Source organism: Larimichthys crocea, chromosome IV (assembly GCF_000972845.2).
Source record: "Larimichthys crocea isolate SSNF chromosome IV, L_crocea_2.0, whole genome shotgun sequence".
In the NCBI taxonomy this organism is placed as follows: Eukaryota; Metazoa; Chordata; class Actinopteri; family Sciaenidae; genus Larimichthys; species Larimichthys crocea.
This window is the reverse complement of record NC_040014.1, coordinates 3,226,127-3,298,215: the sequence shown is the minus strand read 5'-3', so window position 1 is coordinate 3,298,215 and position 72,089 is coordinate 3,226,127. Positions and strand designations below refer to the sequence as shown.

Genomic DNA, 72,089 nt, shown 5'->3' with positions numbered 1-72,089 from the left:
CCAACAGCAATATTTGAGAGTTCTAAAATCCTCTGTAAAGGAGTGCTTCAAACATATCTTTGGTGTTTCTTATTGGCAAGGTATTGGTGTCACCTAATACTTTAGCTGATAATAGACTTGAGAGTTGACTTACCTGTTCATTAACTGACTGAATCATTTATAGTCCTTACTTACTACTTACTTTTAATTGACAGTCTGGTTAATAAGGTGAGGTGAAAAAAGCGGTTGAGTCTTTGCAAACATTTCATAGAAGTCCAAGGCGAGATAGATGGTCAGGAAAGGGGAAAAGGGAGAATCAAATGTCTGGAACATCAACAGGTAATAAGTATAAAGTGTGTTAATGGACACCACCATGGGGTGAAGGAAGCTACATTGTGTTTATAAGTCACAATGTGACAGGAGTGAAGAATGTCACAAGTTCCAATACCATTTAGACCAAGAATAGGGGCCAAGTTTGCCATTGTATACTTATTCCTCCTCCTTAGCCAATAGCAACAGAAGTAATTAACAGTACTGCTTAGTGCTCTAAAAAAAGATTTCCACACAATTCATCCTGGCCTACTTTCAAAGAATAATAAAAAACACGTTATATCATTTATACTCCTCTCCATTTCTAGTTGTTCTGCTATGAATGCAATGTTTAGGTGTATGGTGGTATCCTTTGGGGGACTCGACAGTATCTCCTCTTTCAACAACACAAACAACAATGAAGTCAAAGTTGCCTGTAATAGAAACACAGCCAGAAACAGCACAGCATACAAATGCGTACATACTCACTGCATCTTTACATTTCTTTTTTGTTTATTTATGCTCCATACAGTAGCAGTGGAGCACATGCAGATTAAAGTCTAACGGTTACCTGGGGAAAGTGGAAATAGAGGTGACAAAAAATAAATAGATGAATCAAAGCAACAACAACAACAAAAGCAAAACATTGTGAGATGTTGTGAGATGACCCACAACGGGTTCGAGAGATAAACAGCATCTGGATTCTGTTTCTAGACAAAAGGGAGACTAAGAATTTGTAATCCCTCTCTAAACTGTTAAAGGTCCAGGTCCAAGTTTTACAGGGCTCTATTTATTTATACGATAAAATAACATGTGTCTATTTTGATGCTCTGAACCTCTAATATTTTTATAAAATTCATGAAAGGAAATGCACGCTGCTGGATATTTGGAAGAACTTGCAAATAGTAAATAAGGATGCTGTTATTATTATGATTTAATAATAAACCCCTACCTGTTTACTAGGGGTACAACAATACATGTATCTGTATTGACCCTGTTCGATACAGTGGTCTCGGTTTGGTACGCACTATGAATCGAAAAATGCAAAATTTTATATCTATTTTATCAACTTTTGACGATGCGCTCTGTGCTGAAAGCTCAGTGGATCTGCACTCGACTACTCTGTCTTAGGCTACATTTTTGAGTGCAAATCCACTAAGCTGCGCTTCCCACATTGATTCAGACCAAGCTGCTAAAACAGAAGCTACATGCGAAGCTAGCTCATTGCAACATGGCTAATGCTTTAAATATACCTGAAATCGAAGATCCTCCACCATCCTTCAGATCTGGCTATTGGTTTTCATATTAGGTATGATCCTGATGGCAAGTGTGTCATGGACAAAAATTCAATGGTTCTAACTTCTAAGTTTGCACAGCAGAAAATGAGGCAAAACTGTACTTTTGAGTTTAAACAAATGTTGGTTATTTCAATAAACTACAAGTTAAAAAAGGCATGGAATTTATTTTTTAAGTATTGAAAAAATATCGAACCGTGACACTAAAGTATCGAACTGAACCGAACCGAACCATGAATTTTGTGTAATGTTGTGCACCCCTACTGTTTACAGATATGATCTAGACAAATGAGCATCAAAAAGCCAGCAAGTCAGCAGACCCCAACAAAAGCAAGTGGTTTCCACAAAAACAGAAATTCCTCTGGAGGGTGAGTGTTTTCTCATCAGCGCTTCAGCAGAAAACTAGTTTTAGCGCTCTATTACTTTCCAGACATGCACCACAAACGTCAAAGCGGCAATTACAACTTCTATAGTCTCTGTAAATACCTTGATAAACTGAAAAATTGTAGCATTGATGCAAAAAAACACAAAGCTTAAACGTACAGCTTAAGAAAAACGTTTACGAGCAAAAGTTTTCAGATGGAGATACAATCTGATCTGAACCCATTATATGCACTCTGACCAAAACGTTTTGGAAGGCACACATCACTGTTCACCTCACACATCAATTTACAGTCACTGAAAGACGAAAGTTCACTCAGAACTCAGGCTTATAACACTATATGAAACTAGCCAATACAAAGACAAGAAAGGTTGACTGTGATGAGTGGACTGAGAGACACATGTTGTATTTACTGACTTTACATTTGCATTTGCATTTGCATTTACATTTACAGCAAGTCCAAACAAGGTCGGGAAGAGAAGACTGTGGCCCCTTACAAGAAGTGTACACCCTTTCATATCATTGGCGCAGTTTATAATGCATTATCTTCGGTTATAGAACATCTTTGTCTGGACATAAACTACTGTATACAAGACTTACATTGTCAGTGTCAATGTAATTATAAAAACAATTTAGTAACATTCAAACATAAGTCTCACAGTGTTCAATCACTTAAGGAGTCATCTAAAAAAACATCAATTAATTTACAGCCAGAAAAGCAGCGACATATAATTTTCCTTTGACATGACCAGATTACACATAGTGATTCGCTTGGGGTGGAAAAAAACAACTGCTTTAAATGTATTTAATGTAACTTGTTCTGTAACCAACAATTTGTATGAGTAGAGAAAACCTAATAAAAGCTGAGTTGTTTCATTTAATTTAGAAAATAACCTTCTAATAGCTAATTTCTTGATCTTTTGTGTGTGTTTTCATCTGCCTGCACTCTTTGTGACTGATATTTTTTGTAAATAAATGAATGATCATTGACTTGTCTGAACAAGTCAGATTTTATTTAATGGATACCAAGTGTAACATCTCATGCTGAGGTTGCTCGTTCTACTGGTCTTCAATATTTAAAGTTCTGCAGGAGACCATGATGTTTCCAAGCACAGATATCAGCGGGATTGTAGTGCAGCGTGTTACAATATGGAATAAAAATCTTACAATCTTGAGTCTGACATGTGATCTAGCGTGTTTATTTTAATTGCTAAATACTAGACCTTTTATTCACTGTGTTTTTATGTACCTTAAAGTTACCTTAGAATTATTCAAGGTGAAGCAAACAGTGAATATACAGTAACAATTGGCCTTTATACAGCAGCTACAGTAATGGAGGAGTCATTGTGTGGACTGAACACTGGCTAAATTAATTTTTACTGCTGCTGCCACTTCAACCATGCTTTCTTTCTTTGTGCACTGTACATGTTGATGACTTTGCAACCTAACAACCAAATCTGCAGCTTACCGCTTTACATCAGGGGTGGGACACCCACTTAGAGCAAGACGAAATTGAACAAAATAGCCCCTTTATTTAGTTTTCCTCTACATGTGTAATGTGATGTGGAGCTGTCAGTGTGAATACTGCAACGCTACAGAATCATGTATCCCATTATTAACATTTCACACTTTAAGGTGTGAATCCACAGGAGGATTACAAGGCTTTTGAGGTCACTAAACCTGCATAAATAAGAGAAAAAGAAACCATGTAATTCTCAAAACACCCGCAAAGGTTGAAATTCACCTCTGACTGCCCTGGCAAGAACATAGCGTCTCGGTGCTCTGGTGCTGTTTGCACAAATTTAAATGAGGTAATATGCATACATTTGGTGCTAGATTGACGCCCCTCTACAGAAAAAAAAGTCCAATTTACAAACGCCAATGTGAAAAAGCACACAGACTTGGAGTGAAAATGATTGCATCTTCAGGGAGTGGTAGTCGTCAGTAGTCATGGCAGGTGTGATTGTAGCCAGGTGGAGCAATAACTTTAGCTAAAGCAACAGAAACAAAAGAGCACACAGTTATAGCACCCTAAGTAACAATCAGTTGACAAAAGACTTATACAGAGTGAATCATATAAAAACAAAAGACAGATGAGCCTGGTGAAATATTGCTATAATTTGATATTAATGTTCACTTTCCAAGCAAACGTTTCAAGATATGAGTGAACAATTATTCTTGAGCTGCTTTTCTTTTTTGTTTAAATGTAGCTTAGCCATATCATATGATTTGCTATTATTTATTTTTTGTTCTTTTTTCTCTTCTCTTTTTTTCTATCGAGTACAGAAACCACTGCTGGATTCTTATTTCAATAGAGCAGAGACGGCTCACCCACTCAGTCTACTAGCTATTAATAAGAGCTGAGCACCACCATCCATCCATCCGTGACCCTGATTCCTCCCCTTATCCCTTGCCTCCACCTACCCTTCATCCCTCAACCCTCATCTCTTCTACACTACATCATCTTGGTTAATCTTCATCCATGTATGCAATAAACCATTCTAACTCTACATCTATATCGATGTGGTCTATGTTCATGAAAATATCATGAATCAGACATTGAAACGGGAGATAAAGGCTGCAAGTAATGTACAGTTTATAGTGTTATCAGCAGCTGCAAATGTATATTCTCATTTCTCAATACATGGGTCATGGTTTTATTATATATATTTTTTGATACACAGCAAAATAAACTGTTTACCTGACCTGCATACAAGCAGCAAAAGCAGACATTTTGTTCAACTGTGTTTGCTTTATAGCTAAACTACACTTAAAGAGTTTGCCACAGGAGAGCCATACAAATGAACATTGATGACTGTCTGCTAGATTGATGAGAAGTAGCTTCTTTTCTCTTTGTCTTACCCTGTGTTTCTCTCTGTGCCAGCTCTCTCAAACACACACAGACCATACACACCAACACACACACACACACACGCAGACAGAGAAGATTCTATTAAGATTAACCTGTATGAAATGCTACAAATTGAAAAACTGAAACTTCATCTTCAGCTCCAAATAAAGTACACTAAGCGAGAGGTTCTCCTTTTATCAGTTTGCTGAAAAGGAAGTCCTTGATTCTTTATCCTCAACAGATTAAAAACAACAGAAAAATCACCTCAGCAATCTCTGAATCCTTGCCAGCCAGCTATGAATGTAGATCTCACTTCAAATTTATTCTAAAGAAATAAAAAGCTATTTAAAATGCTTAAAATTAACAATTCTAATGTTGCATGCACGTTATATTTTTCAAATCAAATGCTATACCAGGCCTCCCACTTGCTGAGTTTTTTGTCAGGTAGTGTCCAAATCAGGACATCAGTTAGTTTCCTGAGACCAGGCCAAAAAACCCAAGGTGTCAAAAGTACTGGAGAGTAAAAAGCTTGGTGTCAGTAGGTGAAGGTGTTACTTGCTATTTACCAAAGGAGACCAAGGCTGAATTGAGTAAATGCAGCTTCTCCACAAAGATCCACATCTTTCACAGCTGCCACCTAGTCTTGGGGAAGTTCCAAGACTTCTTTTAGGTAATCTTGAAAGCCAGAGGTTTGACTGAGCAAGTCTGTGTTTTGCATAGCAAGTCGACATTGTTCAGCACAGAATGAAGACCATCATCAGTGCAGGAAGTGAAAGTTGACTATATTGTTATCGTTTTCATGTTCTTGTACAATTTTTCTGGCAGCTCTTCTAAGACAGTAAATCGCTATGGCAGAATATAGTTGTTGTCCAAAACATGAATCTTTCTCGTTCACATCATTATCCTTGGACCACATGAATCACACACAGTTTCTGTGGTCTTCCTGCACCAGAACGCAATGAAACACCTACTGTAATGTATATCTACCAGGACAGCAACCTTTTCATTCTGGAACCACATCAGAACTCCAAAAAGTGAGTTGTTGAGCTTTGTAGCCTAGAAGAAGCACAACGCTGAAAGCAACACCTACAGTAAGTATTGCGTACCTGAGTTAAACACTAGCCAGATTTAACCTGTTTTTTACGGATGCCACACCCATAAGCTAGCAAATACAAGCATTCTTCATTTTCCACTAGTGGGCCACACATTTCAAGTTTTTTGCAGCAAAGCATGTGACTGGTTTTCTGAATGGGAGTGGGAGTAGCCAACTATGTGACACACTACTTGTACCATGGCATAACCCCAAAACCTGCAAATTAAAGGCATAAAGGCAAAAGCAAATATCGTTCCACCAAACCAGAAGAATCCCATCAGCAAGACAGTCTTACAGTCAACACATAGGGAAGCCATCTTTACTAATATAACACAGCCCTTTAAAGTAGACAAAATTAAACATCTTCTTTAAAAAAAAAAAAAACACTCTTGATCCAGAGGTTTTAACCAACTATAAACTTATATCTAATCTTCCCTTTCTCTCTAAGATCATTGAGGAAAGCACTCAGCAACATGTGTTGTGACTCTCTCCTTAACAACAGGGTTTTAAGTCAGGATTTGGAGTTTTAAATTACCTTCTAATTGCATCAGACGAAGGACTTGTCTCTGTACTTGTCTTGTTCGATCTTAGGACTGCATTTGACACCACTGACTATCACACCCTATTACAGAGACGAACATCTAATTGGCATTAAAGGAACAGCACTAAGCTGGTTTAAGCTCCATTTATTACATCTATCTCAGTTTGAACATGTTAATGATGAATCCTCCATACACACCAAAGTTAGTCTTATTCACCTTATACTGTATGCGCCTATATACTGTATGCTTGAGGCAATATTATTAGGAATTACTCCAATAATTTTTATTGTTATGCTGATAATACCAAATTATATTTACTGATCATGCAAAAAGACACTAATCAGTCAGAAGTCAAAAAGTATACGTTAAGGATATAAAAATGGATGACCTGCAATTCATGCAATGTTAAACTCAGATAAAACTATGATTTTTGTAATAGGCCCAACATATAGTCTAAAACTAAAGATATAGGTTACTTTAGATGGCATCACCCTGTCCTCAAGCACTACCATAAGAATGAAAACTGCCCAGCAATATATTTTTCATGCTTATTATCAAAATGATATAAGCTTCAACTCAACAGGTTGCTACTGTAAGTATACCGTGCCAGGTGTTAGGTCGTGGGTGTGCTGTGATTAGCTGTCAGCATACACCTGAAATGGAAGGGATGTGCAGAATTGTTAAGGTCAGTGTGACACAGTTGTGGTTATTCTCTGATGGTCAATTCATCCATGTGTAACCTGATTTTCCACTTTGATTGCTGGTGGTACATTCAAACAGTCAAAGATGTTATTGGCTAATGCAGGGTAGCTACTGTTATTTGCATGCAATACCTTATTTGGAAAAAAAAGAGGGCCACCATTTCGAAATGAAAGGGTTGTTAATTAATGTTAGTGTTTTAATTGAAAAGGTGTCATTCACAGAGTCTAGCATTAATGGCCACTTGCCACTTGATAGGTGGGTGGCTTATATGTGAGTGTAGGTCAAAATGAGACAGGACATATTCACTTTCCAGTCCAGTTTTTCTTCTCTCTGATCGACCTGCTTGATCCATAGAAACCCAATTTTCCTTTGCATCTACTACTTTCCACACAGCCACTTCAGCAGCTGCTGCCTCCAGGGGGTAGCAGGTACATCTTGCTCAGGATCCATTCTTTTCCTTTCCAGCTGCAATGGAAACCTTGGGTTGCTTCTTTCTCTTTGTATTCATCTTCTTTGTTGTTGTTTTTTTCTTTCCATAGCTTAGCCTCCTTAGCAGCCATCTCTATTTTTGATCTTCAAATGCAGCGTATTCTTGCCCTGCCTCCACTTAAGCATGTGTTAACAAGTTGACGCAGATGACTTTGTGCTTTTGTTACTCACCTGCAGCTGCTGCAGCTATCCAACTAGCTAAAAACGTATGTGTCAATATGTCACCAAGGTCTATATGCACCTAAATAAAACATTTACTTACAACATAAGTACATGTAACAGTTTGGCAAGTGCAATTTAGCAATCCTTGAACTCTTTAAGCTTTAAGCGACAACATACCTAAAAGGCAACACAATATGTCCACAAGATTATAAAAGATAATAGTTTAGTAACACAAGTGTATTTATTACCAAGCATATCAGTGTAATTAAAGTGAGTCTAACATCAGTTCTTATGGAATTTAAGTCTATTATTAATGGACACAATTTCTTAAACAGTAAAAGTTACACTTAAAAGCATTACTATGGCTACTCCAATCTCGTTTCTTAATGTAGATTAATGACAACCTTTTATTTAAGGCAAGCTGCTTTCATAAATCTCTTTGCCTAACCCTCAAAGACAGAATACTTAAGGTCTGTGGCAGGGCAAGTGGTGTCTATAGCCTTACACTTTGAGCTGCATCAATGTGTCACTTACTGTAAATATGTCAAACAGAAAGACAGAATAGTGTTAACATTTAAAACCCTTAAATGTGCTTAATAGAAAGAGCAAGGTGAGCCGTCCAGAAGTTAAATAAAATAAAATAAAATAAAATAAAATAACATTTTATTTGTATAGCCTAAAGTCACAAAGTACATTTACCTCAGAGGGCTTTACAATCTGCACAGGGAGTGACAGCCTTTGTCCTTAGACCCTCAGTTCGAGTGAGGAAAAACTTGCCCACAAAAAACCTTTAACAGGGAAAAAATGTGGAAGAAACCTCAGGAAGGACCACAGAGGAGGGATCCCTCTCCCAGGACGGACAGACGTGCAATGGATGTCACGTGTACAGAACAAATCAACACAAACATATTGTACAAGTACAATGAATGATAAAATGACAATGAATCACAATGAATGATAAAATGATTACAATAGCAGTGGAACCTGTGATAGAGATAGAGAGACACAGATGCACAGCAGCAGCAAATCATAAAGTAACTATAAACTGTAATGGAGATATGGTAGCAATAATGACAGTAATAACATATGTGGTGGACGTCGTGCAGGACCACAGCAGCAGCCACGATCCATGAGAACCTGCTGGACGAGAGAGCACAGAAACTCCGGGGAAGACGTTTAGTTAGTGACATGCATTAACATGCATTAATGAGACATGTATGTTTACAGATGGTGGTGGTGATGGAGGGAGAGAGAAAGAGAGTTTTCAGTAAAGGGGAATGTGACTGTGTGCTTTAATGTATGCAAAGGTGAACACTACTCTTTGCCTCATTGAAACTCACAAGAGCAGAAGAGTCACATTAAACACTGCATAGAGTCTTTGATCTGATAAGGTTTTCCATCTCTCAGTCCAGGAACTTAATTATTAATTTTCTCAACAGTCCCATCCAGTTTCTTGTCTAACTCGTTTCGTTCTACTTTCTCTCAGTCTATGATATGTGATTTACATTTTCAACAGTCAGTTCTTTTCCATACTTTCTGACTGCCAGAGGTGGTCATTTACACCAGATGCAGTGCCCAGAATTCAACTATCAACGTCAGCAAGCTAGAGATATTTTTCACAGTGGTACACATGACGCTCCCTCCTGCAGTGGAACAAAAATTTACCACTGATTGTAAACTGGCCCACACTACTGAGTAATCACTAAAATCTGTTTGTTCCATACCCTTTTGACTGCCAGAGGCAGTGCTTTGGACAAGAGCTGTTGCCAGGCCAAATTTGTAACCAGTGGCCAATGGCGGACATGGGGGTGGTAGAGAGTATGAGAAAGAAAATTATTAAGTTCTGAGCAATAGCTAATATCCATGCTAAGATGCACATTTAATCCGTGGATCCTCGTCACCTCATCTTGCTTCTTTTACTCTAAGATGACAGCTCGGAATTTTATTCCTGCACAACTCCAGACTTATGACTAGTTTCTTGTTTTATTATTTTTGGAATAACTAACAAGCAACTAACTAACCAAATGCTAATTTGAACTGACTGACTGACTGACTGACAAGGCAGTTCTTAGCCAGAAGAAACCTTCAAAAAACTTGAACCAACAGAGGAAAGCCAGTGTGATCTATCTGCCCTCATTGCTCAATCGCAGTCTGATTGCTGGAAAATATTTTCAAACTGTGGCACTCCCACTCCAGAGAATCTGTTCACATGGGCTATCAGGTCAAAACTGACAAGATGGTTGCTATGGAAACTAAGTACTTATTGAGTCACTTAATATCTAATCTAAAAACAGTGGACATAGTTTGTATCTGTCAAATAACATTAGCTAACTGTCTACACTGCACCAGACACTAGTTATGTTTTGCATGAATACAAATGAATGCGAGTCAAAACAACCCCTGGGGCAGTGATGTTGCTAGGTAAGCATCCTGCATCACTGACACAATACAATTTGAAAGGACGCCTTACAGTCCATTGGACTGTAATACGCAGGACAGAGAGACATTGAGCGGAGCAGAGGGGACAGGCTTGGTTGTAAAGGACTTTTGCTTTTTTTAGGCGAGCTAGACGAGAGAGTATTTAGTTAATGCTGCATTCACATCAGGCAGATAGTAGACAGCAAACCGGTAAGGTAAGTGGATGAGAGCAGAGGTAAAATTTGATGATGTCAGCAGAGAATATCGTCAACCGTAACAGTAGACTGCATTGCCATCTAACATTAAAATATTTTAACTTTCTGCTGTCTGCTTGTTATGTTATGTAGCTCCCCACACACAAGGAGAAAACTTGGGAGAAACTAATAATTTATGTTGAAGACCTGGGTTTTAATTATCTGAGCTTCAAATCTTCCTAAGATGTTATAAGAAAAGTGGACATATGGCAAGCAGTCAGCAAAGAGCCAGCAGTTAATGTTAATACTAACACACTAAAGCCGGGGTTCCCAACCCGCGGACCGGGGTCCGGATCCGGACCGGATCGCCATATCATCCGGACCCGAGATTAATTGTAGAATTTTTTTTTTTTTTTTTGACAGGCGAGTCTATTTCATGCCGTAACATTACTTTTCCCTATCCAAGCACTGCACTGAGCAAGCATTGGAAGGTACCAACCAATCGTGTGAGAGTCATACTACCCATGTGATTCTATCTAGCCAATGAAATCGCCACCTTGAATTCAGAGCGAGGTGCTACGAGTGAGTCTCTGTACGACGACAAAACTGGCCCGCCATCAATTATATCTGGCCCGCTAGATGACGTTGATTTATTTTAATATATATATATATATATAAATATATCTTTTAAGTTTAACAATTATGTTTTAAGGCCGTAAAACCCCTAACCACACACTTTTATACACCTTATTACACGCATTTTGTACAGTACTCCCTTAATTAATCAGGACGCAGAACACACGTGCGGTTCTCACTCAGCCAATCAGGACGCAGAACCCCCCCCCCCCCGCGCATGGTCATGGACCGCGATGGAATTGGCGGGAAAAAAATTGGCCCGCGTCCAAACTTAGTTGCCGAACCCTGCACTAAAGTGTGTTGTGCTGTATCATGTGTTAGTGAGCTTTCTTAACATGCAAAACAAGATGGACCAATTTGAGGGACTGCTACAAGAAAGAAATCAAAGTTAATGAGAAACCAAGTGGGTCAGGTGCTGGCACTATGAAGACGTGGAGGCTTGCCCCTTGCCTAAAAGCGCTGCCCTTGAGGATACTGCACAAAGTCAGAAATCTGAAGAGTTTGTTGTCCTGCACTTGGTCCCTGTGGAAGATGTCACGATGGATAAAGACTAGGAACCGCCAGCATCATCTCAAAGTATCTTCTACTCATCTCAACTGCTACTTTGATCACTACTGTCAAAAAGAAAAAAAAAACTGTGGCCCAGCCAGTGAACAGTGACCAGACCAGTAAATATGAACACAAGCTTCTGGATAATAAAAATTACGAGGATGAGCTTTGGTGTCTCTGCCTGGGTCAAACTCAGACATCGGTCTGATGAACAGACAAAAGCCCTTTTTTCAGATTTGTGTTGCAGTTACTTCATGAGATTCATTGGTCAGAGTTTTATGCAGTTCATACATTTGGCAGGAGTTGTTTTCAGGTTCCAGGTGGTATGTCATTTGTGACAAGGAATATTTTCGTATTCTTGCTTGGTTGTTTATGTGTGTGCGTGCATGTATGCATCCCGGAGATATTGTTACCAGAGAAAAAAAAACATTTTCTAATGCACTTTTACTGTATATAAGGAACTAAGTACTGTGGTTATAGTAGTTTTCAATAGTTAAGACTGAGAGCTGTGTCAAAAATGCAATGCACTTTTAAACGTTGTGTTTAAAATGGTTACGCATTTATACACTGTTTGCTACCTCAATATCTCTAAAGTATTATATATTTTCTAAGTATTAGCAAACAAAGAAACAGTTCAAAAATATTTAAAGGTAGTATGACAAGGTATTAACAATAGTTAGATATCATGTTTGTTTTTTTCAAAAACACATTAACTTTTATTAACCCTCTTGTACAGTGTTAAGTCAAAGTGCTCTGACCTGCTCTAGGTCTTGGCAACCCCCCCAGAAAGGCTAAGTGATGTTGAAAGTGAGTGTGACATAATGGAGGCAAGCTAAAGACTGATTAAATATCCACTTGACACGAAGGAACTCGGAAGACTTGTTGAGATGCATTGGATTGATGGAAGTTATCTAACTCTGATTTATGGTTCTTTGGAAATGTTCCACATATCTGTGATCTTTTGTTTGCTTCTTGGTGTGATGTGCAAGAATAAATGCTGCAGGTCTGCCTTCTCTTCAAAGCATCTCTTGTCTCCTCATTTTCAGTAACACAGGTTATTATCCCATGACGAATCTGTACATTCTCCAATGGCATGCCAAATGGCCAAATACTTTCTCAACTACCATTCTTGCATGGGACAGCCTGTAGTTGAAGACCCTTCTTTCTCCTGGGACAAGTTTGCACAGGTAAGGCAGCATCATGTAATTGTACCCCTTGAATGAAACTGCTGCATATTGACAGTGGCATCTTCAGGCAGGTCAGCTGCGGCCTTCTGCAGAGCATTTCCAAATATTGAATTGGCCATGATTCCACCCTCACTTGTCCTGCCAAATGCACCTATCACCACCTTCACAATCTAAAAATAGGTATCTGGCATCAGCTACAGCCAAAAGGAAAATGATGGGAGCCTTTATAATTGTAGCAGGTTAATCTGGAGGAATAAGGAGCCTGAATCATTTCCATCAGTTGCTCCCAAAAAATTGGGGAAGTTTGATTTCTGGCAAAATTCCTCAATCTTCACCTAGGCTTCCTGTTCTTTCACATGTCCTTGGTCACATCTTGGACAAGTTAACCCAATATGGAGCCTCCAACTTCAAAACTACTGACTACAGATTAGTTAGATACACATTTTTTTGTTTGTTTTTATTGTTGTGTGCAGTTCTCCTTTTATGAGCCATGTTGAAGGGCATTTGCTTTTTGGAAGGAATTTAACAATGTTAAAGTTTACAGTAGAATTTTAAGATAAAGCTGCATTGTATAGCTACACGCATTAATAGAATAATTATATAAAACATACACACCATAATTGTATTTAAAATTGTGCTCTATTCTTTGTAAACAGTACAATATCTATATTGCTACATTGTCATGTACGTTTAGTTTTGCTGCCCTGGTGTTATGTCTGGCTGTTTAAGTTTCATGTGCCGCTTGGTAGGTGTTTGGTGTCTGTCTGCTGTTTACCATCTGCCTAAATCCAAATGAATGCAGCGTAAACAGGACCGGTGATGCCATTTTGCCCTCATTATTTTTAAAGTCTGCTTAATAGTAGACTCGGTGTGTTATGTGGAGTAAGCACAGCAGACTTTTTTAAACATACCCTTTTAATGCTACGTTGTTTGCCAGCAACCAGTTGCGTGGTAACTTGGGAGCATCACTGCTGGGGAAAATGCAAAAACTGTATATATCATTTTTAACAAATGACATTAGTGAAGACTTGATATCTACAGGGGCAATTAAAATCATTCACCAAAATCAAGTAATTCACAAAAACAAGGTTTATACATCAAGAACCATGAGCAGCGAATGGCAGTGCTTTTACCAGATGCTTGCTAATGTAGTTGAAGTATCTATTATAACAAAGTCACAATCTGAGAATCTTTGAGAAATTATGCCCCCTCTTTATAAAGCTCCTATAGCCAGTAATGTTAACTTTCCTTTTTTCCCAATCACTTCAGCAGGTAGTATCTCCAGTTAAATCTATTTTGCAGTTAGTTCTGCATTTTTTAATCCCACCAGAGACTGCACAATTGTGTTCTATTAAAACTAAATTAACATGGTATTGTAACAGAGGATAAAGGAGAGGGGCCTTTTGCACTGGCTGTAATGATTAATTTGCAGTACTGCTACTCACAGTACTTTAATCATTGGCTTGTAAATTTTTGTACTAAAAAGCTAAGGCAGTCCTCAGACTGTGTGTTTTCAGTGAATGTTTTTTTTCTGATTTGTGTCACTACACAAGTATTTTGGGTGTTTCACTGTCTTTTTGTAGGATATTCTGAAGCTTACGTACAGTATTTTATTACCTCTGGGAGAAATACAATACAGCTGTTGCTATCTCAGTTTCAAGACTGATTTCAGGTCAGTCTGGCTGGATTACTTTTCATTTTCCTCCCAGAATGATGCTTGTGTTGTGCTTTCTTGCCTCTCTTCAACCATGGCTTTGATAGATGCCGCTCTTGTCTTGATATTGATTACGTCAGACAGGGGGTGAGGATGCATATGTGAATTACAATTGCATTCTGCCTGGTTGGTAGATCTTGAAGGCAGCATCTCTGTGTGCCAACATGCTCCATGCTGCTTCCTTCTAGAGTTGCCAGTGACAAACAAGTCAGGACTCACTAAACACAAGTGAGTGGAGACTTTTTAACATGCAACACCTCCGATCCTTAATGCTTTGGTTGCCCTAACTTTAGCTTTATTGTGAAGTAGAGTCATGTGGGCTTGCATTCAGCTCAGGAGGATGTTTTATCAACTGGAGTATCAGACCACAGATTGCAAGATGTGGAGGAAGATACCAATGTTATAGAAAACATTTCTCAAACATCTTCTGTTAACTCTCAGGGAACCAGTTATAATTCTTTAGAAGGTTGTCAGGCCAGTATAATGTCAATTAAATCAATCAGCCCTGCCATTTTTAGACCTGGGCTTGACACCTTAAATAGCTGTCCTAGATCAGTGAATTGTTCTTCAGCTATTTAGTTTTAATGTTTATCATGTCCTTCTGTTGATGCCAGCCTCCAGGTTGATCGCTGCAACTCTGCTCTAAAGTATCACTATTTTTATGTACTATAGCCCCCCCTGCACAGGCAGATCACTTTGTCATGCAGCAAAGGGCATTCCACTTTAATATCCTCTCACCTGGGATTTTGCTTGCCACCTTTGTATGCCCACAAGATGCATGGCAGCCGCACTGGCCCTGCTGCAGGCAAGAGGATTGCGAGTTATTCTATATGTAGATAACTGGTTGTTATATTCCCGGTCAAAGGCAATCAGGGACACAAAGCTTCAGTGTCCCATGGTGCCCAGCTTGGTGTCAGTGGTCAACTGCATTTCTTAGCTGATGACAGCAACCTCCTGCCCACATGGACAAAACTTACAGTTTAGTGTTTTTTTTTTTTTTCTTTTCCTGCAGCCATGGCAACATCACAATATACTGGTAATCTGTTTGATCTGTGTGCTGTGCTGCCTCCCTTCTGATTCCACCACAGAAATGATACCTGGGTGTTCAGGTCATTTATATAAGAGCTTGTGGCAAAGTTGGCTGTGATCACCGTCATCACACTTTTACTTTGATTTTGATACTTAACTTTCAGATCCATTTGATGAGATATCATGCTATGAAGTACAGCCCCATGTAGTGATCCAGAATCCACAGAACCACTGTAACATTTGTATGTTCGCTTTGAGAAATTACATTACACGCTAATTTGAGACCATGCACCGGAATTATTTTTGGCTCTCAGTGTTGTGTATTGATAAAACATCACTGGACAGGATGAGTGGTGGCTTATTATGATAATGTGACCTTATCTGCTTGACTGACCTCTATTTATAATATTGAATAAGTGATATGCATGTTCACAATTCATGTCAAATTTAACATGCACCATTTAGTCTGGTTAAGAAAAAGATCAGGCCTGAAGCCTCTGCCTGTATTTATAAGCTGATTTACAGAAAATGACATTAGCTTAGACATTACATGTTTCCAGTATTATGTAGCCATAATTTCTCTAATCTAATATATAATCTATGGGAAGAAATACATCCTATATTTGTAAAATTTTATAAAATAGCGACTCAAAACAGGAGGAAAACCTTTTTTTTTTGGAACAATATGAGTTAATGGAAGTCCCTAAATCCTGTCAGTAAATCCATAAAACTGCTAGACAACACCCAGCTATCACTTATAGGCTGTGTATGCTCTCTTTGCAGGACTCCAATAAGCTTTGGTATGAGCTATTATTGATTTTTGCTGCAGTTTGACTCATCTTAGCATCTGATATCAAGATTCATGACATTTTCAGCAGTCAGACGTGCTTTCAAAAAAAGTTTCGGGTCAAGCTTTGAAATGAGCCATTTATTGCGTCCTTCTATAAACACGATATGATCATGTGCAGAAATTTGTTGAAATATCAAGACTACTTTTTATGCATTTTCTTACACGCAGTAGTTTTTGAGGTTATACTGTATGTGTCATTTGATTTGTGCTGGTAAAGAAAGTCAGGAAGTCTGACCTTGGCCTTGCACCCTGGGAAACTGAGATTAATGTGATAAAATAATGACACAGACAGCGGTGTTCTTACTTTTATATATCAGAATCTCAACTGCTGACTTTAATTTCAATTCAATGATTTGCAGACTCGAGACAAACCTAATTATTGACTTAGCAGGATGGAAAACCAGCAGGATTCTGGGAGGAATTCGATTCCACATATTTCATGTAGCAATATGGCACTCAGAACTACAGGCAGAAATGTGACAAACATTCAAGGTACTTCGAGTATCTTGAAAGAGATGGTATTCACATACAGTTAATTAAGTTTTGCATAAATGAACTATGCCAACCAAAAAAACGTTGAGCTTTCATTCAAGGCCTTGGATATTTTAAACATTCTGAACAAATTAACGAGAATTAATGAGACTCAATGAGACTTTTTTTCTTTCTTGCCTTGAGTCGATTAATCTGGCTAAACAAAACAAAAAGCAAAAAACTCCATATGAACACAAACCAAAATAAAAAAAAAAAAAAAAACAAGTTGTGGTTTTATAGGTATTACTATGTGCTGTAACTAACAGACATAGTGGTCAAACTGTGTAATGACAGCAGTGGTATCCGTCACGTGATGCACACTGATCCAAAGACTTTTTACCGTTAAAGAACAGAAAGAAACAGCTGTAAAAGCGTTTAGCATCGCAACCTGTAAAATGACTCATGTCGCTTGATTTAAATTTGATCCGTTTGGTCCTGTAACATTGAGAGGCACCTGGCTGCAGACCTCCACTGTCACGCACCTCCACTGTCAGGCCCGGAAGTGATGACGTTTTTTGGGGGGTGGGGAGGTGGAGAGGACATTTTGAGAGGGTCATTTTCATTTTCAGATGCCTCACTGAGCAGGTTGGTCCGTTGCTGCGTTACGTTAACGCGTCCACCATATTGGATGTGGCAGACTAATACAAGGAAATGGACTGAACTTCATAAAGCACCTTTCTACAAAGTTCTTTAAGTTAATGTCTCTTATACACCCATTCACACACACACTAATATATCTGGGAAACAAACAGGCACCAAAAACAACGTATGTAACTTTTAAAGTGATGATTATAAATGTTTACTCCTTATGTAAGCACCAAACCAACGTATGTATTTTTCTAATGCTGAGTGTTTACAGCTACTAATGTGTGTAACACTGTTACTGTGATGATAAATATTGAAATATTTATATTTAACATTTAATCTGTGTCTATAATAACCAGATCCTGAAATGTAGATGTGACATGAGGGTTTTCTGAATAAAGAGCATTAGCGTTTACATTTAACTGATTTTGATTAATGATTAATCATTGATGAACATATATATATATATATATATATATATATGAGTAATAGCTTAAGAGAAAATGTGCACTGACCAAACAAAAGTTTACTATAAAAACAATATACACAATAGACCGGGAATTAAAAGATTTTATGTCATTGTTTACTAATTAATTAATTTGTGAGGAAAACGATTCAACCGGATGTGCATTCACAAATTCACAATTTTATCTTGAAATGTATCCCTTGCATTTCCTGGCCTGACAGTGGAGGTGCGTGACAGTGGAGGTAGGTGCCTGACAGTGGAGGTCTGCAGCCAGCATCTCTTGGTAACATTGGGAATGTCTAGAAGAACCACATTCAAGTTAGCAGAGGGTTAAACTGGAAGATAGCGACTTGTCCAGTGATGTCTCTAGTGCACCTGCTTTATGGGCCACACAATGCAGAAGCATATGCAGAATATCAGGGTCATTTCATGCCCAGTCAAACTTCTTTGGCTTCATGTGCCAGTGAGCACATGCACCCATAAGCATGAAAAGGACGTTATGTCCAGTTCTCGTTATACAGCATAAACTACAGCATGAGTCTGGATAATCCACATGCCTTTCTCTATACTATAACTATAACCGGGACATCGTTTCAGTGCAGAGATGTTGTTTAATTTCAAATGCCACTAAAACGCTGAAAGGTCAAATGACAGAAAGTTAAGTGACAACAATTAGTCAATCAGTTATTTAATCAAGTTAATATCTGTAGGTTCCAACTTACTGAATGTAAAGATTAGTTGCTTTAGTCAATTCCATATCAATATATGTTGTATAACTTTGGGTTTTTGCACTGTTGATAGGTAAAAAATAAGAAATTTGAAGACATTTTATAGACTAAGGTAGGTACTGTACAACACATGCAAAGTAACAACAGTGCCAGTTCAATTTGAACTCCCAAGACCTCCGAGGAAAAAATAGTCTTTTGCAGATTTGGTTAGATGACCCTTTTACCCTGAACAACGGATACAGTTAAATTGCAATGCCTTAGAGCATATGAGCTACTCTGAAGTGTACTTAAAGAGTTGAACTGTGTCATGTTCATTTCAATCCAGTGAAGAAGTCTTTTTAAGGAGTCTTTCATTGCAGCTTTTTCCACTCTGTCCTCCCCTTTCCATTTCTTCAGTTATTGACTTCCCACGTTTCTGCCGGAAACTCATATGAACTAGCTGTGTTCAATCAAAAGAAGGGAGAGGAGGGGAACATGCAATAAGTGAACGAGTAAACAAGTTGAGGAACACAGGGGTCACAAATGTCTGGTGACTTGCACAGCATTGCAACCTCCTGGTAGAGACTCTGTTCTTGCTTCCTCTTGGACAAAGACTTTTCCCATGTTGAATGTTCATGGAAAAATTGAGTCAAGAAGCAAGCCTTTGTGAAGGGCTGACACCAAAAAGTGAACGTTTGATGTTTCAGAGAGATGAAATACATTATTCTATCAAACTGTTGTAGGTCAGATAAAGATATACTGTCTTCTTCTTTGAACTACAGCCTTGAGGTGCACACCAATCACCAATCAAATTTAACACAAATTTAACAATAGACAATATGTTTAATTAATGATCTTCATGATCTAGATGCATTAAAAAGTGTCTTCTTTTCTACAACAGCAGGGTTGATGTGATGAAGAAAGATGGCTGCCTAGTTGGGACACTTAGCTTTTGTTATTCACACTGCAACTGATTTTGTTGTCCTAGATATGACAAAAAGTTTTCACCGCTGACTTCAACTCACAACTGATTCAACCACAGAAAGAATCACATAAAGATCTTTATCCAAATCCCAACCAAAACTACAGAGCATTGAAACATTTAGAGGAATTTTGTGCCAACTTTAATCCTAAAAGAAGCAATACAGAAATGTCATGAGAGAGAGAGAGAGAGAGAGAGAGAGAGAGAGAGACTCCTTGCACTTCTTCTTACACTACCTCAGAGAAAATGTACAAGTGCAGCCAATATCATGCGGAGCACAGAGTCCAACCTGTAGCCATATGCAGTAATAGGATTTCATCACACACACCTACAGGTGGTGGACTTTGAAGGTATTTTTGAGCTTTAACGGTCAATACTCAATATGTGTAATGTCACAGTAAAAATGTTCCTCTTTGCTCCCAATGGACAAGAGTACTGCAAGGCCACCAGAGGGTCTTGTCATTTCAATCTAAAAATACTAAAGTCTATGCTGTTTTTGAGAATTTGCTGAAAGGATTGACACATGGCAACACCAATGATAAGAGAGAAAATACATTGGGTTTTTTTTTCCAGACTCCACATCACGTTATAGAAGCTTTTCGCACAAGTTCACATGAAAACTCGTCTCTGCCGCAGCACACCTGAGCAATATCCCTTCTGTTTATGTTGGCCTTCCTCCTCTTTCTCCTGTATTTACTTAAAATACCTTGCTGATACTGCACTTACTGTAGTTGCAGTTTTACCATCCTCCACCTACCCACCACCGGCATCAAGGCCTCTTCTGTGGTCAAGGCAGTGGAGGGGGAAAGGGGGAGCAGAGGGATCTCCATTGCCTTGCTGATTTACGGCACCACATCCTTGTGACTCCAGGAGGCAGAGCCAATGTCAAACCTTCATCGTGCAGCTCCTTGTGCTTGTTAAATTCATTTTATGGTGCTTGTCACACCTTGTCTCAAGTGTCTTTCCTGACTGAGCATCATTTCACAAAATTCAACTAGATTCAACTTTTAAAAATTCAGCAGGAGATAGATGCTGTACAGTAACACTGTATGGTATGTAAACAGCTAACACGGTGAATCCAGCACACACCTTGCAGAGTTTCCTCAGAAAACTGGTTGACTTGTTAAGTGAAATCCATCCAAAAATAAAGAGGTGTTGTTGGTAGTATGTGGCTTGCTCAAAGAAGATGACTATACCTGACATTCAAAGGAGCCCTGACTCATAAAAGATGACTGTGGTACTGTCAGTCTGACCACACAAAGCAGGATACTGCAGCTGTTTTGACCACTGGAGGAAGAAACAACTAGTTGGGTTGGACAGAGGCATCACTGCTTTTTCTACATACAGCCTGTTCCTCTTGGGAAGATCAATTTATTATTTTACAACAAGAAATATTTTTTTCAGAACAATTGTTTCATAGAATGTTTCAAATTAATATATTAAAAAAAACACTGCTACTAAAAAAAAACAACAGAATTAACCAGACTAGATGCAGACAGACATATTTAGTTTAGTTCAATTAAGAACTAATTTGAATCAAAGTTACAAAGACAGTATCTTTTGGAAAAATAATTGCTACAAAGAGTTATAAAGTTGCACAACATAAGATGAAAAGGGGAAAAAATGCTCTAGTGACTATATAAAGTTGCTGTTGTTTGTCGTTATGGTCGCATGTCATACATGCATTACCAGCCTTTATTCAATAAATAAATTTATCATCATTTGAAAAAGTTAGGTTGGAAAGCACATAGTTTTGTATCTGTTACTCAGTTTGCTTTGAGACCTTTCCAGTTCTTGTTGTTATGTATGCACACTGATTTTGAAAATGAACCAAGGCGATAAAGGAAGGAGAAACTTCTTTAGGATTTGATGGGATAGCGGTGCAGTTACTAATTGCAAGCCACTCACCTCATCCCTGGCTTCTAGTGTGAAGATTAAACTGAAACAGACAACTAGTCCGCATGCTGTGTAAAATATAAATTTAGCCCTGAGGAGACATGACTTCCAAGATTAGGGTGTTACGAATGTGATACGAATCTTGAATCTTAAACAATCTCCCTGTAAGCTGTCTGACACTGTAATGAAATGTCTTCTAATGATAGACACGCTATGCACAACTGAACATTATGCCAATATATTTTTTTTTAAATAATTTTTTTGGCCTTTTCAAGCTTTATTTGATAGAGACAGCTGAAGAGTAACAGGAAATGTGGGGCAAGAGAGATGGGGAATGACATGCGAGAAAGAGCCACAGGTCAGATTCAAACCCTGGGCTTCTGCAGCAAGGACTGAGCGTTCACACATGGGGCGGCTGCTCTACCAACTAAGTTAAACACCACCCCAAGACATTACACCAACATTTGATAGTTGAACATGTCATTTCACTATCAAAAATCTACTGTCTCAGCCTCCACAGTTTAAATTTTGTTCTCAATGCAAAACCCAAAGCTGGTCTGTAGGCAGGAGTTTATCATCTGCACTTGCTCACTTTGAAGCTCACACTTTCAATGTTACCCAGCCATAAAACTTTCTAGTGAATCACTACATAGTGTGACAGGGCTAAACTACAAGTCAAATCAGGCTGCAGCTATTTCTTATAATGGGCATAATTTATCGACTTTCTTCATCGCTCGTGTCTGAATCATCTGAAGTACCAAGAGGAGGACTAAACAGCACCCTGGGAATGAATCATGGTATGAAGTGATTAAAGAAGAAATCAAATATTTGAAAGTGTTATGGACTTCAATTTAGAGTACCTCAGTTACAGCTTTTTTTTTTTAATCATTCAAAAATCAAAAACACATGAGAGCTTTCAAAAAAGAAAAAAAAACAGAAAACAATTTCCCTCCGGTTTTCAAAAAGGCACACTCCTTAATGACAGAGAGTTTGGAATAAAATAAATAAAAACAAATTTCTTGGAAAACCTGTGCATCCCTGCTAGAACAAAACTCATGCATGTAGCCTTGCCATCGTAATAATTATGCAACAGGAGGTGGGATCGGGCATGCTACCCACTCATGCTATAATGATGACCACATATAGCCCTCAGCATATCCTCCACAACACCTGCATAATGGACGCAGAAGCGGAAAAAAAACAAGCATGAAGGGAGAAGACAGCTCCTGCTTTGTTTGTGTTGGTGTTGATGAAGCTGGAAAAAGCAGACCAACAAAAAACACAAAAAGCAAATCTCACATTTGACCAAAATCTGCACGCAGCTGTTCATCACTGCATTGAATGCGCTCTCTCTCTATCTCTCTCTCTCCTTTTCTTTCTCCCACGTGCACACGCGCGCACACGTTCCCCACGCAACCGGGCGCGCACACGCGAACCTGCTCGCCAATGCAACTGCACAGGCACAGGAGCCCCTGACAGTAGCCGTGCCTGCTTGTGTGATCGCTGCCTGCCGCTCCGTTGGATGTTTGCGCAGAGGACACCTGCCTCCGCCGGTGACTGCGCCGAACCACGCCGGAACAATCCAAATCATTTCCACCTTCCACCTTCAACTTTTTCTTTTCTTTTTTTTTCTTACGACGTGTGTCGGATTTTTTTTTGTTGCATGCACCTGTTCCAAGATTCCATCGTGTGACAAAAACCCTGTAGAGAGAGGCGTTTGACTTCCAACTTGGAGCTGATGGCACGGTTATTTCTGACAGGTTTGGAAAGTTGCGCTGCGCAAGGGAGCATGGGCGCAAACTTTAAAAGCTTTTTATAATCAAGAGACAGTTTTTAGAATGAAGGCAGGTGAGTCACCCGTCGCGTGAAAGGCGCGCACAGCTCCGGGGACTCTCCAGGTACTGAAAAAGGGAAAGACAACGGTGGAAGTCGTGATCTGTGCGGTGGATTGCGCCACGGAGGGACGGTGGGAACGGACCGATGAGACATCATGGGTAAGTAAGCGGAGGACTGTCTGATTTTGAAACAATTGAAGAGCCCAGGGAGTCTGCAAATCATCGCTATTATTAGTTGAGCGCACTTAGGGTCCTTACAAGGAACAGTATGGCTTGATTTTTCTTTAGGTTTGGTGGCGCATCTGGGAGTGTGTGGATGTTCAGAAAAATGGTCCTTTCGCGGCTTATTCCTGCGCAGTGTTTCAGAGCAGCACTTTTGCAAATATTTCCTGAGATTCAAGACCAGCATCACTACTCAGAGGTTTTCCTTCTTTATTCGTGAATTCAAAAAGATTACACCGCAGAGAGAGAGAGAGAGAGAGAGAGAGAGAGAGAGAGAGAGAGAGAATAATGCTCTCACCTTTAAGATATGGAAGTGGTCTAAGTCCAAAATCAGAATCAGTCGACGTGGACAATGAGCACAATGCATTAGAGCTCAATTAAACCCTCATTATCTGTCAGATGGCGTCCTTGTTACTGAAGCTGCAATGACAAGTTTATTCACCAAATCCCAATCTGACTTTAAATGGTCGAGATTTGGAGAGATCAGTCCGTTTTCTGTTGCCTCCCCCTCACCTCCCCCACGGTCTTTCCCTTAAAAGCCCTGATATGTTTTTGACTCCGTCCTTTTTTATTCTACCTCCTCTTCTACTGACAGCTCTGGGGCACCTACAATCTCATCCCACACTGCCTATCACCTCCTCCATTTTACTGACAGCGGGTGCTCCAAAGCTTAAATTCACCGCTCACCCTCATATAGACCTCACAAACCCACACTTCACTTCAGGAGCTTTTTTGTCTTTCCACTCGTTTTCTTTTTGAGGGGGTAAAAGGAACTGTGGGTGTTCAGTATTGTCACTGAATGTGCGATGAAATGATGTTGACTTTGATGCGTCTGTCTAAGTTCATTTTATTTCAATGCAACTGTTCTTGAATATCTCCGTGAAGGACTGTTATTCACAGGAGTGCACACAGAACAGGGCACCTTTAATGGGAGCAGAGAGAGAGAGCAGTTTGAGTTGCTTTTACAGAGCTGCATTGTGTTTCACTGTGTTCATCTTGACTTCTCACTTGTTCGATTTGTGCTGCTGTTTTGTTTCAGTTTTATTTTTAATTTTTTTATTCTCAAATCAACCCCAAAAAAAGCTGACACAGGCTGGTAGAACGCATGCAGCCCACACATCTGTGCAGAAAGCATTTCCCCGCCATGTAATGAGCAGCTTAGTGCAACTAATGAGCACATAGGAGTGCAGTTTTAATTATGTCATCACAATTGGGCCAAAATAAGCAGTTGCATTTGTTAGGATATTGACACTTCTGACTGAAATCCTCTCAAAGTATCCATCCAGTCTTCATCCACTGGATCGTTTTGCTTATGCAAGGACAGTTTCAACGGGCTAGAAAAGTTTATAATGCCTTCTGGACTGAAGTTTTCTCTAACTAGTGACGAAGTTACAACTGTTGTCCAACCAATAATCAACTATGTATTCGATTTAAAATCATTTAAAAGAGAGAAAAGCAGCAAATCCTGACATTTGAGAAGCAGGGAGAGGAGAATGTTTGGTTTTTGTGCTTGATAAAGGACGTATTTGTGGCAAAGGTTGTAAAATGTATTTTTAGACCTCCCTCCCACAACAACAAAACTATTCATACGGCATAAAGAAGCTACATTTTCAGCTGACATAAAGGCAGGCAGAACAGTGGAGCGTAATTCAACGGTCTCCGATCTGACTGAATACACTACTGCTAAAGTAGAAATGCATAAGCGAGAGCAATTAGGCTCAAATAACGTTCAATTTATTCAGTCATCAATCAGCTTCCTGGAACAGTTAAACTTCTTTGAAAAGAAAAAAAAAAGTAACCCATGGACACAATTTTCTCATTCCACTTCTTTGTATAATAATGCAGAGAATTAGTAAGGATTAGTGTTATTCACAGGTTCGTAATTGCCACAAACCCATTAACAGTCCCTGCTGCTTTAAGTCTATTATTCAGTCTTGGACAATAGATGAGGATCTACTCTCTCAGCTCCATAAATTCATTATCATAGTCAAACTACAAAGTTTTAATTAGATTAACAGCTGGAAGACAAGCCCTCTCTATCCTGAAGCAGCAACACAAAATGGTGCTGGAGACTGGTCGTTTTCAAGAGCCACATGCGATAAAGAACAATCCTGCATGTATTTGAAAAAAATAAAAAAGAAGAAACATCAGCTAACCTTGAACAGATTAAATGGCTGCAGCTTTAGCTCCTTTTAAAATATCTGCAGCCATCAATAAGGATTATTCTGTCAATGTGAGGCATGATTCCTCATCCTCAGTCTGATTGAAAGTCCCCATCAGGCACTTTTTGTGGCAGTTTAGTAATATTAACTTCACCATGACCCACACACACCATCAACCAGTCATAACTCACCACAGCACCTAGAAGTCTTTTACTGTACCTCGCGGTCATTCACTTTAGTTTGAGAATGCTGGTCTCTTTTGCATGGCAAATCCAAGATTGTACTGTTCTTCTTCTACTTTGCCAATTCTGAATTCTGAAATAAGTGTGAAAGACGTCCCCAAACAATGTGTCCAGCACACTGAACTTGTGCAGTGAAATATGGGCAGAGGTGCCAAACTTAGAAGAAAATCTGGCAGTAAGCACTGGGAGCTGAGCTTGCACAAAAGAAAAAAAGACTGTAGACAACAGGAGGCACATGATAATGTATTATGTATTTTGTACGTGATTAAAGCTACAACTTTATTTTGTTTACCTTTCCTGTGATGTATTTATGTACTCCAGCCTAGAATATGGCAGAAATAGAATATAATCTTCATAATTATGTTTTAATTAGTGTGTAATCACCTCAAGATAAGAATCATTATGTTTATGTTACTTTAGAATGAGCCTTTTATATCTACAAACTCTGAAAGTCCTCTTCCATGGAATCCGTCATGTTGCACTACAGTAACAGGATGTTTGGCATTTTTCACTTATTTAATAGCAACAGCCATTTGTCCTTCACGCTTTGAAAGGGAGGGTGAGTGGAGGGGTTTTCAATCCAGAACATCGCTAGATGCCTCTAAATCCTGCACACTGATACTTAAAGTTTCCTTCGTGGCATAGATTCAGCAAGGTACTGGAAACATTCCTCAGAGAGTTTGGTCCATATTGACATGATAGCATCATGCAGTTGCTGCAGATTTATTGGCTGCACATCTATGATGCAAATCTCCCGTTCCACCACATCCCAAAGGTGCTCTATTGGATTGAGATCTGGTGACTGTGGAGGCCATGTGAGTACAGTGAACTCATTGTCATGTTCAAGAAACCAGTCTGAGATGATTCGAGCTTTATGACATTGCGCATTATCCTGCTGGAAGTAGCCATCAGAAGATGGGTACACTGTGGTCATAAAGGGATGGACATGGTCAACAACAATACTCAGGTAGGCTGTGGCGTTGCAACGATGCTCAATTGGTCTAAGGGACCCAAAGTGTGCCAAGAAAATATACCCCACACCATTACACTACTACTACCAGCCTGAACTGTTGATACAAGGCAGAATGGATCCATGCTTTCATGTTGTTGACACCAAATTCTGACCCTACTATCCGAATGTTGCAGCAGAAATCAAGACTCATCAGACCAGGCAACGTTTTTCTAATCTTCTATTGTCCAATATTGGTGAGCCTGTGCAGATTGTAGCCTCAGTTTCCTGTTCTTAGCTGACAGGAGTGGCACCCGGTGTGGTCTTCTGCTGCTGTAGCCCATCTGCCTCAAGGTTTCGACGTGTTGTGCGTTCAGAGATGCTCTTCTGCATACCTCGGTTGTAACGAGTGGTTATTTGAGTAACTGTTGCCTTTCTATCAGCTTAAACCAGTCTGGCCATTCTCCTCTGACCTCTGGCATCAACAAGGCATTTTTTCCCACAGAACTGCTGCTCACTAGATATTTTCTCTTTTTCGGACCAGTCTCTGTAAACCCTAGAGGTGGTTGTGCATGAAAATCCCAGTAGATCAGCAGTTTCTGAAATACTCAGACCAACCCGTCTGGCACTAACAACCATGCCACGTTCAAAGTCACTTAAATCACCTTTCTTCCCAATTCTGATGCTCGGTTTGAACTGCAGCAGATCGTCTTGACCATGTCTACATGCCTAAATGCAATGAGTTGCTGGCTGATTAGAAATTTGCGTTAACGAGCAGTTGGACAGGTGTGCCTAATATGGCCGGTGAGTGTATATATATATATTTGGTGGGTCATTCAAACATTTAAATTGACATAAAATGTGTTTATTTTGTTTCTATTTGATTAAATAGCCAACAATCAAAGTTTGTGTGGGTATCATTTGACAGTAGCTTAGGAACAGTCCTACAACTGTCATCAAATATTGTTAAATCCCAACTGGTGCAAACTATTACCTTTTTCCAGCAGAGCCTTGCCCAATTTAAACCAGCAAGTGAGCTTGGACATAACCACAAATACAGGAGTCTGATATGTGAAATAACCTACGCTGTTCTAACTTTGGCAGAACAAATGTGAGTTACTGTAGCAGCTCATAGCTCATAATAAAAAGCTGATTTAGAAATTAGGTCTGCAGGGCCTTTAAACAAATGACCATTGCTTTCATTTTTTCTGATGAGGACAGCCTCTTTGTCTGCAGCCCCAGAAGGGACACGGAGAAAAATCCAGATAGGAAAGAAAAGAGAAAAAAAAATCTAATTATGCATTCTCTCATACTGAGTCTAAACACACAGGTTCATAACTTCCAGGTCACTTTGACGGAATAAGCGACAGCGACATTTTTGTATCAATAATATGAGGAAGAATATTTAGATATGGATGATAGATGATGCTTTTATTCTGAAGGATTCCTGTCAGCTCCACAGAAATAATGTAAAGGCTAGTTAAAATGATGAAGACAAGCACACTACAGTTGATTTCTTGAGGTAAAATGAGACGGTTACAGAATATACAGCATAAATAATTAAATCGTCTTGGGATGGACTAATTACTGCCATAAAGAGCTGAATTCTGATTACATATAAATATTGCTTTTCCTACCCCTCAACGAGTTTGCTTCTGACCTTTACTGTTTGCCAGGGTACCACACACACGCTCTCATCATCCGTGATGTCAATCCCTCAGCCTTTACACCAGGCTCGCCTCACAGTGACCAGCTTAAACATGTTGGTGTGTGCTGATATTTTGACATCAGCACTCATATCGATCAACGCAGCTCGCTGCCTCTCTGTGCAGATTTCTAAACCAATAACCCGTCTGTGTGCATGCATGCGTATGTTTGTATGTGTGTGTGTGTGTGTGTAGGTCCACAGTAAAGTCAGTGTCAGTCAAGTTCCTGATATGTGTGATACTATAGGCCTGTGAAAAGTTTCAGCTGTCAATTTCAGACAGGCTGAGCCTGGATATTAAGCACTGTGGGTGTCAAGGTTGAAGACTTTTAGTGATATGGCTGATTACCGGGTGCAATTACTAGAGTAGCAAACTATCATGCAGTTCACTGCTGCATGAGATGCTGCATGTGATGTAAGATTATTATTATTAAGAATAATATAAGAACTAAAAGTCAGTCCTTGACTTCTGTATATGTTTGTACTTAATATAGTGTCTGTTGTGTTTCACAAATCATTTTTAGGGGACAAAATCATAAAGTTTTTTTTATATCTTTAAGACCAGGAACAATGTCTAAAAAAGATAGTGCACTAGGTGGATAAAGAAAATAAAAAAAAGGTAAAAATAAAATCTGTACACCTTTAATAACTCTAGTCAGATCAAAACATCGCAGCAATAAATAAAATATTTTTTTGTTGTTGTTTTTAAAAGATGATTTGGCACTTTTATTGACTTTACATAGCAGTATCTGGAGAGTGACAGGAAAGCAAGGAGAGGGGATACAGCACAGGTTTGAATCAGTGACTCAGTCTTTGTGCATGGTAGGATGGGGAACATCCATCTAATGTGAATATAAAACAGTGCACTGATTCTACATTTGATATTGCTCTTATGTTTGTCTACTAAAAGAGGTGTTCTTAAAATAGTAGGCTACACAAACACGCTCAAACAGATGTACGATTACTGAGCATTCATAAGGCTCAAAGTCACTGGAATATCAAGGAGAAGTATGGCTTAGAGAAAGCTGCAGGCACTAGCCCAAAATGGTTTGGCTGACGCTCCTCTAAAAAGTCACTTTTCCAACCTTGTCTCATTAAGGCCTTTTTCTGCAGTGGGCAGCTTTCATTTCCCCAGAAAACCCGCTGGTCTGAAAATGTTGATAACTGATTAGTTTTTTTAAAAAGGTCCCTCCTTCACAATTATTTTAAACCTTGAGCAAGCAGACAGCAGTTTCTACAAATAATATGGATTAGACAGTGATTCTTATCAGGCAGCTGTTGACCTCTAACATTTCATTTGTTGCAGCTTCACACAAAACACAGCATTTATATTAATAGGTCAAAACTATGTCAATTAGTGTCAACAGAAAAATAATAGATCATTTTTATTACCTGTCATATATCATTGTATAATATGTGTAACTGAATATCTTGAGTCATGTCACCAAGTTCTAAGAAATAACAATTTTCTGACATGTTAGAACTAATTAAAATAAAGTGAATTGAAAATAATTAACTGGTTGAAGCCACTTAGTTCACTTGGTTTTCTTGAAGCATGCATACATACAGTAACAATACATTTATGACATGTACAATTAGGAAGGCATTATCCTCTCTATGCTAACATAATTTGTACATGCATTTAAAAATACCTGTAATTACACCTGCCACTTTCTTCCAATATTTCCATATTCTCTGTGGGTTTTGGAAACTTTTCCTGTCATCTTTCCCCTAGAGCTGCCAGCTATACTGTAGTTAATATAGCTAATTATAATAGTATAATAGTCATAATAGTAGTTATGGACAACGTAGAGTCACCAATTAAACTATTACCTTAACTAATAGGTTAATTGGTGATAGTTACCTTATTTTATCAGTTACACTGTTGCTGTCTTTACCTCAGGAATAGTTTAATACTGCAACCTTCATTTAGAAATCTAAACAAGCACAACCATCTTAGGTGTCCAGTTATACTGTTCGGTTACTTAAAGTTAATCCACACCTGACAACCAATCAAAACTGAGAATTTACAGTGGCCATTCTATAAATGACAATGACAAACACATCAGTCAACAGACCAGCAAAGCTTTGCTGCACTTGCAGCGAGAAGTTGATGAACGTTACAGGCAGTTTCTTTTGTCAATAATTAAGAATTCTATAGCATATTGTATGTTGCTAATTTTTATTGATCTAGAATGTTAATGCTAAGACTTGGCAAATCAATACACCTAATCATGGCATTAGGTCTTTAAGTGGTAATAATTCAGGCTTTTCTCATTCTCCTATAAAGTGGCCAGCAGGCAAAGCTAAGGCAATCTGTCTGTCTTCATCCCCGTTTCACTGTTATGCTTGAGTAGGTCATGGACTCACTAGACCTCACTTACTACTTTGCTCACAAATCCAGACAGAATAACTGAGCTAACAAAACTGACTACTCATTTAATTTCAAATTTAAATGGATGCTGTTCCATTTAAGCTGTATTTTGTCATTACAGGGTGTGATATTACCAAGCCACGCTTAATTTTTTACATATATCTTATTCTTCTTGTACTGTTCAGTGTGCAGTTTGGACTGACTGCTCCTCCTATCTCTGCATGTGTGCACAGCTCCAGTAGTAGTAAAATAAGCTTTTATCATAAATCAGCCAGTTTATACTGCTTCATGCTTTTGCTGTAAGTTGAAATTACAGCTCACTCCAATTTCCAAATTAATGGGCATAAAATAATGGGTTTTAAGTGTGTAAAAGGTACTTCATTTCAATATTGTAATGCCACTGTGTCCAATTAATCACAGTTGCATGATGGGCCCCATGACTGGTAATATGTCACATAGTTCTGTGCCCTAGGAGTATTTTTAATTTTACGTGCCTTAAATCTGAGTGAACACACTCAATAATGTAATATATCACACATGCTGTAGTGGCCTAGAATTTTGCTTGCCTAAGCTCGATCACACATCACACACTTTTAAAACCCTTGGCTCCTGTGTCAAAGAGGAGAGGCAGGAGGTGGTGTTGGAGGAAATTACAAGTCCATATCTTGATGTCAGATTTTCTAAAAAGATATAACATTGTAGATAATACAGCCTCTATCTTTCTCTTAGAAGACATCATGTAAACATTTTATACATTCTGTAAGAAGACGTGGGCTGGGGGTGGTGGTAGGGGGCATCTACATAATCAAGTATAGTACAGCATAGTACATAATATCTTAAGTAAAAGTAAAAATAAAAATATGGTAGCATGTACACAATAAATCCATATCTAAAATGTTCATTATACATTTGCTTGTCAGCCAATAACCTTGAAAAGCTGACATATAGAAACCTTTCCCTTTAATGTGTATAACCTGTGGTACAGTAAACCATTTAATAAGAAATATTAGATATATTTTGTTTTCTTGCGCACTTCTCATTTCTTTGAAGTGCCCCACTGTACAGCCTTAGCACCGTTGGCCAACCCACTTGGGCACTCTGGGTAATAGCCTTTGCATCAGTGCTCAGAGCAACGTGCATTCAAATGAAATATCAACTTGTCGCACCGCCAAGGAGGACGACAGGCGGGCCAGCCAGAATCCACTCCATCCTTGAGGGGGAGCAATCTCACTTTTATGGGATTTCAGAAAGGTTGCCATTGGAACGTGACTGTAGGTGAGGTAATTGGGGGAAAGATATATTTTAGGAAATGTATTTAACTTTTGCTCTTTTGTGCATTTGCAAGCTCATTTTAGCCATTCAGGATTTTGGCCTTCTCAAGCTTTTTATTTTTGATAGAGACAGCTGAAGAGTGACAGGAATGTGGGGGAGAGAGAGCTGGGGAATGACATGCAGCAAAGGGCTGCTGAGCCTTCATACATAGAGCGAATGCTCTACCAACTCAGCTAATCGACACCCCCACTTCAGCAAACTGCTCCCAGTTGATCCCAGACGAACACTGGAGCACAGAGCCTCTCCTTTAATTGATATTTATTGGCTGCTGTCACATCTTTATCGGATGTAAATTGCATTGAAACATTAGTGTGTGCAAGGACACAATAAAAGAAAAGGCAATGTGCTCCAGTTTGCTTTGAGGCACAACTACCCATCCTCTTCTCTAATGCACCGTTAAACTGGCTGGGGTGAAATACACTGGGTTTTACTGTACCAGCACAGTTTGTAATTTAAAGCAACTTAAAAATCAAGGTTTTACTGATGCAGAATGGTATTAATAAAGCCTTAAAAAATAAAAGTTGAAGGGGAGCTCTGCCAATTTTAGGCTTCAAAGTATGTTTATAGATCTTGGGAAATAATATGGCATGTGACAAAAGTTGCATAAATCCATTTGTGGCTCCAGAGGGAAATGCAGAGAATCTGATAAACTGCCTCAAGTGATGGGAGAAGAATGTTTGAAATAAAGAAACCTGATACCTGGTTCTGTTGCATTGATTGTTATATTTTATATACTAACTACCCATTATAAGACAATCTTTCAAGAGTGCAATGCAAAACTGTGCAGCATACTGCAGTTTTTTGAAGATGACAGCACACCTTTGTTGTGTGTTATAGGTGAATTGGTTCCTCTGCAGAAAGAAATACAGATAATGTTGGCTCAATCTACTATGATAAAATATATATGCAAGAGTAAGACTCGCAGCCTAACACAGACCCAATTCACTGCCATTCATGCTGAAATGGACAAAAAACTTAAAAGACATGTTAGTTGTTATGATAAATGCACAAATGGATACTTGTTTGTATTGTTACTAATACAAGTTGTTTAAACCTCTAAGATATAACTTCTAAGAGATATGAAACCCCACAAACCCTCTGGCACTGATTGGTCATGCTCTACTAAGAACAGAGAGCCAGGTAAACAGATGTGTGCAGCTTACCACATGAGATCAAATCTCTTCTGAACAGATAGCAATAGCTCTCTGAACCATAGCTGGCATTTTATTATGGCTCTGTGCCAGCAACAGCCGTGGCTGGAGGCATTATGTTTTCCGCCTTGTCCATACGTCCACGATTTCTCCGGAACAGCTTCAGATTTTGCACAAATGTTCATTTTGACCCATGGAGGAACTGATTAGTCACACCACATTTAGTCTATATCTCAATAATTCAAAGGCTAATTATGATAAAATATCAAACAAATGTCTGAAAGGATAAAATAATGTCATCCAAAAACACTATTCTGGCCATTATTCCTTTGCAGACTGCTGACCTCTAAAGCCTTGATGACACCAGCCTAGCACAAATAAGCGACTCACCACAAAGAATAGACCACTGGCAATTACTGACAAAAAAAAAGATCTGCAGGAGCATGTCTCTTATAATGTGTTTATTCATGTTCTTTGCTGTCACATAGAAATAACTGATTACAGGAGGATACAAACACAGCAGTTTTAACAGTGTTTGATCTATGAATAAGGTAAAATACATGCTGTTGTGTACACATGTTGCCATTCTTACCAAATGATTTGTAAAAATATATACAAGGCTTAAACTGATTGATTATAAAATTGCTTCCTGGACAGATTTCATAATCAGCAGATGGATTTATTGCTAGCTTAGGTTTTTTCAAGCTAAAATCACATATCTGCCATCATAAAATCCTGTAGTTGGTTAGTTTGCTTTCAAAGGACTACACTGGAGTCCATTTTGAAGTGGACAGAGACCACTTTTTCCATGTGTAATGGGAAGTTAATATATGCACGTGCCTGCTGTCGGGGATCTTTGTGCTTATGTTTTCAGTTCATATTTCCTTTTTGCATCTTAACAGAGTCTGGGTCTATCATGAAGCTTTGATTTACTTCATTTTGTCTTTGAAATATTGTTGGTATCTCACTGCCAAGAATCTCAGGTCACCTTGCAAGTGAGGTCTGAAATGAAATTTCAAGCAGGTGGCTCTATGGGTCGCGCTAACTTGCTCTCACAGCCTCTGTCCTCGCTGGCACTCCACATCTGAATGAGGTGGAAAAGAAAGAATAGGATCTGTTGTCGTCAGCCTTGGAAAATGGATGTGTCCACAGATGAGAATGAATTTGCACCCTTTCATCCAGCAGACTTTCCACAAAATCAACTTTGAAAAGACCATGGCCTGCTGGACCAAGCAATCAGCAGTTTATTAAAAGAAAACATGGCATCTTGGGGTGGTGTTCCAGTCAACTAGCAAAGGAATGAGCCACAAATTTTGCAAATCATAAACTTTCAGGCACTTTTTTTTTGCTATTCCTTCTCTAAAAAATGGTGTGCAAGTCATTCTCAGTAGCCATTTCAGGCAGCTGCTTCCAGTCAGACTCAGATTCAAGTGTATAAAATGATTTGTGAAAAATGTTTATTTGGAAAGCTTGCCCTGATATAATGTATGTTGTTTAGGGCAAGTCCTCCTTTCCCAGAATCCCTTGAACAGAGGTGGTACATGCAAAGTTAGCATGACCAGCAGAACCATAACAGCTACATGATTCTTACAGCATTTGATGCATGAAGAAAAAAATAGGAAAACATGAGTGATGCAATGCAAGCAATGCAGAATACCACATTAAATTGCTGGATAATCACTAATTATAAGTTCATTCTGCTCTGAAAAGCCTCCCATGAGAATGTGGTGTACACATGTCCAGTGGGTTTTTATTCCTCTCCTGTCTTCACAGAAATGCATGCTGAACCAGTGTGTGCTAATTAAAGATTCTGTCATAGACTTCAATGAGCCAGTGGCTGAGTACAGCCTGGAGTTTTCTACCATCTAAAATATGTATGAATCCCCCTCTTAGATTTTTTGGGGGCACAAGCAAGATCCCAAATGTAGTTTTAGTGATACGACAGTGAGGTTTCCCTTAGGGGTTCACAACAGACCCTTCTAAATGCTCCAATGGGATTATCGTTTAGGGAAAGCTCATGAGTGCGTAGAGTGCCGTGGATGGTTGGCCACTTCACGGAGTACCTAATGGAGGTGATGGAAGTGGCGAGGCATCTATTGCTTAAAGGACTCTTATTTATAGCACACATTTTCGCATACTGTGTAGTTTTACTCATGCTCATGTACTTACAGTCATTAAACCTCCCTTCTACTTTTTTACCTTTTGATTGTATGCTGGCATATTCCTGAAAATCCAGATAAATTTGCATTCTTTCTGTACTGTGTATGCTCTCCTCATAAAGGCATTAAGTTTAATACAACACAATGTTTGCTTGTGCTGTCTGGTTGTTCTGGCACTTACTACTAAAACTGCTACTCTTATTAAAGGAAATCTCTATGGCGTCTATCACTATGTATTGATGCGGACATGCATAAATCATTTCTTGACATTGTGTGCCATTAAAATCACAAATTTAGAGGATTGTGCAGCTTTGGCTGAGTTATGTGCTCTTTGAGTGTTTTCAGTAGTCACATAATGACTGTAATTATCAGATCAATTAAGATTTTGCAATTGTACAGACATAATTCACGTTGTGCAGTAGAAAGGAACTTACCATTTGGATACCACATAGAATTTCCAATTAAAATAAATGTGAGCTGTCACAAACCAAGTTATATATCAACCTGTGAATTTTACTTCATGTTCCACCCCCAACTCTTTGCACCATGGAAGAAATATCAGTGGCAAGGACTAACACGCTGTGTACAAATTTAAAAATGAAACGTGGAATTCAATTACTAGTAAAATACAATTTTCAAAATGTAAAAGTCAATTTTTCTTGTTCTTGTTTGGCAATTTTATGGCTCTAAACAAACCTGACGGTACTGGGGTGCAGCTGACGGGTAGCTTGTGATTGTGTGCATGCTGGCTACCAATTTTAGCATGAAATTGTCACAGGGCTGTATGACACTCCCCAGGTTGTGGTATAATGATGCAAAACAATGTGCTCTGCACACTGTAGACTGCCAGACATGAAGTGAGGAATCTTCCACTATTTCTTCCTGTTTATTGTTTTGTTTGTTTGTTTGTTTACAGTATACAACAGCTTGAGAAATGACAACTAAATAAAAGTTATTTTCAGTACATAAAATACTTATGTCCTAGAGCTTTGCTGTGTATTAAAGATAAGATTAATATGACAGATGTTACACAACACTAAATGTTTCTAAATCTGAATAAAAACTGCACATGATGTGCAAATTTAGGAACTTGCATCATCAATTCATGCAATTGAGCAATATTATAATCTCCCTTAATTTGTTTCTCTTTGGTAGTCTCTGGCTATCTGTCCCCACACTACTAGAAATCTCTACATACTTGTGTATGTATACCGAGTTGCACATTCGACCATTAATATGATGCATTTCTGTTTTTGTATTCATGTCATTCTCTTGCTGTCCTTATGTAAACTTTGTCCAAAGTCAAAGCAGTAACTTCTTATGCATATACAAAACAAATCACAACATTTGATGTGTGTGTGTGTGCTCTTGTACTTTCATTTTTGTGAGGGCCAATTTGAGTGTTAGACCTTGAGAGTGAGCACATTTTCAGGAAGTGAGTACACATTGCCCAGTCCACTTCTGTGAAGGGCTGTGTGGGGGTTAAAGCAACATTGCATTGAAATTAGTGTTTTTTGCAATTTTGTGCCCCCATTTTCAGATTGTAATATCATTCAGTCATAAATATGGACAGTTGTCCACACGTATTTGTTGTGATTATATTACTTCAAAAACTAGTGAGTTTACAGCTTTGCTAGCAGCTTAATATCAAGGAAGTGCAACAACACAAGACATAGCGGCCAGTTTATATTAGCTACTTGTCCAACAGCAAGAAGCCCAGCTCAATGTCTGTCTTTCATCCTTTTATTTCACAAAGCTCTTGTCATGCAAGTGTTGGAGAGAGTCCTCATAAGTGTAGTCGTACAAGTAGTGAACTCCTTCCAAGTACAGCTCCGTGGGCAGCTTTTCATTAGTAACACTTATAGTATGCATGAAATAATGTCAACGTTTAATCATAAGGAATATGATTTCCTTGTTCTGTCAATGTGTTTTCTCAAATTGTCAACCCATGTGTAATAGAGGACATAGGTGAAGGTATTTTTTTCATTTCAGTATTATAAACTGTACAGAGTACAAATAAGAAAAAAAAAAACTAATATTATACAAACATATCACACAATTTATCTCACAATGTAATTACCTACAGCATGATCCATATTGTTGTTCACAAGTCCTGTTTTATTCTATGTATTTTCAAACCCCCACTTAAGAAAATTATTTCTCTCTCTCCCTCTGAACTATAAACATGCACTCATAATCTTAGCAAGGCAACAAATAATAGTTCTCCCAGCACTCAAATTATAAAGGCCATATGCGGGGCACCCTCTGAAATGTATATAGATATGAATCTAGTAATTTCATCTATTGCTTTATACTTCTCCAGAATGCTGCTTGTCATCCCTACCTTCACCCATTTTCTACTAAGAAACACTGCCATCCCAGCCTGTCCAAACAAAATTGACACCCTTCTTCCCAGGATGCGTTTGTAGACTAGCTCCTCGTGGTTAATTGTCAAATCGGAAGTTCTTAACAGCAAAGCACCTTCTGAAAAACTAAACATAAGAGCATGTCCATGAGGGGAAGTAAAAGTCGCTTGGAAGCAGCGTTGTCCTGTGATTTGAACATCCTTTGCCTGAGCATTACTTAGAGTGAAACCAAATGAGAGCCCTGGGTCAAGGATGTGTCCCTTGACATATAGTGCAGTCACAATGTATTAGAACAGTGACACATCTTTTAACATGTTGGCTCTGTACTGCAGGATGTAGAATTTTAAATCAAGCAAGGCTATAAGGTTAAAGGGCAAACTGTCAGATTTAATTTAAAAGCGCTTACATCAGGTGACCACCTTGGACAGTGAAGAACATTACACGCTTTGGCCATAAAAAAAACTTGATTGCCTCACCTTGAGGATCATTGTCCAGCTAAGTTGTTCCTCAGTTGTAGGTGGCAAAAAAGGTGATATGAGAGTGGAAATTCTTATTTTGAATTATATTACAGTGATCATAATTTATTTGTAGTGTTTTTTACCTTACCCTTTTACCTAAAACTAGTACATTTGTACATAACAAGGATACCTTGATAGTACAAGATGTGTCATACAAGGTGAGACCAGGTAGTTTTTAAGGGCATGGCATCCTTCAAGCCTTACATCAGGAGGAATTTTATATTTCTGCAATTTTAGTTGAAGAATCTGTAAAAATCTGTTTAAAAGTCCTAGAATTTTTACCCTTGAAGGATTTTGGGACTATGGCACTGCCATTACCCCAGTTATTTTTCACTGTATATTAAACACATATGGATGGCGGATTGTTAAACTTCTTAAAGCGGGGAAAGGTGGGGTCTAGTTTGTCTTAGGAAAATGATATGGAAAAGACTGACAACTATGCAAGGAAAGTAAGAAATATTTGACTATGACTCACTCTGAAAGATTTCTTTTTCTCTGAAAGGACACTTGCAAATCTTTTTTTTTACAATTAAGCAGTAACTGCTATCTTAACCCTTAACAGATGGGTAGAATGTTTGCCCAAATGTTCATCTGTAATGATCAATATTAATCTTTAGGGCGATTATTGTTGGATTGTAGTGATTTTTGTTGTAGTTGTTGTTTGCTTAAAAAATTATCTGTATTGAAGGAACAGGAAACAATTTTTATTTTGCAGCCATCATTCCATTTGCATTAAACGTGACCCAATCTTCAGTAAAGTCTTTAAACTCCTCTCTTCTGTGTCTCTGTCTTCTTATATCCCTTTGCAGGTTCATTGCTGTGTGATGGACGACTGGCACACCTCCTCTTTCCTCTCCTGCTCCTCTTGCGGGCTCCCCTGATGTTCAGCTTTGGTGAGCGCACCTGCCCCAATAGCTGCCGATGTGAGGGGAAAACTGTCCATTGTGATTCAGCTGGCTTCTTAGAGGTTCCTGAAAATGTCTCAGTAGGCTGCCAAGGCCTCTCTTTGCGCTACAATGAACTGCACACCTTGCTACCATATCAGTTTGCTCACCTCAGTCAGCTTCTCTGGATATACTTGGACCACAATCAGATTTCAGCTGTTGACAGTCGAGCATTCCAGGGGGTCCGCAGGCTTAAAGAGTTAATACTGAGCTCCAACAGGATCACATCCCTGCACAATTCAACATTCCACGGAATTCCCAATCTTCGCAGCTTGGACTTGTCCTACAACAAATTGGAAATCCTGCAGCCAGGTCAGTTCCATGGCTTACGAAAACTACAAAACCTACACCTACGCTCAAACGGTCTCTCCAACATCCCAATTCGAGCATTTCTGGAGTGCCGAAGTTTGGAGTTTCTGGATTTGGGCTACAATCGGATCAAGGCTCTTACCCGCACCACCTTTTTAGGGCTACAGAAGCTAATGGAGTTACATCTGGAACACAACCAGTTCTCACGGATCAACTTTTTTCTGTTTCCACGCTTAGCAAACCTGAGATCCCTCTATCTGCAGTGGAATCGCATTAGGGTGGTCAACCAGGGCCTTCCATGGACTTGGTATACACTGCAGAAACTTGATCTGTCTGGAAATGAAATTCAGACCCTGGACCCAGCTGTGTTTCACTGCTTGCCGAACCTTCAAGTCCTCAACCTGGAATCCAACAAACTGTCCAATGTGTCTCAGGAGGCAGTGTCAGCCTGGATTTCACTGACCTCCATCAGCCTTGCTGGGAACATGTGGGATTGTGGAACTGGCATATGCCCACTTGTGGCTTGGTTGAGGAATTTTCGGGGTAGTAAAGACACCACTATGATATGCAGCAGCCCAAAGTATCTCCAGGGAGAAAAAATTATGGAAGCCACGAGGAACCATGGTATTTGTGAGGAAACTGATTATGTTCTGACGGAAACACCCTCACCAATGTCTGAGCTCATCTCTGAGGCCACAGCTGAACCAACCTATGCCCCTACAAGTGGCTCTCCACCTATGCCACCAACCAGCACCTTTGGTCCTCCCCCACCATTCAGACCTCGACCTATTCCTCATCCTACCTTGCCAGGGCATATGAGCAAAGACCCAAGAGACTCAGTTGCTCGTGCTCGACCCACTGCTGTACCACCCCCAGATATGGAGCACATGACTCTGCACAAAGTGGTGGTGGGCAGCGTGGCACTCTTCTTCAGCATGTCCCTACTCTTGACAATTATCTATGTGCTGTGGCGGCGCTATCCCGGCGCAACCAGGTTGCTGCAGCAGCGATCCATGGTGGGGCGGAAGCGTCGCAAAAAGAGTCCAGAACCAGAGCAGAACCTGAGCTCCCAGCTGCAAGAGTATTACATGAGCTACAACCCTGCTGCCACACCAGAGGCATTGGAGGTGCTAGGCAATGGCACTGGTTCCTGCACTTGCACAATTTCTAGCTCCAGGGAGTGTGAGGTATGACCCATTGCATCAGCCTAAAAATAAAAACTCAAAATCAAAATACAAAGGCTCAACCGAGAGGTAAATCCTTTATCAAGTATGCCCTGTAAAAAAGAGTGTTGAATCACAGTTAAGCACCCTTGATTCTTCGTTCACAACATGCTTGACTTCAAATGTCAGCTGTCTCCAATTATTCAGGTTTTCCTTTTAAAACACAAAAATAGAAAATAACTAATCTGATCCATGGGAAATGTACTAATAATAATGCAATACCAAATTTTGTGTTCTTTCACGTTAATTGTGTGTGGCTAGATATCTAAATTTTCTTTTGCAAATGTTTTTCATGGTATATCTACTTTAAGAGACCAAGAATAATTGGACACTAACAATTTTGCAGACATCACTCTGCATCTGCATGGCTCATACTGTTTTTAAGCAATTTGTTTGGAGTATATTTTTGTAGGGATGGGAAGCACTGGTACGTAAATGTGCAATTTATATTTGTAGGAGTTTCTGTTTTGTATTAATAATTCAAACTTCCAGATTGCCATAACTCTATTCAGTTGGTGAGATACAGCACTATTAACTTGTGCAGAATTATCAGCAACGGTGGCTTACTGTAAGTGCCCTGGTATTACAGCGGTTTTTCACATGGCAAAGTGAAAGGAGTTGCTTGATAGGTTTTTATTAGCACTTAAACATGAACACTCATGAGAAAAGTTGAACATCCTTTAACTGTGACTAAAGCCCTTCAATGTTTCTCAAGAACAGCGCATTGAGTGGGGAGATCTTTGGTACCCTACACACAGGCAAGGTATTACGGTAATCCCAAAGCTTACAATATGGCTTAATATGGATCCCTCCACTGTGATCAGGAGTATATTAAACCATGGTAATTAAAATTGTAGGTCGTCTTTGATCTCAAGAAGCATGCTATCTATATAATTATTGCTAACCCTGTTTTAACACCGAACACTCAAGTTTGTGCAGATGAAAGTTATTATTTTGAGTGCTTTGATTTTTTGCTGGGTTATGTAGACAAGTTTAAAAAAATTCTAATTTTGACCTTTACATTCTGGTATTGACACAAGTTTTGTCACTATATAGAGGAAAGTTGAAAAAGTTAATATTGTCCCTCTCTGAATTCCAGGTATTCATTTTAAATGGAAATTTTAAACAAAATGTATTTTTTTGTGTATTTTTAAATATAAATTAATTAATTAATTAATTTAATTAATATATTAGATATGTCCCAAACCTGTCAATTATGTTTAGTCAGTTTCTGCTATCATGGTTTATGCTAAATATAATAGCATGTCATTCAAATCATGGCATATCAGTTTATTTTGGGACCTAAAAAAAGAGACAGAAAAAGTTGAGAGACTCAGGCTTAGGCAGTGGAATGTACAATCCTGTGCCTCCTTTGTTAGTCATACATGTGGCACCAACATGTAATTTGACTGCAATTTGCTACAAAACAAAAGTTCTGATGTTTGCCATTCCAGGTGTTTCTGGAGCATTTAGCATTAGTGTATTGTCTCTCTCAACATAACCATAATCCAATTCTCATCATCTCCAAAAACAATCTGTCCTGTTCAACATCACTGATGGGTGTCTACAGTAGTTTGTTGCGTTTCTGTTGCTTATTTCAGGCATTTAATAATTGAGAAGTTGCTGTGAGCCTCGTTTAGTTTGATGAAAGTGCCATCTTGCTGGCCAGAACAGCTGGCTGTGCCTTTCAATATGGCCCTGTGCAGAGCCAGCAGTCCCGGTGGATGGCAATGTAGAAAAACAAAAGATAACGCAACACATTTACCCTGCTGTGGCTTGGATTCAGTGAGGTATTGTCAAGCCTGACAGAGAATGGTGTCAGAGCCTAGCAGGATGCAGTCGACTGTCTCTTTCACTTTAGTCCTAAAGGTTTTGGGGGCTGGAAACTTCAAACTTAAAATCCCCCACAATCCCAGACAGGTGTTATCATTTACTCTGGCTGATCTGCCAGGCTGAAGTTGGATACAGCTATGCTGGGAGTTTGCTGAGATCACCAAAATCCATTCACTAATGCCACATTTACATCATATTGTACAGAATGTAAATGTGAGCAGTTGAATGGGAAAATTTATACAGTTCAGGTTGTCTTGAGTAGGAGTTATTAGGATTTTCTGACAGCTACATTCCTACTTGGAGAAAAGTACCAAAATGTCTGCAAACCCAGGAGTTCTTACAAATCCAATACTGCCACTAATCCAATCATCTAATTTTCAACAGTTCAGTATTCAAATAGCAAGAGCTGTAATTGTACTCATACCTTAACAGTTCTTTAATGAAGTAATGCATAATTCCTGGCCACATGCTGCTGAAAAATAGGGCACAGCATTTCACATCCTCCTACTTTTGATGTGATGACACTCTTCAAGATTGTTCAGTCAGACACATAGTAAAAATTGCAAGTTTTGCAAATAGCTGAATACATATAATGTATAGCAAACTTTCCAAATAATGCAATACCAAGTAGTCAAATATGACCAATGGATTATTTGTGCTATTTTTCGTAACTACGAACCACTGAACCAAATTTAAGTTACAGGGGTTTTTTACCTGATTTTGACACTGAATTTCATAAACGTGTTGTTATTTTTGATCATTCAATTGTGGCTGGGTGGTTAATAACACTTAATTCTTTAGTCTGACAAACTCAAAACACACATTTATTTTGACTTTACACGGACTTTAAATACAATGCAGTCTATTCCTTGCCATTTTCTTTGTTTTTTGATATAGGTCAGACAGTGACATCAAGACTAGGTATTTAAACTGCCAGTTATATTTCATATTGCATTTCAGTATCGTTGTTTTACACTTATCACCAGCTTGGACCTCAAGGGTTGAGAGCCCATCCTGTCAGTCTGTGAAGCTGCAGTGCAAAGCTGTCAACTGTATCACAAGGTAGTCAATCAATCAAAACACTATCTGATGTAACTTACTAGCAGTTTGACATGTCAACAAAAAGCCATCTTTGATGATGTATTACTGAGAAATGTCAAGTTTACACGAAAGGTAAAATCACAATTCCAGATTTTCTTGAAAAAGTCCACCCCCGATTCCCAGTTTAACCTGTTAACAAAACATGTAACACAATAAAAAAAGGTCAGACTACACACTGCTACTCTAGCAGTAGGAGTATACTGTCATATTGTCTGCTCATTTTTTCCCCACACTGCTGTTATGGTGTGGTTGCTTGTGTAAGTTGTCCAACTTTTTCAAAAAAATGTCAATCAAGCATGTTCTGTACACGCCCACATAGTCATTCAAAGAGATCTAAGCAGACAAAACAAGTGAAAATAAGGATGAATATGGACTACATTCTCACTTTCAGACAATATAAAAATATTCACTGGTATCTCTAAGGAGACCAAAATCAGCAGTTTTTAGTAGAGTTAATGATAACGGTAATTAGGATTACACCTCAGATGAATTAAAAGAAAGACAACTGGTGGAAATACAAGGTTTTAGAGATGGGTACCAGCAGGGACGTGCTAGACACTGCTACATAATTACATAATTATTATTTTTGTGTCACCCATCAGCATCAGCAATAATGTAAAACCAATTTAAAATTTGTAAATCCTTTCAATATCTTAAAAATAAATGAAATCAATAGATGTAGCTGCCTACATGTTAGCCAACTAGCTTGGATTGGTCCTTATGATAGCGTGATATAAGGCAAATGGGCATTTTCTTGGGCAGCTTTAGTCCCATAATGCGCACTTCCTTGGGTACGGATGACCCATTGTGATATTGTTTTCTGATTGGTCAAAACTGTAATCACTGAAAAGCTACTGCAACAGTTGGTACTGCTATCAGTATTTCATCCATTTCTCCATTTTCAGTTTGTTCAGTTAACTTTTTCCCCACATGTAGCAGATCACTAATGATGATGCATTCTTTGCTTTCTGTGGACTGTGACTGTGGCAGCCGAAAAGTTGAAATCCTTTGAAGAGCAGGGTAACTGTAAGGAAGTAAAAGAAAAACTTTCCCCATAATTAAACAGCAAAATACGCCATCTGTAACTGCCCTCTAAAACAATATAAACTATCGGCAGGATGACTTTGTTGCAAACCACTGCTGGAAAAATAAATGTGTTTTATGATCTGGCTATGCTGGTGTAGGCACAAACATGACTTGGTTAGGGTTAATGATGAAATAACTGCAACATTACCACAGAAAATTAGCTGGCCTTCATCCTCATGGTTACAATGATAACAATTTGGTCATGGTCAGCAGTCTTTTGTGGTCAAATGTTAAGTTGATCCATTTATTCACTAAATAGACTTTGTGGTTCTATAATAACCTCAACTAACTTCCATCTCGACTGACAAGAGCCATAATTATACAGCTGCTGGGCCAAACCAACATTATTCTGTTATTTTTCATGTTTCAGTCAGTTTCCAATTAACACTGTTAGGACTTTTCCTATTCTAACTTGTCCCTTATGGAGCTTACACAGGGCCAGGCATATGTCTTGAGGTCACTGCAGTCAAGTATTAAATCTTAGATTGTTATAGGGACACTGACATCTCTCCTTGAGATCCATGTCAGCCGTATGTTCGTGTTCAGGAAAGCAGGGATCATTCTTACCATTACTGTGGTAACCAAGGTCAGAGGATTGCGCTGTCTAGGACTTCCTCGACACAACAGACAGGTACATAATTTAAAAGGCTGTACAGAGTCACAACAAGCTCCATTCTCTAATCTTCCTTTCTCGTTGGCCAAGCTTCAATAAACCTTTTAGCATAAGACATCTTAGATTCCTGTGCACTTTCTCTTTACTGACTGAGATGACTGTTGATGAACAGAATTTTCCATGTTTATTAGTTGTTAAAAGGCAATATTGGCGACTCAATGGGATAAAATGCCACATATTTGCATCGTGGCTAGGAATAAATATAGATACTGAACTGCAGTAAAGTTATCAATAGCATTAAAATCCTCTGATGGATGTATGGTAGATGGTAACCAGTAAGTGCTGTCATAAACAGTCACACAAATAGTCTCAGAAATCAGCACTAAATACCTGAGGTTGTGATTGTCTCTTGTGAGAGACTGAAAAAGCAGATTTGTCAGTTCACTCTCTCTCTCTCTGGTCTTTTCCTCAAGCACTCCCTGCCTCTTGGAGATACTGTGCATGTAGCCCTCCTCTCCTCAAACAGCTTTGAAGAGAGAACCATGTCACACCGCCAGCCACAGCACTTACTTTGCATGTCCCCTGGCTAATTTCCCCCTCCAGTTTCGTTCCACTTGACAGGCGTTCCTCCAAAAAACATTTAGAAGAACACTTTCATTTTCCGCTCCCTCTCCTCTTTACCTCATCAGTTTTAAGGAACCATTAAGAGCTTAAGTGCAAGCAGGCGTGCACCGTGGAGAGATATCTCAATGAATATACAGCAGGTTTCATCTACCAGATTCCCTTTTTCCCCCAATTTCTCCCTTCCAGGCACTAAAACAGCACATTTGAATGTGCGCATCTTGGAATCCGCTCTGGCTTTAAATTATTAAATTCATCCAATTCTGTGATAAAGCAAGATGTTTTGAATGATTGAATTATTAAGAGGTCTTTCTAGTTAATGGAAAGCTTTTTGTTTCAGCAGAATGTAGTTTCTAAAATCCCAGTGTGTTGCAGTGGAGTGGGAGCAAGATCATGCTGTTCTTGTCAGCCAATAAATGAACCACTATTAATGGCACCAGGGGTCTAATGAGATCTGATATATATGTTTTTCACTGCTTGGCTCAAGTGTTTTTCTGCTTGACAAAACAGGCAAACTGAAAACAGCTTCATTTATGATGATTTAAATATGCGGACAGTGTTAGCAGCTGCCGGACAATGCTGACAAACCGCTTGGTGAGAAGTATTTCCACTTATTCACTGCAACAACCTCTTAACCACCTCAGAGGGGCAATTTCATGCCCTCTTCCCACGATTGCTGGGTCATCCTCAAAATATGTCCTCCCTGCAGAGTCTGTGCAGCTGGATGATGATGCATGTACTGAAATGCTGTAAACGTGGATCTTTACCCCAGGCTCTCCTCCCTATCACACACACCGAAACACAGTCATACATACTCAACACAAACCCCAATGAGCAGTGTATTATTAGCAGCATCTGGAGCTCGGATTAGCCCTGCAGCTGAGACAAATAGGGATGTTTTACTGGATATCATAACAAAAAACACAGTGTGAAGATTCTACAGCAGATATTTGAAAACATGTGCAAGTATGTCTGTTTGTGTCTTAGAGTGAAACGGGGAAAGAAGCTCAGTGGCATATTATATAAAAAGATCCACCCCCTCTATTGCCCTAAATTGAATTTTATAATCTCCTACCTGCCCCCCTTTTCCTCTTGCCATAGGCTTTGGCAGCTGCTGTATACTTCATCCTCAGATAACAGTAGCATCAACCCACCCACCTTCACTTGTTCTGTCAAAATCACACAAACATCTCATTCTGCCACACTTTTTATAACTGCAAAGCCGTCAAGAATACATCCACGTACTGAAAAGGTGGACATATTAAATGAGAATGACTGCGTAACTAGCAGCGTCCTGACACTGAGATAGTTAGTGTAATTAGACTAATTACAACACACCTGCCTACACACACTCACAGAGTCTCTTCACAATGCCTGCAACTTCACACGTGAAGCAGTAAAGCTATAATAAGGCTAAAACTATTAACGGAAAAAAAATGATGATCATTGATCGACAGGAACATTTTGTTTTGACAACTGATCATTTTTTAAGTCATTCATCATAAGAAGACAAACATTTGCTGTTTCCAGCTTTTAAAAATGCAACAATTCAGAGTAGGGGAGAAAAAAAAACAAGAAAACTGCACCACTTTCCAGCCCAGACAGGAAACAGGCGTGTTAGAGAAATGTTGAATGAAATACAACAAAGGTCTCTGGCCATACTCTGAGGACATTGCAATTATATCATCAGCATGGCATAGCCTCAGGGATATATATGTAACAACCACTTATGTGACAATCAAGTGTGAGCTTGCTAGATATTCAGATTGCTGGACTTAAATAATTCAGCCTGCAGAGGTATTTAATGGATTAGGACAATCAAAAATTAATCAGCAGCTATTTAAAAACAAACAAACAAACACCAAAAACAACTATTTATGTTTTATTTTCAAGCAAATTATCAAGACCCAGTTTGAGTTTATTCTGTCTGGCTGTGTAACAAACCATCAATGTAAACACTTTTGGGATTGACTTTTTTTTAGAACAATATATTGAAAAAAAAATCCATTAGTTGCAGATTCACTCCTATATTGACCATTAAGCAATTCCTTTTTGTCAAATTTTCACTGTATATGGGGAACAAAATCCTTGGTTCAGACATTGCTAATGTGAGGCTTTAGCACTCTGAGTTTGTCAAATCGTGTTCTTGCGTGTTCTTGTTACACTCTCTTCAGTGCTACTTGTATTTTTCCGGACGGTGTTTGCTCGTGGCGGAGGAATCAGCTCCATCGCCAGGAGAAAAAATCTGGCAATAAACCTTTGGCTGTCCTTTGCTGACATTTGCAAATTAGCACTAAACCCAATCTATAGCTGAGGCTGATGAGAATGCCATTAGTTTTGTCCAAAATATTGGAAACGGTGAAACCTGAGAACGGTTCTATAGGACAAACGACGGGATCCACAGAGTGATTACAGTTCATTGTCAGGGGAACACGGATGTCTGTGTACTAATGTTCACGGCAATCCATTCAATAGGTGTCGAGATGTTTCAGTCTCAGAAAATGGTGGACAGACAGGCCACTAGCAAGGCTAAAAATAGCTTTGCAGCAGAACTTTATTATCCTGTTAATCGTCTTGCAACCACTCAAGTCAAACCCTTGGAGGATTTCTGAAATCCCGTTTGGAAAACACTGGACTAAATGATTAATCATTAGAAATGATCAGAACACCTAATGAAAATAATCGTTAGTTAGAGCCCCGGTGCAATTCCTACAGTGAATGCTCATACTGTAAACACCCATGGACTCATTTGTCTTATTTAAGCTTTCCTTGAAGAGCACCTTTGATTCCTTGCTTGCAGTTTTATCATCGACTGAGAGCCAACTGAGTTAAGAGAGTGTAGGAAAATAAAGCCTGCAGGATCAGCTGGAATCAGAGGAGGAGAGAAGAAGGCACCATGCCATTCCAAGTGCTATTTCTATCGTTATGAGGTTGGTGGGTAATGTGCAATCAGGCAAGAAGGGCCATGAAATCATCCCTATGCAGAGAGAGGAGGGCTGCAGCTGCTTAAGGAGGTTTACGGCAATGACCAGCAATGATTTACCCTGACTATGACAGATTGAGACAAAGCTGTCTCTACCTGACGTATTGCAATTCATGAGCCTTGAAACTGTGAGGAGTTATCCTTAAATGCTTAACTCTTCTCTAGAGCTTTCCGAAATTTGTCCTTTTGTCATTTATACTGTTCTATATGTACTGTACTATTGGGTGAAAACATGTCTATCCAATACGAATACAAACACATTTTAATGGCATTGCATTTTCTGGTATCAAAGATGGAGGACATTATTTATGTTTGCTTAGAGATTTTAGAACATTCTTAATATGGATCCTATTTTTACTTCATTGTAAGTTGCAGTATTAAGACCAGTATTGCAAGTTTTGTACAACACTGTCTATATTTCAGGGCCATGTCATTCCTTGAACTTATAGTTGTAAGTAACTTTTTTTTAGCTAAATATGCACTGCATTTGCGCTGTGCGTTTCCCTCTTGTCACATTAACTTGAATTGCACAAGGCTCTGTTTCGTTCTCTGCAAATGTTTGAATTATTAAAGCGTGGCTTTCAGAAGGGAGGAGAGACATTTGTGAAGATCACACATTTCTTGAATGGTGCCCTATAGGCATGATGTTCGTTCGCTGGAATTAGGCAGCAGCCACCCACGGAGGCTACTCCTTTTGTTGAAAAGACAGTTCTTGCCTTTCTACTTAGTTAGTCTGAAAAAGTTTGTGTTATGTCATTGTAACAGAAGGGAAAAATGTTGAGAGAAAGTTTTCCTCGCCAACAGTTAGACCATTTTGTGTTTGCTGCACATGAAAACAACCTGATTACCACCTGTAGACCGATGAACAGCAGTCGACACAGCAGTGAATTAACAACTCATAAATGAGAGTATATCTTCAGAGGTAGCAGCTTCTAGCACCCATGAACACAAACAAACAGCTACCAAAATCAGATTGAAATATTAGGTCGTGACAGATTTTAAGCTTAATAACCCACTGTGTACATGCTGCTGATAAATGCTAAATAGACAGGGATAAAATTGTAACCATACCAATATCAGATAACATTAAATTCAAATTGTTATTGTATATACTAAGTACCAGTACAATGAAAAACACCACCAGAAAGTGACTACATAAAGAGATATATAACAATGAACTCATATATAGAATGAATAATAGACCAGCCGGGTAGTGATGCAAAAAGGGGGTGCAGCTGTGATAAACAACATAAACAAAACAATACACAAAATGCAAAGCAGCTATGAAATGAAGAATATAAAAGAACCTAATAAATAGTACATGCAGCTGAATTGTCTGATGTGTCTCTGTGATGGGGAATCGTTTTTTTTTTTTTCTTCAAATTCAGAATGATCTTGTGCTGGTTATTTCACCACAGTTTATTAACCTTTTTGCACGAGTTCCTGTTTAAAAGTTTTTTTTTCCTTCTTTCACATAATCCACCAAATTGATTCCTCACTCCTTTAATCAGTTCTTGTAAAAACTAATGATGTGAGAAACCTTTTAAGAGGTTACCCGTCATGAACTTTACAGGCCGTTAATCCGCACAAGGCGTGCAGATGCTAAAGCAACACCACAGAGGAGCTCTCCACTTAAATGGCAAACACATGTAGATCAGCGTTTGGGGGCCAGTCGGAGGTTGTAAATTGCCAATTTTGTTTTTGTCAATTTAAGTTGTTGCAGCTCATTGGGGAGTTGGTGCTTTTACTTTTATGTTTGAAAAGAAAACCTGAACATGAAGTCAATGTGGCCATTGATGGTGCATGTTTTAGTTCACATGGCTCCTCGTCAGATTCTAGGCTTTCCTGTTTTAGACTAAATTGGGTTTGGTTGACACCCTGATAGTGTTTTTATAACACAACACTGGAAAAGTTCAAGGTATCATGTTCATGATCATGATATCATGATATAATTCACATCCCATTTTCTGTTAAATGTCACATTACTCCTACTGTTTAATAACAGTCGAGTATGACATTGTCACTAGTTGTTGCAGTAGAGTGCTAATTGCACAATTGCACCCTCTGGCAAGTGTCAACAGCCACACCAGCGAGAAAGGGTAGGGAAATGAAAAAGATGTCTCCTGCAGCTGTTTGGCAATTCTTCAGGATCAAGTCCTATTATATCAGAAAGCCACAGCCAATTTCCATTTGCATGAGGAACTTTCAACAAAGGCTTGTATTTTCCACTGGTGTCCAAAGACATTAAATACAGTAAAAAATAATTTTTGTTAGTGGTGCTTCTGCATGGAAAGGTCTGAAATTAAAGTTCATTATTTAAGATGAACAAACTTGACGGAATAAAACTTGATTAAACATGTTGTCTTTTTGGCCGAACATCTACAGTAGAATCTTGAAGCCCAGTATAGCCACTGTATAAAACTTTTCTTGCATTATGTTGGATTAATAAGAGCACACAGCCAGTCCTGTTATATTTGGATATAGATTCGAAATTTTATTGGTCCACCAACCCTTAGAGATATCTAATTTTGTATATTGCAAGTCTTATGATATCATGATCTATTCACTACCCAAGCTAGAAACCTAATGAGGGATCATGAACATTTGGTTCTCTACAAAACATTAAAACTGACATTCTATCTATTTCTGCTATACTGAGATAAAAATGATATATCATCAAACAGGGAGACAGTTTCATGACAAAATGACATAATTGATACAATCTGACCCTCATCCTTCCCAGAAATCGGTGACAAGCAGCCTTTTGATTAAAAGGTCAGGGCTGTTTCAGATTCAGTGATGGTATGAGTAACGCTTCCTCACTTCTTTCAACAAGTCCCAAAAACACAACTCTATGAAGCGCCATTCACTCTGAGCGCGGTCTCCGCTGATTTCAGATCATTTGCACCATTGTCTTCCGATGCAAATGCACTGTTCACCAGAGTGGAAGCAGTGCGCGAACGGGATGAGTAGACGCAGGTTGTTGTTGGAACTGTGTGAATAGGCACAAATTTGACATATTGGCTCCATTACGCTCGTCGTTTCTATTGTCTTGTACTGGAAATAAAACACAGATGAGATTTAACACACTGAGTCACATATATGTGTCTCTGTGGGACAGATCACTGATATGATCAGAGCAAACCGCATTGGTTTTCCCAGGATACATGCAAATCAGCGTCTTCTCTACTCCAGTCAGAGGTGGTGGTAATGCAGCCAAACCTGTTTGATAACTACCAAACTGTCTGCACTGATGGGATTTAGTTAGAATAGGGCTGGGTAGTTAACAGCTATCCAAACACAAACACACAGAAGAAACATACTTATGACTGATCAGGGATCAGATAGAGACTACAACAGCTCAGTGCATCTGTTGTATGATTGAATATGTCACTTATCTTGCTTTATTGAAACTAATTTTAGTTAGGCATTGCTGTGTTGCAAAGTGGTGGAGATGAAAACACATTTTTAAGGAATGAAATACAGGAGGTCAGTGTGAGTTCAGGGTAGTGTAACCTTGGCTCAACAATATAAAAATACTCAAACACAACAACATGGACTGCACACAGTCATACACATTCACAGCTGCGGCACCATGTCAGTCAGACAATGCTAATATCACATCTACTGCAGAAATGTGATCACAATATGGCAAAAAGAAACAACTGAAGGAATATTTGTTTCTTTTATTCTCTTATAAAAGAAAATCCACACAATAGTTTCTTACATTTCACACAGTTAAACTCAAATAAACATGTGAGTTCAATTGTGACAATCTGCTCAGCTCAGGGCAACTGCAGGATAATCAATAGAGTAAGTACAGTAGTTACCTTTAAAAAAAGAAAAGAAAAAAGTGTACTAACCTTATTTACAGGAACATAAACTGCACAATGCCCAAGAGGAAAAAGGGAGGAGACATTACATTACATGTACTGTGAACAATACTATGAGTTAGTATCCTATTATGTACCATAAAATAAGACACAACAATCTGTTTGCAAACCATAGATATTTCATGGTGCAACATTTTTATGCTTTAAGAAGTGACAAAGGGGACAAAATCAGTCATGACACCCATGTTTCACCCTGTGGGTGATGCAGTCCCACTTGGGAGAAGCAAAGCTTTTATACAGTAAGTCACTTCCACAGCTTTTATACATCTGGCTAGACTCCAACCACCTTTCAGTCAGTCTCAAGTGCCTCCTGGGTGCATTTAAATGTAGCATTTTTCACAGACAGCTGTCCAATTCACTCACAATGCATGAAGATACCAACTGTAAATTAACTGATGAAATGGGTTAATTTCAAACTCAGTAAAAGTTAACTGTAATGTCAAATTAATGTAAAGCCAACTTAGTTTAAACAAAGATGTTTGGTTCCCTAACATTTATTATAACATTTGCCTGTTTTGAAGCTTTAAGTTTAAAGTTTTAAACCATAACTTCAACACCAGCGTGTGAGCAAAATTGTGTTACCTTTTTGAAATGAGTCTAGTTTTTCACATAGCAAACAGGGAGGTGGTGCTGATTACTAAATTTTACACTGTGACATTTTATGAGTCCGCAGTGAGTTTAATAAAGTCGACACGACCACTGCTAAATAATGAATCCAATGCAGAAGTTTTCTGTAATGGCTGCTAGATGCCAGCTACCAAAAAAAATCCATGTTGAACTGGAATAAAAAAAACCATTATCTTCTCCCTTACAATACAACATCAGATGTTTTTCACAAAGCTGCTGAATCTACAGCTGACACTGAAGAACTAAAACAAGTAAATTAATTAGCTTTGGTTGAATATTATATTACATAGTGAAACGTACTAGCACACAATTTAGTGACATTTATTGTATAATATAATTTCATATGTGGCCTTTTCTGCAGTATCTGGTTCACTGCATCTGCAGCCAGCTGTAACACTGCCATCACAAAGCTATCAATAAACAGTATTTCCCCTCAGCAGCAGCTCTGCATGGTCAAAATCAGTTACTGAAAATGCAGCATGTACCGTATATAACCAAAAGCATAAAGAAGGGCCTGTTTGAAAGGCTTAATTTGAGTTGACTGATTTATATTTTACCTCTAATAAAATTAGACTATACCAATATCTGTCCAAAGAGAAAATAATTCATCACCGCAAAAGGTTTTTTATCATGATCATTACATTGAGTCTGTTTCAATTTACATCTTTCTCTGTTATTTACTGTTATTGACAAAAATTCCCAACCAGTGGCCAAAATCCTGTCCAGTAGAAATAATGGAATAATAAAAGTGTTTACGAGTCCATCATACTTAATTTTAAATTGCATTGTATTGTATTGTATATATATACCCAGGACTGAATTTCAGCTTCCATATAAAGATGTTTACTGAGTCAGTGTAAGAAGGAAAGGTACAAGCACAAGAATATGTGACGTTTTCTCACATCGCTGGCAATAATCATATTTTGAAAAACTGAGCACAAACTGAGAGGCCTTGGTGCTGCACTCTAACCTGACTCTCGCTTTGCTTGTGTGGCTTTGGTAATGAGTTATTTATTATGACATGATGATTAATTGAACTGTCTCTGACCACAGAAATAATACACGTGAACTCTAATTTCGGGTGACTTTCCTTTCTTTCTTTCTTTCTTTCTTTCTTTCTTTCTTTCTTTCTTTCTTTCTTTCTTTCTTTCTTTCTTTCTTTCTTTCTTTCTTTCTTTCTTTCTTCTGAAATCAAAGCAAGTATAGAAACCCAGTTGTGCAGTCGAAGTTGGCTGTTCGATGCAGAGGAATGCAGAAGGTATGTCCTGAGCTGAGATGAGAGGATCCGCAGGAAGTAGATGTGACAGAAAGCAGAACCCCTCTGCCGCTCAGTTTCCAACTGAACTACTGAAGACATGGGAAACGAGAGTGATTTGGATTTGAACAGGCACAATCTTATTGCAATGCACTGCACAGTAGGCAAGGGGATAGTATGATATTTGTTTTCCTATAGCACTTTCAGAAACTTAAAAAAAAGTTTTTTGTGTGTGGTTGAACTTACTTGTCATGTATATTATACTGGAAATAGTTTCTGAATTGAATTTCCAGGAAAAAAAAAACAAAAATCAACGTTTGAATTCAAGGATTCCAGGTTTATGTCACATATGCAAACAATGTGTGCAGTGCCTTGCACTGTGGCATCCTATCAAGGCTGTGCAAATAGAAAACAAAGGCTTTAGATATATACGTACAAAGGTAAAATGATAATACAGTGGAATCACATGTGAAAAAGAGTATAGTGCAGTGCAATCCTGATGGCCTGGGGAAAGAAGCTCTTTCTGAGACTATCTGTGTTGGACGTGTGGCTACAGAGCTGTTAGCACAGAAGCGGGAATAGTCTATTGCAAGTGTGGTGAGGAACCTTTATCATCCTAATAGTGTTGGCGCTGCACTTTCTGGTCCTGCAGGGTGGCGAGTGTAGATCAGTTGGCCCACTGCTCTGTGTAGGGCATACGGGTGAGGTGGTGATGCCCCCTGTTAGGAAGCTTTCCACAGCATCAGAGAAAGTCTTTAGTACTTACTAAATTCCTCAGCTGTTTGAGGTGCTAATGTGTTAAGGTGAGGTGGAGGTAGTATGTGATGTAATTTCCTAGGTACTGAAGGTGAAATCGTGATGATTTTTCCTAAAATCCACCACTAGCCTCTTGATTTTGGAATCTTCTACAGGTTCTCCACCTCTTCCAGGTCGGCCTTCTCATCATAGTTGGTGAGTCAACCTGTCACCACAGCATCATCAGCAAACTTGACGATGTTGGATCTGTTCCCAGAACACATTTTTTTTAATTAAATGAAAATGACAACTCTTAATATAAGCTGAAAAACCAATAGGCTATATATGTGTCTTTTCTGACCTCAGGTTTGAAGGACAGTTGTAGGGGAAAAGCAAAAGAAAATGTGGCTAAAACTGCTGAGGCTAACATGTCTTTCTTTACCTGCACAGATAATGAAAAGTCGGAGAGAGTTCACAAGTTCGAGTATGAGAGAGAGCAATAAAGAGCTAAAGTATGTGTTCTTGTGTGATAATGGAAGAGAGGTGGAGAACGAGGGAGTGAGGTGAGCCTGGTGTGTGTGCTGGAGAGGGAAAGTCAGGTGATGCATATCTCAGTTGGAAAGATCCTCTTAATATCCTGTTGTCGTGTGACGCGACTCTATTGTGTATTCCCGTGGTATGAGTGTACTCGAGTGATTTCAGAACAGATAATCACTGAAGCTTTGTGTGATGAAATCCACTCTTAAAAACTGGTCAACACTTTTAAAAATCACAGACTACAGTACATGTCGCCTAGCAACACATTCAAGAACTATTATTTTTACGCTATTTATAACAAAAGAGAAAAATCAAAGCCAAGTTATAGAACCATTCCAAAAACAACATTCATGAAAAATATTTTAATGTGATGACACGGCAGCAAGTGCGTATGGTATAAGACGAGTAATGGATGATCCCTTAGATGATACATGCATGCTAACAAGGGTATAACATAATTTCTTGCTTTATTTATTGATGGATATTTTTTATTCCAGACATGTGAAACTGAATTTAGTTTGCAGCGCGTGATATATACAGGCAAAGACTGCTCCTAATGTGGTCATCCATCACCCGCATGAATCACAATCATCATAAATCATAACGCTCAAGCACAGATGAACATGCATGTGCATGCACTTACATAAATATGCGCACACGCTATGGCATTTCATCAGAGACGTGCTCGGTTTGCTCCCAGCCACAACTCATTGAATCAAGATTTCCTCTGGGAAAACAGTGAGCTCTACCTTTAGACCACGCTTTGCATCTCTTGCTTAATGCGTACGCACACAAAAAAGCTCTCTGTTTAACTTCAAATAATGCTCTTTTAGAGCAGCTTACTCTCACTGGCCCACTTACATGTGGCTCGGTATATCCTCTCTTTTAATGAAACACATCTTGTGTTGTTGGAGACAGGGATAGTGCAGAGGGGTGAAAGCACTGAAGCTCAGTTAAGCTCATTTCTTTCCTCTCAGATGCTGTAGTTAACCAACGCACAGACATCTTTATAATCATTTGACTCACACAAACTCAGCTTTAGAGCAGCATTTGCTGCCTTGTACTGCTGTGCTTGTTCTTACAGTTCAAATTGGGTGATGAGGCTTTCCCAATGAAGCGTTCACAATTAAACGAGGCGACCGGGAATAAATAAGCCACCGTTTCTTGTAAAAGGTGTTCACTGCACATCCAGTCATTGCGGATTGTAATCATGCATTTGTGGTATTGTATCTTCACACATTGCATTATGCTTGGCATCTGCTTCTCTTTACTGGTATCCTGCTCATTCCTGAATGCTGCCCATTGCAAAGTTTGCATTTTCAATCTAAGTCATAAAGTATGGCTGCAGGCAAAATATTGCCCTTGCTGTAAAGATGTATTTATTCATACATTCATGCTCTCAGCACTAATAATAATCTAGGTACGTATTATTTAAGTATTTAAAAAAGAGATCCATGAGATGCATTTCAACAAGAGCAAATATTTTGCACATGAATATCAATCACTACCTGTTTATTGATATCATGACATATTGGCCGTGATGTTCAGGAAAATAATGAATGAGAGCTACATGTTGGATAAAAATACAATTTAGATAATTGAATTTTCCTGTGGTCTATGTATTGCATCATTAATTTGTTGTGTTAATAGTCAGGCGGGACCCTGTGACCTTGCTGTAAACAAAATTAGAAACCTTTAATGAATGGCTCTTTGCCAGATCATTAGCAGAAAGTCCATTCATTTACCTTTTATTTCCACAGAGAACTGTCTTGTTATCAAAGAAACAATCGCCATTACTCCAAACCAACTTCTGCAGACGTTTGCTCATGTTGGCTTACGCACCCTTTTAACCGCTACACAAACAGAAATGTATCAAGACTGGAATTTATTAAGGGAGAAATATCACTTGGTCGTGATTGATCAGAGGATTTAATATGTGTTTGTGTGGCAGAGAGAGAGGGAGCGCTTAAAAGTATCTGTGTTTGAGGAGATCAAGAGCTTATACAGGCATCAGCTCCCCAGCATGAGATTCCTTGTATAATTGTTGTTTTTCCTTTAAGCAGAAATAAGCTTGGTGCTTTAATTTGTCGTACTTTGTCTCCATTGTATGCAGAGATTAGACCTGGTCCATGTCCTACATTATCTCATTTGACAGTGTGTGTGAATCTAACACAGACACTCAAATGTACACTCACACACAGTGTATAGACAGTATATAGATGTACATGCATGAAGACATAAGAGCAGTTGTAGCTTGCCTGTTTTTTTAGACCAAGCTCGCAGTGCACATTGGATTTAAATAGTCTCAGCGACTTTACTATTCACAAAGAATCGACACATTCCATCTATTTCCTATCTGCTTCTTTTTCTTTCTTGGTCTTTGGGGGGGAAAAAAAAGAGGGAGCATGCAACTTCACACAAGCATACAGGCGGGGTGGGGGACATGGAACAGGGTAATTGGAGCTGTGAGTGGAGTAAGAGTCTTGTGATCCCTTTGAGAGTCTCTGGCATATGTCTGTGTTACTTCCAGCTGTCCTGACTGGGAGCAAACTAATTGCATCATGTTTGTATCCTGCTAATTAGTAGCCTAATTATAAAAACATAAAGGCGTCAGAGGGGTTGGATGAAAGAAGGGCCAGCACCGGACATGTAACCCGTGTTCTTGAAAAGAGAAGATCTTAGCCTTAGCTAGTTTTCCTTTGGGATGCATAGCAAGGGAAGAGGATTTATTGTTATTATTTATCATAAGAGACAGCTAGATTTTGAGGGAATGAACTGAAGAACTCCCACAACCCTTCAGGCCCCCCTACCAAGTCACTCTCCCAAAACACATTTTCATGTGCACAGGCATAGGGTGCTAAGGTAGGTTGTGCCTATCGCTTATTTCAGAACATATTACTTATTGCTGTCAGGAAACAGAATTTGAACAAATATAATAAAAACATGCTTCTAAAGTGTGGACAGACCAACTCAGACATGTGTAAGGTTTATTGTCTCCATGCTTCACTTCTTCTTTTTCTTCAGATTGATTTAAAATACTGTATTTTCCTGTCTGAAGAGGGTATTGACACTTTCTTGTGATGCTTACTCAAAGTCCTGTATCTCTTTATCTCAGGACACATCTGACGATTTTGGTATTTTGTTCTGAAAAATATGGTATCACTTGGGCTAATTTGGTGGGTGTAAATTGCTAAGTAAGAGATTATACAGTTTTACTGTCATCTTACTGTCAACACCAACTGTGGTTACAAACCGTAACCCCAATTCTTAGAACTCTTTTCAATCATTCATTGAAACAGCGTCTTACGGATGACAGTGCCTACATCAATTCTTAAACCACCAGGATCACTGCCAGCTTCTTGTGTATTCTTTTCTCCAAAAACTAGACGCTCATGCAGAGGGATAGGAGGGTTTGGAAGATACTTTTATAAATATAGTGCAGACTCCCAAGGGTAGATTATTGTGGGGTGGCATGTGGGTGCTTGTCCTCAAAAAATATATCGTCTTTCTCTGTCTAGGGTTTCTAAATCAGACTTTCAGGATGTATTTTGTCAACAGTTGGCTTGTCTTTGGACATCACATTAGCCCTGGGCTTTCTTCTGCCTAAAATGTAAAGTGCTCTTAGGCAGAGGAGATTCCTTGTGGCCCAGTGACATAGGTCCTCTAGCATCTTGAACAGTATTAATAGCTAACAGCTACACTACCAAATGCTGCCATCCTGCATTGGTGGGAGGAAAGGACCCCTGACCCTAACCTCTAAGGGTAAACTTGGCAAACATTATGATGTTTAACAAGTTTATCCTGGGCCAAAACCATGGCCTTGACCAAGAGGTCAAGAAATTATGTTTTTGTGGAAACAACAACAGCAGCTTTTTCAGAGGATGCCACAGAAAGGTGGAGCTGCAGATGTATTAAGAATATTGTTTTGTGAAAGGCCACTGGTGCTGTCTAAATGTCTGGGGAAACAATGCTGGAGAACTGGCAGCATAGATTTTTTTAGCTCCCTTTCTAATTCTACAAAGTTACACTTCTGACAGTATGCAGAAGTGAAGCAGATGACAAAACATCTTTTTTGTCATCAAGGAAGTGAGCAGTCATCCTGGAAGGCCAGCAACAGAAGAGATGAGGATTGATGAAGTCTGGCAACAAAAAACATCCGGTCTTTTCCTGCAAATTGATGTAAAAAGCACTGCTGTCTCCAATGGCTGGTAGCCATCAAGCGACTAATGGCTGTTTGCAATGCAAGCGTTTGAAGAGGTGTGAGCAGCAGAGTGAATTACAGTCATAATTTAACCAAACACTTAAAGAAAATTATGTTTAAGGGGAATAATGAGTTTTCACAAATACCAGCTCAGACCTTTGTGACCATGAAATAACTGCATATAGCATTACATTATGACAGCATCGACACAACAGAAAATCAAGAAACAAGACAGTAAAGTGCAGTAATCACTTCATGTTTTATTTTTGTTCAAATTGTGGGCTTTTAGAATAAAATAATACATAATGACCCTGACAACACCCGGCACCATGACCACCGCCACAAGAAATGTGTTGAACATCTTGTGAATTCAGACGCAAGATATGTGACTGCAGTTGCTTTTAAAAATTGCCACATCACTGCACAATGTATTGATTCAGGCTGTACAATGTACAGTGTAAAGAAGAGCATTCTGAAGTGAGGAGCAAAGAAAAAAACTAAAACTAAAAACACTTTGTACCCAGAAGAACGAATTTTGAATTTAGACCAAATGCTAATGCAAATCACTGCTGTGCTGATATTCATTACAACAGCACAGCGTCGAGTGTGATATTGCTTTGATACAACAGTTCTACAAGTGACGGCTAATTATGATTTGTTTTTAATAATTTATTTGGCACTTATTTTAGTGAGAAGAACAGTTCAGCTTATCTAAAAAAATAGCGAATTCTTCAGTGGCTGACGTAATAAACTCCAAAATGTAAAGTTTGGATGTAGATTTTTGGGGGTTATTTTAATAAAAACTATTAACATATGATATACTTTGTTGTGCGTTTCTAAGGAATTGTTAAATATCACATTTAAAAAAAAAGAAATTTGGTGTAATATTTTACCTGGACAATGCGGGAAGCTTAGGGTTAATGATACAAGACAAAAGTCTCAGTGCTTCTGTCTTTATATCAGCATTATGTCATTATTTCTAGTTCTATAGTTAAATTAAATAAACAAAGCTCTCAATGCAAGGACATCTTCCATTACCTGTTGAAGTGGAAATATGTTTATGCTATTAATTAAACAGTGTAATGACAAACAGCAGTGGGTAGATGATCTACTCATTTCAGAGCTTACTCCTTCTTTTTTCATGATCTTATGGAAGTGTTTTTGTAACCGTGCGCAGATTCACTGTGACCTTTTGCTGCAAGTTTTCTTCTGTTTTTGTGCTGCTGAAACGTCGTCACTTCACTCGCATCCACCTGAGAAGTAGATGAAGAGCTAAGTAAAGACTTATCAGCCTGTTTAATAACGTTTAAATAAAAGTTCTACTAAGGGCGTACTCGTCTGAGCCCTGTGTTACAGAGATCTGCGTCACGCTGACAACAATCTCAGCCCGAGCAGCAAAACCGTTGAGCCGGGATAATTTCGAGCAGATTCTGAAAGCTTTAGAAATTGCTTAGCCTGGCAAAACTCACAGCATTTGTGTTATTAAGGCAATGTGGATTTACCTGCAGCCAAGTCGCAAATAGGCTCTTTTAAAGGTTAAGTTGTGAAGGAGAGGATTTTTTTTCAGAGCATGAATGCTCAGAGGCAAACCTGGGTATGTGGGCTGAGTGTGCCTCTGCCTCTTTCAGTGCAGAGATCAATTCAAAGCTTGTGGTTTTTAAATGAGAGTAAAATGTCAAAATCTCTTACTAATTCGCAACATCTCAGTTGACCTGTGGGAAAAGGCTGACATTTAAAGGTCTCTAAATGATTTACTTGTTATGATTTCTAATTTTCTGTTTCCAGTGATACAAATATGCCATGTGATCAGAACGATCCTGCTTATTTCAAATAAATGTATTTTCTACTGAGGCGTAAACTTGCATTACATAGGGAGAATATTTAAAATGTGAGCACAGGTTTAGCCAGTTTATTTTCCTATGATTGAAAATGCACTGAAACATAGCACAGTGTTTACATTTATTTTATCGATAGCTGATGAAAACCATGCACATCCAAAATTCATTTATTTTTTTCAGGAGGATGAAAAAACACTTTTTCTCAGAATCTAGCCTAGAAAATTTGGATTGTGAGCCGCTGTGGGTGTTTCTATTTGTGCTGAAAGTAACCACTGTGAAAGGATTTTATTTTGCTAATTAACCGCCTTTCTCAATGCCATTGCTTTATCACTCTCATTCACTGTCCATGTCTCTAGACCAAGCTCGTTCTCACTCTGTCAAACCATCAGACACAAACCAGAGGAAACTTCTTTGTGTGACTCTTCTGCAGCGTTAATTGCAAGCCAGACACAGATTAAGAAGCAGGGTATCAGAGTTTAGTCCATGAATTCACTTGGATAGCTTCAGTTTCACCGGGGCAGAACTCACTACCCTCGAATGAATGGAGGAAAACCTGCGTTTTCGCAGCAGTATAGGATTGTGTCTGAATGTGGCCTAATGGTGTGTGCATCTGTCTGACTTGATCAGAGAGAAAAGCTTTTCATCTGTCCTCGGCTCAAATCTCAAAACATTGTTTATCCAATGCCATCCGCCGTCTATCTATCCTACAAATACAAACAAAACATCTTGTGATTGGTCAATTATAAACACTGAAAAATTATTTAAAAACTTAAATTATTAGATATTCCAGCTATTGTTTGAATGCCGATCAATGCTTGACTCGAGGGTAATTGAATTATCTATAACAAAATGTTGAGGGGAGCAGGTTGAATTAAAGACATTTTCTTATTTTGTTATTATCAGCTTTAACTGACATTTTCAAAATGAACACTTGTCAGAGTGTTTCTGCTGGGCTTTCATTTAATCCCTGTAAGACATTAGGGGAAGTCACTCCAGCTTTCTAAACTATCTAAGCACATGGGATTTCATCATCTGCTTAATTGCTTACCCTAATTTGCTTTGCTGGCGCTGTCACAGCCCCATTGTACTGTTATCAAATCACTGGGCACTAATTAACTTTGCATTGTAACCACCACCTCTGTAACTAGCGCGGACCAGCTGTTAAATGGTTTTAAACTTTATTCTCTTTTTTTAATATATATATATATTTTCTTTTTCTGTCCTTGCAGAATGAGTTTACGTGTCCACGCCCCCTTCCTGGTGCCTGGCTGGGAGATGTGCCTACCATCCATTGACTGCAAAACAGGAACTTCTTTTGATGGTGCAGCAAACTACACTGAAGCAGGGATACAGGAGAGAGACATATGCACACTAACCCACCAGGATCCTACTCCCATAATTCACATTCAAGGATACATTTCAAAAACTGGTCCTCCACGCTAACAAGGGCAACCAGTGACCGAGACAAAGAGGAGATAATAATGTCTTTTTCTTTTTCTTAAGATTTTATAATGTCTTTTTTTTGGCCTGTGGTCTTCGGTCATCAGCTTTGCTGCATTTAAATCATGCTTCATCACCGTATAAATACTGATACTGATGGTTGTGGGAATACAGACCTATGGTGAGTGGCAGAGCCTTGGAAGAAACACTTACAATGGATGGATTGATGGATGGTTATAGCCAACGTGGGACCTTATTGTATAAACTATAAGAGCTTATTGTCTCCATGAGGACAACGTGGTTTTAAACACAAGCAAAAGACACATTCAAGAGGCTTTAAAAAGAGCAGTAAGCAACTGAGCAATGAATCACTGATGAAAATGCACTGAACAAAAGGCTCTGACCGCTCTGCGAACACTCCTGTGTATAATTTAAAAGTGGATTTGCATATTTTGATTCCATATGAAGCATCATGTTATCATCTTTCAGTACTTTTTTTTTTTTAAGAAAGACTAATCAAAAGGCTAGATGATGTAAATGTGCCTCACTGGAGCAGAAAATTATGAAAGGAGTCACTGAGTTTCTGTGCACCCGTCAGTAAAGACGAATCAGGTGGATATTGAGTCAGCAGCTGGAAGATTGTTTGAAGTCTGTGAAGAAGTTGCCAGAGGAAAGCAAACTATCCCCCAGCCAATGACTCTTGGTAAAGTTTTTTTTTGTTTGTTTCTTTGCTTTTTTTAAAAGATTTTTTTTTCTAAGTTGTTTCTAATTGCAATCAAACCTCGACTATCTTAGTTAGAGTTGGAGGACAGAAAGTCCAATCAGAAGCAGAAGAGGGAAAAAAAAAAAATTCCTCTCAAGGGGAAAATGTAATTTTCTGAAATTATAATGTTGTTAATGTTGTACTTTATGAATATGTGTTTCTGCCATTTTCAACACCAAATACCAAAGAGCCAAATTGAGCATTTTTGGCTTTTGGCTCTCCCAAACATGGGTTATAACAGATCCAGGATTTGCTCTCGTAAAAGAAAAAAAGAAAGAAAAAATAAGCCTCAACTTCCCTCACGTCAAAGCAGTGCTCCTTTACCAAATTGGCTTTTTTTTTTCGTCACGTGTGTAATGTGTGTGTCTTTGTGAACAAACGATCTTGCGACAATGGTCTTCATTAAGAATACCCAGTCTAAAAGATCTTCCCGAGCACTGCTTACATTTTATGACTTATGTTGAATACATGCTTCACGTTCCTTAAAATAATCAGCCCGTCTCTCCCTCGAAGAGAACGCAGATGTTGCTGTGCGCAGTTCCCTGTGTGCTTGTGTTTCATTCGTTATGAGTTCCTTATTATATCTGAGATGCATTGAGTTGTGAATTGTTTGTTTCTACCGTAAAAAAAGAACAAGACATAATCTTTCTACACCGGAAAATGGTAATTTTCTATTGTAAATTTCTGCTTTCCCCCCCTTGAATTTGTTGATATTTAGTAAGCAGCTGTATTCTTTGTTCACTTTCAACAGTATGTTTTATAATGAAAATAAGGACTTTATTGGTGAGCAATATGAATTGGTCAAATTAAAATATTCATCAATCATTTCTTGTGTTCAAGCTCTCTGTGTGTAGGAAGCTTTTCCTTATTGTGTGTGTGTGTGTGTGTGGGTGTGTGCTGGCTGTCCAGCTGCAATTTAATAGGCTTGTACCTTGTTCCACATCTCCACTCGCACATATTGGAATCTATTCCCCACAGATCTGCGGTGACGAGGCTGTCACATCAACATTAGCCTCATTAATTTAGAGAGCAGAACATTGATCTCCGTTCGACCATTCTGTTCATGGTGACGCTCAGTGTGGGCCCCTACCAGCACCTCTAATTACGCTTCTTGTGTAATGTGTTGCATATCTCAAGAGGGGGCCCTTCATAGTGAATTTGCTCCATGTTCACTGCACTTGGAACATGTCAAGCTGTCAAGTCAGAGATCCAGATGGCCAATCTGCCCTGTGGTATTTTCACATACTCCTCTCTACCTATCTCCCCATGCCACCACATTTCTTCCCCTTGCTCATCTCGTCATCCTCTCTGCCCACATCTTACTCACTTTTGGTTTCATCCAATTATTTAGGAGGCTCTTGGTCAATCTTCTGTATCACACTCCATTGCCTTTTACGTCTCCATCTGTCTTAAAGGTTCAATTCACCAAAATTACAGTTAGAGATTTTACCACTTATCCGTATGTAGTCATGCAGATAGTTTCAGTTTTACACCCAGTTGCTCATAAATGGGATGAACAAAATACCAGACAATTTCAACAAAAAATAAATATTGTAGCCCTCATAAGGTAAGGATTTATGGCAGGGCTGCTGTAGTAGACTAGATTTCAGCAATAATAAAATGGCAACTGAGTGTAATGTGTCAAGGTTCTGAGGTTTTCTGCTCCCGCTCTGATATAATGGGGGTGAATGAAACTTTGTTTGTGGCGGTCAAAGCGCTGAAAAACAACATTTAGTTCCAATGAGAGCGCTGACAGTGATGGGTTATCCAGAGTTACTGGGATATTGTTTAAGAAAAAAAAGAAAAACGGAAAAAAAACAAAAAACACTCATCTGTAGAGTTTGACAAAAATGTTTTTCAGTGCTTTCAGGGAGCACAGACTCCACTCACATTCATTGTGTCTGGGTCGCAAAAAAATGCTGGGCAAATAAAACTGAGGCTGTCTGTGTGGCCAGACACCAGTGTTGAAACTAACCAGACAGTATTGACAGCAGATAGTCAAGACAGACAAGAAACATGCAGAGGGAGCACAGCTAATGATTTTCTTAAGTATTTGATTAATTACTGATTTTCTTGATGTAGTAGATCAGTCTTGCTGTCTAAAACATTCTCTTTTACAGTTCCTCAAAATCAAAGGTAACTATTTTCAAATGTCTTTAATTGTCTGATTTGACAGGACGTTGGATACATTAGAATGTTTGCCTAAAGGATGACTAAAATAATTCCAGTTTTTCTTTTCTGATGATCAAATAATCAACTAGTTCCCAAAAGCAACCAAGATCAACAAATTCATAATAACCTAATCATTTAAGGTTGTTTATCAAGCAAAAATATGTGCTAGCTAGTGGCTGTGAATTGATTATATTAAGGTTTTGGACTGTTGGTAGGGAAAAACAATACTTTTCAAGACATCGCCATGGGCTCTGTTTCCGAAAAAAAATATTATTAGTTCAAAAATTGTTATTAGTTGCAGCTCATAGTGTTGTACGACAGTTTTCTTTTTTTAAATGTAAGTCTTGTCTCCATGTCATGCATTCTGTACATCTCTGTGGTTGCTATTATCTACTGTTTTTCTGTCTCCTGTCCTTCCTGTGTATATGTCTTATCTGCCGCTCTTCTCCATGATCTTCGTAACTCAGTCTCTGTGTCTGGCGCTGCATGTGCAGTGGCAGCACAGACAGGGCTGTATGCCTGCGAGCAGACACCATGCATAATTCATGTGGTTTGGGCTCCCTGTTGACCCAAGTCCAAACAGTTGGCAGTCTATAACACTTCCACAGAAAGGGCCCCAAGAAGAAGATGTTAAACTAAAGCAACAAACACTGATGTAACATTTATTAAGTCGCTTGCATGACAACTTCCAGACATCGTCTCTATATCTACGTTGTAGAATCTTAGATGAAGTGATAGAGATATCTTAACGTGTGTGAAAACCTTTGAAGCAAAAGCATGCACAAAGATACACAGACCTGAGAAGAGCTAAAATGAGGATAAGAAGATTTGATAAGAGAGATGCGATTATCTCATAGCTTTACAACTTCAGAGATGGTCAGATTCTATGGCACACACAAAAAAAAAAGAAACGAGAAAAAACTCTAAAAATTGAGACATTATTCAAAAGGACCAGATTCCAGGAGAGAGGATATCCAGACAGACCATGTTGGAGCAGGAAAAAACAGCAAACATCAACAAGTCTTTTGAGCCTTAGTATATAGTCTTTCATCCGTTAGAATTATTATTATTATTTTTTTTTTTTTTTGCTGATTGGCAAAGGCGTGAAGAGAAACAGCAAAACAACCCCTTTGATTCCTGTTCCTCCCCCTCCTCTTCGCTTCAAACAAATGTGCCACTAATAACTTTGCCTAACCCGATGGCGGCTGACTCACCAACGAATCATTTTTTGTTATGTTAGGCATGTTAATTTGACTTGACATCCAATGTGAAGTTTCATTCAGGAGCTGTTATTTTTTTTTTTATCCCAACACTGCATCACTTACCCCTCTAGGAATGACTCCTAATCACTCATAGCATCATATAATCTCAGACTTAGAGTGCAGCTCAATGGGTGGCTTTCACTTTAATTATGACTACCGGAACAATTAGTCAGTGACCCCTCGAGAGAAAACTCCATCATCAAGTGAATGGTGTCCATTTATGTAAGCACCAGTTATTTCAAAACAGTCACATCGCTGCTTTCACAACCCACACCAGGAGTGGCATTCAACAGATCATGTGCTGTAGCCATCTGCTCCTGACTGGGGGACTGCAGGGTTCTTGTTGAGATCATCTCTGATACCATCATCGCCAACTGCTGGTCTGATGCCTTCTTCTGTTTTCACCATCTTCAACCAGGATGAGCAAACAGTGCCATGGAAACTCTGGAAATGATTGCTTTTTGCCTATGTATTATTGACTCTGAGAATGCAGCCTATGAAGCATGTACCAACCCTTCAAGCATTCATCAAAGTACACCTGCAACCTCCTCCAGAACCCACCAGCTGTTAGTCCTCCTATAGTGAGATAAAGCAGTTTACCACCCTACATAATGTTTTTCTAAGAGCTACTCTGAAAGGAACACAGTAGGCAATTAAGAGGAAATGTGGCTCAATTAGGCATTTTATGAGGAATGGAATACAGAGTATGTGCAGAGATAATATTTGTTGACACTTCCTGCAAGAACACACCAAACTCAGCATGGCAATGATTTGGAAGTGACAAACTGAAGTCTTCGAACTGCATAAGATGCATCTTTATGAACATATGATATGTGTTGTGAAGAAATTGCTGAAGTCAAAGGTCAATGGTGAGATCAGGAAGGAAAAAAATGTTCAGGAGCCTCTGATGTCTTATGCTGTATTATTTATTGATGCTTGGCCAAGGAGAACTTTCAAACACTTTCAAAGTACATCAGAAGTGCCCGAGTCGGTCTCGCATTCTGACGAACTTGTGATGGTGGATAAACTTTAAACCCAAAGATAACACCACAAATACTACACGCCCAGAATTAGTCAAAGAGAATGTCTTTACCCTTGGAGGTGATATTGTCAACATATTCTAGTCTGGAGACACAGATGTCTGTTTACGCAGATTGGAACATCAACAACAAGCTATCTATTATGAGTAGGAAGGCAGCAATAGGTCTCTTCGACCCTGGCCACCACAGTGTTGAGAGACCGGCACCTACTCTTCTCAACAATTAATACTGCTGAGGACCTCAAGGCCCACACGTGACCTTGTGTAGCCTAAGAATAGAAAATTCCATAACAATATGGAATCTACTATCTGTGGACCAACAGCACCAACAATCAAGTGGCCACCCTCCAACAAAGTGTATTTGTGCTGCCATTGCACTGTCTATACCATCATGAACACAGATGGACAAAGCTAACCTGAATAATCCACCTGATGTGCAGAAGCAGACTAAGACATGTCAGCAGCAGATGATTATCAGCATTGGATATTAAAATCAGAAATTCATGCCTTGGAGCAGATCCAGTCTCTTTTTATGAAATGTCATATAACGTTGACAGGAAGCTGATGACCATCAGTACACAGGTATGAATTAAAGATTAGCTATGAATGCAGCTGAGTGAAGCAGCAAAGTAATCCATTGAACAGGGGCTCAGAAGTCTAGATGGAGCCTTGATATGAAATAATAGCAACAAGCTCTTTCTAATCTTTAGCTGATTATAAAGTGTGTGGATAAAATGTGAATCTCTTCTCTGCTTTATAAGAGACAGGTTTATTTTCCAAACCGAAAAAGATCTAGGCAGCTCTGCAGCATCTCATATTCTACCATTGGGTCACCAATATGCTTATTTTACATTTATCTGATGGCAAACTCTTCCCATCTCACGCAACACCAGCGTATGCCAGGATAGTTATCAAGGGGACCCATTCTCATGCTGCTCTCAGTCTCAGTCACTGATTAAACAATGTTCTTATCCATCTTAAACTGTAACAGTTGACCTAAAGATAAGAAGGATCATGTTCGCACAGTAAGCCATTACATTTTCTATAAATAATGTGCCATAGATCTACCAGTCATAACTGAATACCACAGCATGTGATGTTCAGTATTGTTGTCTTCTTATCTTGAATCTCAGAATGTAATGGCTGTCATCTGACTATGATTTAGCCTCTGGGGGCAAGGGTCAATGTTCCAGAGCTTCTGGTGCAGCCAGTAAATATCCAGAAAACAGGTAACTCATATCCAACCTAAGACTTCCTCTCAAAGACCTGATCTTATGAAGAGTGCCATATCAGAAGAAGAAGAAAAAACATATTCTAAAGCAAAGCTATAGTTTATATACTAACTAGCTTTATAATTAAATGAAAATAAGACAAATGTTGCTATTATATTAACGTTACAGTTCAGAGTCAGCAAAGGAGAAAACTGTTTAAAGGGACCTGACTTTGATTGGTCACTTTCACACAGATCAGATGTTTCGTACAAATGTCATAATATAGTGAAAGATTCAGAAAATATGCAAAAAGTTTTTTTGTTTTTTTTTATAAAACTTACTCCCTGATCTTTTAAAACAGTATCCTATATTGTGTACTAGGTATAAATCCTTACTTCACTTTGTTAAGATGATTCACAAAAGTATGTTTCTGGCATATTGATTTACTGTATTTCAGTTTGACAAGAAGATTAAAGGCCTAATTAGTTAAAGGTAGCTCAAACATAAAATGGAATTCATTTGGAACTCAGCTAATGAATATGTTTTTTCAGACCCTGAAATTGATCTCATTCACTGTTGAAACACTGATTAATGAATTAATGGTCATGATACCTCTTGGACATGAGTGGTTGAGACTGCATTGGAAGTACATTTTGTTAAACAGTGCCAGGCAGTTTTGTGTGCATGTATGTGTCCTGTAACATTTTTGTGCTCTCCAGAGTAATGATTATCTTGAGAATTTATTAATATCAAAAATATTTTAAATGTGACTAAATTAACATCAGGACTAAATGTAGGGAGGCTGGGATGTTTGAAATGAGACTAGAATTATTAAATATGCATGGAAACATTAAATAAAAAGCATTGTCATAATATTTAATCCACATAGATAAAACAAAAGAATAACTCTGGTATCAAAACAAAGTCAAGTCTATCTATAAATCAAAGTTGGAAACAGTCACGGTTCAAAAAATGCTGAAGAAAACAAACAAAAAAAAAACAATCACAATACTCCAGAGGTGCAAAACAACTGTTGATACATGCACAACACATACATGAATACATTCGCAGCCACATTGACTTGCATAAGAATGCTTGAGAATAAAATGAGTTTTGCAGATTTGATTCAGTAACGACTCTTTCGCAATCTAGGGCTTGCAACCTCAAGGGCCTGAGCTCTCTCTGGAATCACAAAGAGTTTTATATGAGCTCACTTAAAAGGTCTAGGCCGCCGGGCCCATTTAAAGTCTTCAAAACAAGCAGCAGAAAACCTACAGTCAACACGAAGTCAAAATAGGAGTCAGTGAAGGGAAAGAAGTCCCAAGATGAGGTCAAATCATGTTTTACAGGTATAAACAAGACATGGACAGGCAACTGATGATGTTTAAACAGGGGTTTCCTGCAGATGGGAGGAGATGTGGATCTCTTTTTTATCTATCTTCAGTAAAATACTTCTGCTTTGAAGGTATGACTGAAAAATAGTCTCTGCTAAATATTTGATTTTTTTTTGTTGGAGGGCTCGATTAAAGATCACACCAATATTTGGAAGAAAAACATAAACACAACAAAATCTGACCCTCACTGCATGATAGTTTGTGCAATACCCACTATGTAATGTTAAGGGAGAGGAAGAGCTCTGTATTATCCACAATGATAAGTTATCAAAACACCAAAACAACAGGAATCAATGGGTTGTATCTCGGACGGGAGGCATATCAAGGATAAATTAGACCTAGAATTGATTCCTGTGAATGAACAACTGGGGTAGCCCATAAAATGCAATTGGCTACTGCAGCAGATACAATTTATGTGTGTTCCTATATCCAAAACAGACATCAGC

The 72,089-nt window shown here is 38.8% G+C and overlaps 1 protein-coding gene across 1 annotated transcript; it reads left to right on the top strand.

Moving 5' to 3' along the window:
* Nucleotides 1–27,755: 27,755 nt before the first annotated feature.
* Nucleotides 27,756–65,407, top strand: lrrtm4l1 (leucine rich repeat transmembrane neuronal 4 like 1). Its single transcript, XM_019263754.2, has 3 exons — nucleotides 27,756–27,762; nucleotides 39,373–41,003; nucleotides 63,592–65,407. The coding sequence occupies exons 1-3, from the start codon at nucleotides 27,756–27,758 to the stop codon at nucleotides 63,655–63,657; spliced, it is 1,704 nt and encodes a 567-aa protein (XP_019119299.1). The 3' UTR covers nucleotides 63,658–65,407.
* The last annotated feature ends 6,682 nt before the right edge of the window (nucleotides 65,408–72,089 follow it).

Excerpts from the sequence above, each read along its gene's own strand:
- lrrtm4l1 (XM_019263754.2), top strand. Across the intron at positions 41,004-63,591 it reads CTAGCTCCAGGGAGTGTGAG|AATGAGTTTACGTGTCCACG; the intron begins GTATGACCCATT and ends CTGTCCTTGCAG.